The following is a 72,089-nucleotide window of genomic DNA, read 5'->3' as shown; positions in this document are numbered from 1 at the left end:
CAGAGAATGCTTTTTTTCCCTTACTAGTTCCTTCCAATCATCAAATGGTTAGCTTGCCACTGATGCTTAACACGTTCAATGATTCACTTGTCATGTAGGGCTATTAATCTTCATGGTTTAACAGAGAATTATGGACATCACACTGAAAACCCACAGCACAACACTTTTCACTCCTTTATTTTGACCATTTCATTGGCATGTAGAACAGAACTGCCTACTTCAGTGTGTGGGAAGGTAATGTTTAAAGATACCTATCTCAAGCCTACGAAGCATTCGCCTAAAAGAGCAGGTGCCTGGCAGGTAAGATGCAAGGGAAGATCTTTGATGAGTCTATTGGAAGGCTTCTTACAAACCTTTTTCAATCTTGTCACTTACGCATACATTTCTTCATAGCACACATGTAACATAAATGCTATTATTTCCATTTTACCAATGGAAAACTGAAGCACAGAGGTCAAGTAACGTGTCCAAGATCACACAGCTAGTCACTGCTAAGGCCAAGGTCAAATAAAGAAAATCCGACTACCATGTCACCCACTCCGTCCTCTGAATGGAAGTATGGTTTTTCTGTCATCATTCTGCAAAATCAGGATTTGGTGTTGAAGAAGGTATCTTCACCATCAATCATTCCATTTGCCTCTACAATGACTCATAGCATCCATAACATATTTTAATGCCAGAAAACAAATAGTAGTGCTAATTTCCATTCAATTTTCATTCTCTGCAGAAAGTGTACATAAATGATTATTGGTATCTAACAATACATGCTCCAGAAGATACAGAGATAGATACTTGTAAAAGTGAACTAAAAATCTTTGCACTTTCTGAACAAAGTCCACCTCTTTTAGGTTGTAACCTTGCCAAGAAAATGATTGTCCTTTACAATATTATGTATAGTTATATGCTTTATATTTATGGAAATCTGATGTGTGACACAGAACACATAGTGTTGGTAACCGTGAAACTTTTTTCTTGGGCAAATATCCTTAGAGAAGTGAATCATGATTTTTAATTAAGAAACTTCAATTGCATAAGTCTTACTTTCTGAATATGCAAGATCTTTAATTTTAATGTAATACCACCTTATATGCCTGCCCTAGAATTGAGGCAAAGTCACAGTGATTCTGTATCTCCAGGTCTTAAGAGAATTACCAAAGGTCACTATTATGACCAAGACTGAAAATCTTTATAGCTCTGCTTTTAAAAAATTTAAACAGGTCACTGTAGCAGTGACAGCTATTGGCATTTGACACCTTCCCTGGAGGTATCAAAAGTCTGTCTGAGTATACTGGCCTAAGGCAAAACAGCTGAACCAGGTATCTATGAGACCAGCTTCAGTGATCCAGAAAACTATGTTTAGGTTGTTGTAATGACCAACCTCATTCAGAGAGGTACCCTAACAGGACACCGCATATACCATGTCATTTTTAAATACACATAACAATCATAACTAAAATACTTAATTCAAAAATAATAAAAGATCATTGTATCATATATTTGGTGTGAAATTATTTGAGCATTTTGGAAGTTTAGGTATGCTAGCATTTAAATTACATCATTGTTAAAGTTTGGGTTGATTCATTATTCAAATATCTTAACAATCCATCTTAATATGAAGAATGACCCCCTAATATTGTGTTTCATTAGGCAAGAACTTGATGCTGCCCCATCACAAATTTCTTGCAACTTGGAGCCAGACATCTGGGGTTTGGAATCTTTGTATTGCCACTTACTAGCTCTCAGGCTTTGGGCAAAGTGACTTACATTTCCTGAGTTAATCATGTGTTATGGATAAGGTATTCACAGAGTGGGATGAGGTAAGAAAGAAACCACTCATAGCACAGCATCTAATATAAGCTAAGTATAATATAAATGTATCCACGCTGATTACAACATGGCTGGTCTTTTTATGTAAATGTATGTATGGCTACCTTAGGAGAATCTGGAAAAATGCCAGTGACAAATATGTCTTTCTCACTGAGAAGTTATTTATGCAAAACAATTTCTTTGGATAGAGAGAATTAACAGGTAAATGCAATTGGGGATGTGAAATTTCAGCTGATATCAGTTTTGCGTGTCTTTAAAGTAAATTTCTTTGAAGAACTTATCTTTTCTTTATCTTTAGGTGAATTCCTTTATTATGTAGTTTCTGATAGAAGAATGAGCTCAGGACAATTTTTATTAAAAGGGCAGAAAGATTTTGAGACTCTTTATAGGATGGGGGCAAATATTTAACAAGGAATTTGGCACATAATTAACTGTATCCCTTTTGCTTTAACCATTTATCCAATATATAATTTTTGAGCAAATTTATGTGCTGGCCAAATAAGCAAAGAACTAAGATAAAACAATATACATTACAGTTAATGCCTTCCTTCATGAAGTTCACATTCCATTCCAAAACTTCTTCCAGTTAAATGCAATACACTAAATTTCACTAAAGCTATAAATTATAAATTTGTGTTATAATTGTGAGGCAGTTTTAACAGGCTTGTTATACAAAAATTAATTAATGCTTTCATTTTTTTGATAAATGTTCATTATTCCTTACACTTTGTCACTAAGTAGTGGTTACAATTCCCCATTTTATAAAAATAAATGTATTGATATGGGTTGGCTGAGTTCCCACCCAAATCTCATTTTGAGTTGTAGTTTCCATAATCCCCATGTCTCACGGGAGGGACAAGGTGGAGATAATTGAGGCATGGGGGCAGTTTTCCCCATCTTTTTCTCATGATAGTGAGTGAGTTCTCATGAGACCTGATGGTTTTATAAGGGAATTTTCCCCCTTTTGCTTGGCAGTTCTCCTTGCTGCTGCCATGTGAAGAAGGACGTGTTTGGTTCCCATTCCCCTTCTGCCATAATTGTAAGTTTCCTGAGGCCTCCCTAGCCATGCTAAACTGTGTCAATTAAAGAAAACCTCTTTTCTTTATAAATTACCCAGTCTTGGGTATGTCTTTATTAGCAGCATGAGAACAGACTAATACAGGTATTATATCTTCATAGCAAATATTTAAAACACATGTTATAATCTCAGTTTTACAAATGGGAAACTGAAACAGAGAGGTTAAGTAACTGGGCCAAAATTACACGGCTAGGCATTGTAGGGCTAAGCTCAAATCAAGACGGTCTGACTTCAGATTTGAACAACTGAAATTTTAAGGCAATATTACTCCTGATTCATGTGAGAACTAAAAATGTTGGCCTCAGAAGGGTCAAAATGTGTTGTGTCACTAGGAATTTTACCTTCATTCCTAGGCTCCTCCCTTGTGTTGCCCTAATATATTTATTATTCATATATACAGTGTTATTGACTAATATTGTTCTTTGCATTTCCATTATCTTTCCTCCAAAAAACCTCCACTGAAAGATATGAGACTTGCTTGAGTGCTAATATCCCTGTCACTTTAAACATTATTTTTGATATCTGTTTCTTTATAACTTGATCTAAACTTTTGTTTTCTTTTTTGCAGTTCAAATGCAATTTATTTTTTATTGCATTATACAAAGAGTAAGTCTGATATGATGTTATCATAATAGCTAATACAAAAGTTTTTTTTTTAAAAAAAACTTAGCTTGTACTGGCACTGGAATAAATGCCTGACATATATTATCTTATTTAATTCTCACAATGATTCAGTAAGTTTGGTACTGCTTTTTTCATCATTTCATAGGGTATAAAACGGAGGCTTATAAAAAACAAAAAAGTAGGTCAAAGCATTTTATAAAGCGATTGGCTTTTAAAATGGAAAATAAACATGTCAGGATTTAGGTACAAGATTAGGAGAGGCCAAGTGACAAACTCTAAAGCACTGCTGGTATTTGAAGAATAAAAGCTTGGATTTCTGTTTGGGTTCCAGCTGAACAGTGTGTACTCGAATGAATTACTTGGGTTCTTTGACTTTAGTTAGCTATCTTTAGTTTAAAATGCAGAGCATTACTTCATTGATTGTACTTTTATTTATAGTGCCTACTATATGCCAAAACCTGAATAGAAGATGCAAGGATGAACAAAATACCTTTCATCAATGACCTTAGAAGTCATGGTAATATAATATTTATATCATAGAGGCATGCAATGATTGAACAAAAGATAAGACAAATTAAAAGACAAGTGATATAGAGACACACATTGCTATTACATAGGTGAAGACTGAGGGTGGTAAAAAAAAAAAAAAGTGTGTATATGGGGTTTCCATCTTACATAGAGCTTTTGTGTTGCTGTTTTACAAATATATGACAGAAATCCATGCCAAGGATAATATTTCGAGTCATGCAGAAGGTCAGTTTTAAAAATTGTTTTATTCATGGACACATTCAGGAAAAAATTGTTATATTTTCCAACTGAATTTCAGAGAGAATGTGACAAGATAGGTGGAAATGTATTCCAAATTACATGCATTTTATCTTGAGTTTGCTAGTCCCATATTTAATATTATAGGCTATATAAGTAACTAGGATTCCTAATTAAGAGACTTAAATATTTTGATAATTTCTACAGTATTAGTAAAAATAAATAATTATCCATGCATCAAGGTAATTATCAACAGTGTTTGGAGACATATTAGTAACTTAGGACCACTCACTAGGTATTACAGCATCATTAACAAAGAATACTAAACATTTGACAAAATAAAGTTATTTATATCTTTATTAAACCTCTTCAGAGGTTTGAAACTACTATTTTAAGATGTGCTGCAGAGAAAGTTAAATAATGTATTTGAATGACTGATGAAATTAAATGCATTCTATTTAGACCGGTATTAATATAAATATAGGATTCCTCCAGAAACACTTCACATAATTACATCATTTATAACGTTAAATGTAGACAATTTTGACACATGGTAGTTCTAAGTTGGTATTTCAAAACAGATCTCAAAATTAACACTTCCCTACATTAAAATGAGACTCCACTACATGAGAATTACAATATAAGAGGAAAGATTGCAACAAATTAAAAAAAAAATCATTGCTTTGATTTTTAAAAAGAATGAAAGCAGAACACAATCACATCTTCCTCTGTGATCTGGCTTGTTCTGTTTTGTGTGGTAGCTGATTCTACTTCCTGCCATATACTTCGTTTTAACCTTTGGACTTTCTTCCCTCTGAGTTCATTATTTAATTACAGGACATGCAATCCTCTGGGCTTCATCCCCAGCCTCTACAGTTCCCTCCTCACTTGACTTCCCCAGAAGTCTCAAAGCTCCATTCTCTAATCTTGGCCTCAGGTTGGAGGGATTATTGACAGAAGCCCCACTCCCTTGGGTTAAGCGTCTCTTCGCTTATGTTACCAGTATAACCCTGCCTGCTACCATATTATTTCTGATCCCTCTGTTTCTGCATCCTATTCCATTGAGTTAATTTTTCTATTATTTTCTATGGACCTAGGTCCTTCATCTTAACTGGTCTTAAGCAAGGCAATGTTTCTCAAACTTCATTTTATTTTTGTATCATTGTCATGATTGTTGCTATTCAAGTTCCACTTGTATTGCTGTTTACATAGTGCACTATTTTAAAATTAATTAGTATTATTTTTTACTTAATTTTGCACTCAAGTTTCTTTGAAAATAAAACTCAACTTTTCTAAGGTATATGAAAAAAATCCCTCACCTTGCAAAAAAAAAAGCAACTGCAAATTAAACTCCATGAAGACAAAAATCAGGTGATCAAAGTCTCTTCAGATACTGTCGCGTATCTCAGGACTTTTCTCCGTTTGACAAAAATGACAATTAACATGAAGCACTGAACATAGCAACAAAAAACTGAAGTTCTCTCCTTCCTGCAATCAGAATGACCAAAAGAAAACAGGATGAAAGTGATACATTTACACCACAGTGCAGAATTTCTCTAGCCTCTAATTTCTAATATAATTTTAAAAATAAACAATACATATTAAACACAATAACCACGAACAACTCAGTGAGGAAGGGAGCATGATTTAATACAATCAACTTCCCAAACCGATGACTCAGGGACAGGGGACAGAAGAGCCTGGAACAGAATAAAGGGGTACAAAAGAACTTAGCTCCTTACCCCAACTCTGCTCTCCAGGAACCACAGTGATAAGATGACATTACTACTTCCTAGTATGAATATAAGTGAAAAAACATAGATATTAAAAGAACTGTTCCATTTTAATACCTAAAAGACTATTGGTTTATGACTCTGTATTATATAATTTTATGTAGGGTTTTCTCAGCTTTTCAGCATTTCTCTCTTTTGCTGTGATACTGCATAAAACACAAAATATAAAAATTATTAAGATGAGTCCTGCTCGTAAGGAAGGTTATGTACCAACCATCTCTATGATTAATTGAAAAGTCTTTATGCTACAAAATGCTTGCCTATGTGGTCTCTGAGGTTCATTTTAATTTATATACCCTAAACTATATTCAGGTTCAGTTACAAAATCCTTTAATAAAAAGAGTTGCCAAAACTTTACACGATTAAAAAGGAAGTCCTTCCAAGCTGAAATTTTACAAAGCACATCTTATAGGTGATGATATATTAAATAAAAGGTTACTTTAATAATAATTTTTTTGCCAGCATAGCTTCAATGCCATATAAATGTTTCCTATTCAATTACCTGCTCACATTTTTCATCTTCACTGATTTTGCAATGATCAGAATATTTCTCTTAAATCCCACTACATTAATCCATCGAAGTGCTTTTTTCATTAGGTGATGAAGTTTCCCACCCAGAATATTGCCAGGGAAGATGATGACATTTCCTATTGTTTCCACTTTACAACGTTGCTTGGGAGGATATTTTTATTCTTCTAACCTCCTATTATTCAGGAAGCATAAGGGATTCATGGTGCAGAAGGGAAAATTACAAATCCACCAGAAGCAGACCCTTTGCATCTTTCAAAGGACCCTTTTCTGCTTATCCTCGACCTCTTGCTGATTTACCTAATTAATCACCTTTCTATTGATTAATTACTCACAGCATTTTGTCAGTGGAATGTTCATTTAATGCAGAGTCAAGCTCAAACAGGAAAAAGAAATAAAAATTAAAACAGTCCACATTGTAGCAGGCATCAGAACATCAAACAAAGAATATATCAAAAGCCCCTCTGAGGAGGCTGATGACTGAAAAAGATAAACAGACTCCCTTCAAAGACTAACCTACTCAACAAGGTCGCGCCTTACACCAGATAGTGGGTAGAGAACACGCATTTCTTTGATTCAACTTTTATGCTGTTGGTTTCTTCTTTTGTTTTCAGGTTACCTTAACATTTTGATGACACACAGCTAACAGATTTGCCAGGAGCGTTCGTAAGGTTTCATCAAAATATGAAATGATAAAGAATAGCTGCAGGTGTTACTCTGGGTTGCTACTGAGAGCAATGACTTCTGTGTTGAATTGAGGGGAAAGAAATTCTCTATCTCCTCAAAAGAATTTCTTGTCACCTCCTGGAACTCCTGCATTTGCATCATTGCAGGATAAACTGTGATGCACAAGATGGTAAGGTAGTGACTCTCTGTGCAAGAAGAGATTTTGAAAAAGGAATGTTCAACATGGACTAAAGCAGTCAGAGGCATTTCCTTGGGAAAGCAACAGTTAACCAGGTCTTAAAATGTAAGTATTGTTTTCTAGGCAGTGATTGTGTTTTGGTGGGAGGTGGAGGGGAGGGTAGAAAAAGAAAGGCAAAAAGGTCCAGGAATCCAATAATGGTTACAACTGGGCAGAGCAATTCTGGTTTTCTCCAAGTTTGCTTTTAACTCTCAAGGCAGACAAATGGAAGGAGTGGAAAAAGAGTTGGGCTTCAGGCAGTTAATAAAAAGGGCTGGAAATATTGCTCGATTTTATGCATTAAATGTACATCCACTTAGTTAAATAATTAGAGGTCACTATGACAGGAAGCATGGAAATGTCCCAAAACTTCACGCTTGAGATGGGTAAATGTTGCTTTGGCATATAAGAGATTTGTCTCTCTGAAACTCAGACTCTCCTAAGACCTGGTAGGTCTAAAAAATTCCACAATGTTTAATTGTTTTCTTCTGGGGCTTATTTTGTTCTTTGAGGCTGCTTTCACTATCACAAACTTGTACCCAGTGATGCTCAAGAAATTGAAAAGGAGGTGGATTGCAAATGCTTATATTTGATATGGGGAATTAAATGTTGCACATACACAGGTACGAATCAAACCAAGAGGAGAACACCAAGGTCTCATTAGAGTCATATGAAGAATGCTGAGTTTGTTATAAAACATGCATAAGTGTGAGAGTGTGTAAATGTTTGATATTAGTGATTATTAACAGGGCACAGCTAAGGAGTTGTCCCCCCTACCCGTACGTCACACTGTTCAGGCTTTTAGAACGCTTTTTCTGACCCCCGATATAGTGTTAATCTTTACCAACCCCTCATGCCACTCTCCAGACAAATCCATACTCTTCTCTATACCTCTCCCTGAGATAGTTCTTCATAGTAATATCACTGTGAAATGTTTTAATTTACTGTCTTTCTTTCAGAGTAGAATAAAGCTCCCTGAAAACAGAGACTCTGACAACTTTGGTTTTATTTTTAGAGGGAGTTTCGCTCTTGTTGCCCAGTCTAGAGTGCAATGGCACCATCTCAGCTCACTGCAACCTTGGCTTCCTGGGTTCAAGCAATTCTCCTGCCTCAGCCTCCCAAGTAGTTGGAATTACAGGCATGCGCCACCATACCTGGCTAATTTTGTATTTTTAGTAGAGACAGGGTTTCACCACGTTGGTCAGTCTGATCTTGAACTCCTGACCTCAAGTGATCCACCTGCCTTGGCCTCACAAAGTGCTGGGATTACAGGCGTCAGCAACTATGCCCAGTGACAACTTTGGTTTTTGTATCTAGAATAGTATTTGGCACATTATAGGTGCTCAATAAGTATTTATTGAATTAATAATCATAATTCAATATTTTGTAGGACTTTTCTGTTAAAAACAATGTGGCAAAACAATGAAACTTCTCTGTAGAAACAACTTTTTGATGGTTATTTACGCTGAAAATAATATGTAAAAGGTAAGCTTAGTATACACAGACATACTCTTTGGTTTTGAAAAAAGGAAGCTGAATGATGATAATAACAGACACAAGAGCCTGAACAGTACTGAATTATAAAAGGGAAGCTGAAAATTGGGCCCGACTCATAGTTGGGATTCCGTAAATGTGTAATGGACTTCACCATCTCTAAATTTAAGAGTTGTAGAGCACTTTACAATTGCCACTTGGTAATACCAGTTATGCAACTGTTCTGACCTTTAAAAAAAATGACTTTAAAATATTGATATAAAACATCAAGACTTATTACAATGCCTCCCCTTATCTAGAGAACTTAGACCATCTCATCCAGAACACATATTTATGTGATGGGATGATGCCAATTTCATTTATCACTGTTTCACCAGTGATTAAAGTATTATCTCACATTGAAGGCTTCAGTAATTGCTGGTCAAATTGATAAAAATATTAGTTTAAAAATTTAGACTCCATACTTCGAAAAATGTGGTCTTAAAAGAACCAACTTTCCACAGGTTAAACTCAGCTCAATAAACTAATTGAATAACACTCTCTACACTCCAAGCCTATATGATTTATTTGTTTGCCTTTAAAACACATTGCTAAAATTATAAAGATAGATTTTGAGAACAGCAAGGAATTAAGGAGGTAGTAAGTTTAGTTAGTTGGGTTAGACATGAATTTTCATTGTTGACCTTGAGGCAAGTTACTTTCAAGTAAAAAATTCAATGTCTCTTTGTTTAATTAGTTTTGGGTGGCTCAATTTTTAGACTATTGTTCCTATTTTTCTTTCCTCAGTTTTAATTGCCAATTTAAGCTCTGGACAAAATCTGAAAATTTACAACTGGAATTTTACAAAAAGGCCTCATATTATAAAGTTTATTGCTTGCTTTGTGAGACTTGAGTTGTGGACAGTTTGAATAAGGTTTTTATAGAATAGCATCAGTGAAAGAAATAAAATCCTTTTTAAAGTAACTTTCCTCCTTCCAATAAAACTTCTAAAAGTCAATACATATGACTTTGTTTTCAAAAACATAAAAAAAAATGGCCGATATAGGACTGTTCACCCAAAGATTAAAATAAGGTTTTTTGTTTGTTTGTTTGTTTTGTTTTGTTTTTTTTAAACAAACCAACAAAAAAACATATGGCTGAAATGAGAGTGCATCTTCGTAGAATATGCAATGAAAGTATAGGCTGGGTCCAGAGAAAGAGTTGGGTGCAGGGGGCGGTTATTGGGGGAAGATTCTCAGGAGACTATGAGGAGTGAAGAAAACAAGATTGAATGGCGGGAAGTTGAAGGGTGATACTGTTGAAATAGAGGACTTAGCCTCCACAAAGAATTTTAGACCTGCCATAATCCTTCAAAAGTTGTCATTTAAAACCAAGAGGCCAGGCCCTTGAACTGCTGCATCAACCATCATTAGATTAGTACTGTCCCTGGGAAGGGGCATAATGTTGAGTATGGCTGAGGATAAGACCTGAAGGGGGTTCAGCAAAAAGCCATCAGCCCACACTACCATGAGCTAGGGAAATATACAGCTCAATGTGTGCAGAGGATCTGGATAGCACCTCACAGTGTCCATGGCAGAAAAATGTATATTATTGAGAAAAGATAATATCTACACAATCCTTCTTTTGATTTTATGCAGGAAACACAAAAAGCCTATGATAAGAAAGAGATACGTTGTGTTATTTGGAAAAAAAATGTTAAGAAAAAGCAGCACAGCACATGAACAGAAAGCTAAAATATAAGCTTCTAGAGATAAAAGACTTTGCCTGTCTGATTCACTAAGGAAAAGCATTTAAAATAGCCTGACACTTACACATGTTCAAAACTTACTGGTTGACATAATGAATGCATTAGTTATTCTTAGGTTCTTTTTGAATCAATATAAACAATTTGCCTTTTAAACAATATGCAGATTATTATTATCCTGTGGTTACTTGGTTGAAACTTTTGTAGCCTCCTTTCTATAGTGCACTGCTTATTCCCATAAGAAGAAAAACCTTGATATGATTTGGCTGTGTCTCCCCCCCCAAATCTCAAACTGTAGCTCCCATAATTCCAATGTGTCATGGGAGGAACCTGGTGGGAGGTAATTGAATCATACGGACGGGTCTCTCCCATGCTCTTCTCTTGATTGTAAGGTCACCATGATTGTAAGGTCTCCCCAGCTATGTGGAAATGTGAGTTGATTAAACTTCTTTTTCTTTATAAATTACCCAGTCTTGGGTATGTCTTATTAGCAGTGTGAAAACAGACTAATACAAACCTCCACAGCAATGGAGGGGCTCAGCGGTCTTCTCAGAAGAGAAAGAAAACAATCATCCAAAGAGATAACTGCAGGTCTTCTTCAGGATCAGGTTAACTTCACCAGAGCTGTGTCAGAGTTTGGTTGCAAACTCAGGCTCAGTAATTTAACAGTTGTGTGACCAAAAGCAAGTTTCTCAATCTCTCTCAGTTTCTGTTTAATGACTGCACGATTGGAATGTTAATACAAACCTCCTCACAGGCTTGTTGTGAGTTTCAGTTAAAAGAACACTTGGTAAATTTTTAAAATAACTATGTTGAAGTGGGAAATGACCTTTTGCCAAAAGCAGATAACCTGGGAATCATAAAAGAAAAGTACATATGTGGCAATTTTTTAACTTTGAAGATAACTTTATAAAACAAGAAAATATTTATAGCATTTAAAATAAGGCTAATATTTAAAATATATTAAACATTTTATGAAACACCAAGAACAAAAACCAATTTAAAAATGGAAAAAGGAGACATAGATGTAGTTCCAAGAAAACAAAGCACAAACGATATATAAACACTCAGAAAAAATGTTCCATATCACTCGTAATTTAAAAATAAAAATAAAATGACAATATGATACATCTTTCCACTTTTTAAAAAGCAATCCTAAAAAGCCAATAGAAGAATTTATAGGTTACACTGTGTTGATGAAGTTTTAACAGTTCAGGTTTATGATTGGTGTAAGTGTAAATTAGTATGAACTCTCTGGAGAATAATTTGGAAATAGATATTAAATTAAAAATAAACATATCTTTTGACAGTGATTTAATCTCAAGGAATGTATATTACTGATAAATTTGTGTTTGCATGACTATTTGCTACAGCATTATTTGTTATGCGAAACCGGCAAAAATAACCTGCATTAATGAGGCATTAGTCAATAACAAGTTATGTTTATACATTTAATAAATTAATTTACATTCTAAAAACTATAAGAAAGATATTACAGGTGTTTTCATGAAAAGAGTTAAAGATAAATTGTTAAACGAAAAATAAAAGCAAGTATAGAAAACTGTAAAATATGTTTCTAACTAGAAAAACAATTATATAAGGATATGTGTAAGCATAGTTGTGAATTGCAAAGAAGAGCTTTATCTGCAAATATTTTTCTACAGGAGAGGAGACTGAGGATGCGGGATGAGAAAGAGACATATTTTTTCATTATGTACATTTAATACATTTGCATTTGTACAATATATGCAAAGATTATTGTAAAATATATACTATAGTTACTTAAAAATTTCAGAGAGCATGAACCTTGTCTGTCTCATTTATTGAGATATCCTTATTATCTGGCTGCCACATAGTACATGTTCAATATTATTTAATAAATCCACGTATACATGTTAAATAGAGAATTTAAGAATCGCATTACATATCTCTAGCTCAGAATCTTCTCTTCAGTTCTAAATATGCATTTCAGCTGTACTCTGGAACTGTTACTCAAATGCCTCATAGCTTCCTTATAGTTAGCACATTCAAAACTTGGTTCCATGCCACCTCCCTTCTAAAAAATCTTTTTTTTCTATGCCCTATCTTAATTAATGGTACTATAACTCCTTGATAACACAAGCTAGAATTTGATCCCTTTCACCTTATCACTAATGTATTCACATTATTTTGATCATCTTTGCTATTGCAAAAGATTCCTTTTGAGGTGAGTGATCAGCAGGACTTTTTTTCTGACCACCGCTTAAGATAACACCAATGAAATCAGGATCTAGTCAAAACCGGATACAGTAAGGAAAACAGCTCAAACCAGCTAAAACCAAGATCACAAGGAAAGCAATCACTAGTTGCCTCAGTGCTTATTATATGCTAATTATAAGGTATTAGCATGCTAAAATACACTCCCCCGAGTGCCAAGTTTACAAATGCCACAGCAATATAAGGTCCTGGAAGTTACCTTACATAGTTTAAAAGAGGAGGAACCCTTGGTTCCAGGAACTCTCTACCACTTTTCTAGAAAACTATGAATAACCTGACACTTATTTAGCAGATAATTAAGGAGTAGCTATACATAAAGCTAGCCAGCAAGTGACAGTGTACTCTGCCTATGGGATAACCCTGCTCTATACAGCCGCCATTTTGCTGTACTCTGCTGCTCTCATAAACTTGCTTTGTTTCACTGTGTCTGGCTTTTGAATTCTTTCCTAAGCAAAACCAAGAATTCTCCTGAGCTGAACCCCAATTTTGGGGTTTGCTTGCATCACTTCCGTTCATCTTTGCAATATCTATCTATCTATCAATCATCTATCTATCTATCTATCTAGTCTATCGCCAGAGGAATATTTCTGCAGTGCAATTATTACCATGTAATTTCCCATTTTAAAACTGTAAATGACTGCCTGAAGGATAAAACTGTAACTGTTGCCTGTGGTCTTTGTTCTAACTTAATAAAATAAATAATAAAACCATACCTGTGGGCTCTCATACAAACACTAAACTGCTTTTATTCTACATGTGGCTTGTTATTTCATGCCTCTGTGACTCGAGATGCCCTTTCTTATGCCTTAAGCGCCCCTTCTCCATCTTTCCTAGAAAATACCCATTCATCTCTTGATGTACAGCATACGTGTCACATCCGTTGAGAAGATCAGGTATTCGTAAATTCTCAAAGGGACTTCTGCTACTACATTATAAAACACTGAGGGAGATCTCTGCATGTCTCCTTCTCCACAGGACTATCACTCGGAGTCTTGACAAGTAAAAGAACTACTGAGCTGGAAGAAAAAGTATGGTTTGGTCAAAGATCTTGATTAACTCCAGAATTAAAGAACAAAATAAGTTTCCTCTTACAGCATACTTTCCGTGAGAAGATGGTAATGAAACAACCATAGGCAAACAAACTCCCCATTGTGTTTAATTTCCTAATCCCTCAGAAAGCAAATTTGTAATTCTTTTTGCAACTTTCTAATCTTAAATGAGTTTTTGGTTAAAGTTGCTTTACATTAGCTTGCAGTAGTCTGTGTAGGTAGTGAGAAATAAAAATGAAGTCCCAAGCTCCCCCACCACCAGCTGGTTGAACAGAGCTTCTCTTGGCCAAGGAGACCTTATAGAAACCTTGAAAACTGAGTATCTTGGTCGTGAAGGAGGTCAGACACACCTCCTTATACCCCATCCTGTGCAAACCGCCATCAGCCTTTCTTCTCTAAGGGCTAAACGGAAACCAGCCCTTTCAAAAGACTCCACCCTGATATCAGCCAACTTCCTGATGTTGCCTTTTCTTTTTTATTTTTGCCATTGACCACAGAGTGGTTCTGGCTTGTCTACAGAGAATATGCAGTGAGAGTGTTCATATCATTTGCTTCACCTTTTGACATCAGAGGGCCAAAAACCTCCACGCTCAGATATGCTAATGCTGCCATATATATATATTTAACATGGACCCCGTGGAGAAGCATGAAGCTCAATTGCACATGTGCATGTTTCTCCTTCCATAAATATTCATGACTTTTCTTATAGCTTATTCAATATGTATATTTGACCACCTTACTCAGTATAAATTCCTGTTCCCTTTGCCCTTCCCTGAAAGTGTTTGCTTCTGGCTCCGGCCAGAGGCTATGCTTCCTAGCCTGTCAAAATGGCCACCCTGCAGGCTGCAACTGCATATGGGAAATAAAGTTCTCCTTTCCAAATTTATGAACCTTGTCATTCTTCAGTTTTCAGTAGAAATGCTTATTTTCAAGTACATTTCAATGACAGTTAAATATGAAAAGACAGTGTTCAAATCTTTGTCTCTGACCTCTGAAAATAGGCTTTGAAAAATAACAATACAATGAGCAAGTTACAATAATCACAGTTATATATTAGTTGAAGATCAGTTATCACACTGTCAAATATATGTGCAAATTTTACCTGGTTTATTTCATCTTAGAGGAGCAGAAAATGTTTCCTTATGAACAAAAATTATTTCATAATAGAACAGTCATCATTTGTAAAATATAACCTCTTTCAGAGCAGACAGAACACATTATTACTGACAACTGAAAGGCGACTTTTGAAAAGACTAAAACTGAAAGTCAATTTTGCCTTTTCATTTTTAAGACTTCCCCAAATCACACACAATTTCCAAACATTATTTTTGACTACTATATACACAGAGAATAAGTCATAAAGCTAATGATTTCACCTGTCATATGAATTTAACAATCTATAAGTATTAATAATAATAAAAGTTATAGCTTACTCTCATTATGTTTTTTTGTAACAACTGACAGGTTATGCAGAGCTTGACTGATTGTTGAATGAGCACAAGTGATAACTACACAGTCTATATAAGTGTCTAAAATAAGGATCAGCCAGGCGCAGTGGCTCAAGCCTGTAATCTCAGCACTTTGGGAGGCCGAGGTGGGCGGATCACAAAGTCAGGAGATCGAGACCACGGTGAAACCCCGTCTCTACTAAAAATACAAAAAATTAGCCGGGCGCGGTTGTGGGTGCCTGTAGTCCCAGCTACTCGGGAGGCTGAGGCAGGAGAATGGCGGGAACCCGGGAGGCGGAGCTTGCAGTGAGCTGAGATCGCGCCACTGCACTACAGCCTGGGCGACAGAGCGAGACTCCGTCTCAAAAAAATAAATAAATAAAATAAAATAAAATAAAATAAAATAAAATAAGGATCAGCAAACTATGGTCTGTGAGCCAAATCCAGCTATCTGCCTATTTTTGTATGTCCCATGAACTAAGAGTACTTTTCACATCTTTATTATTTTAAAAAAATCAAAATCAAAATATTTCATGGTGAATAAGAAATACATGAAATTCATGTCACAGTGTTCAAAAGTAAGGCTTTATCAAAATATAAGCTACACTTCTTCATTTACATATTGTCTATGGCTGCTTTTGCACAAGAGTGGCAAAGTTGAGTATTTGCAACAGAGACCCTTTGGTCCACAAAGTCTAAAATATTTATCTGAGCCTTTACCAAAAGAAGTTTGCTGACTTCAGATCTAAAGCAAAATGGATATGTGAGCATTTCTCAGTGAGAAAAAATAGTTCAGTATAGCACATGAAAATATTTTATTTAAGACTAATGTAGTTTGCATGGCACTGTATCCACCAAATGACATGATTAACAATGAGTGTGCACTTTTCAAAACAAGTCCTTGCTGAGTCTTAACAGCAATAACCTGACAATTCATTTCTTATATTTTCAATCCCTAAGTTTCCTAGGAAATGTGAGGAGGGAGAGGACAAGAAACGACCTAATGTTTTATAAAATAATTTATGGGAAAAAATGCATGCATCATATTATCTAATATTATAAAAATTCAACACATTTCAGGTGACTATACTTTGCTTTTGTTTTATAAAAATTGCTGACTTAGCACAAAGAATGTTAAATGACAGCAACAACTTGAAATCCTTTCTTGGGGGAATGTGTAGCATATTGTGTATGAGAAACGTATACAAATCTTACAGTGTCTATAATGACATAAGAAGATATATAAGCAAAATCAAAAGAAATAACACAGATATATAGGCATCTGAATAAATGTCAAAACCATTACTTCTTTGGTTCTGGGATGTGGCTTAAACATCTTCATCCATCATTGAAACCTATAGACCTCCAGGGTTAATTTAAACTTGCTGACAGTTGCGTGGGAGGAATGGTGTCAAAAATACATTGATACGCTTTGCACCCCTTAGTTAAATGTCACTCAGGGTTTTCAACATGAGCCTTTTATTGACTGAGATTTCACTTCCGAGGTGAAGACTGGCAGCCCAGCATGCCTGTTAGTTTTCGATTGGTTATTTTTTTTGATGCAGAGTCAAATAAATGGCCAAGTCAATCAAGAGATTTCCAAATGCTTTTGAATTTTTCAGCGTGCAAAAAATGCTTTCTCTTTGGAAGGACAGCAAATTTAACATCACATTACAAGACCCACACCTGTGTCATTAGAAGCACCATTTTTCAAAAGGCTCCTGTATAGAAGCCTGAAAAAAAAAAAAAAAAAAAAAAAAAAAAAGAAAGTAAATACTGGCCAACATTCTGACAACATCTTCTTCCCTTAGGGATTTAAAACAAAATTGTTGCCATTAGTTCATAATGTGCATTGATGCCACAGGATACTTTTAGGAAGAAAAATCTTAAAATAAGTGAGATATTATATCCATTTAAAAATGCTACAGGCAAAAGGTGTTATAATTTGTGACAAACTGTGATGTGGTTTTTAAATAAGTGACTCTCAATCTCAAATTCTAACACTTCTTGCTATCCTATATTCTAGGTGCTATAGGTATCTTGCTCCTAAAAAACATTGCTCAACATGTGGGTACCCACGGCGACTACTAATAGATGACTCATCTTTAAATTCTAAAAATAAACTAAGAATTTACATGTAAAAAGTATAAAAATAAAGTTTAAATTGGGCATACATTTTAGCTTTTCACCACTAATAAGTGAATGTGAAAACAACGAAGACACTAGAAAATATATGTTTTGAATAGTATATTCAAAATTGATATGTTCAGAAATAAAATGTGACATTGAGTCAGAATAGGGTCCGGAGGCAGGGAGGCTGATTCATGCTGACTTCTTAGAACTAAATCAAAAGGAAATCTCCAACTTTTCACACATAAGTAACAAAAGGACCAGAAGCCACTTCCTTTGCAAACCAATCAGATGTTTTCATAGGAGTGTAACTTGTAACTTCACCTCATCCTCTGATTGGTTGCTTTCCACAACCAATCAGACAGATTGGAGGCCAAAGTCTTCGTTTGCGTAGGAGTGTAACTTTGTAACTTCACTTTAGCCTCTGATTGCGGAGTGTGACTTTGTAACTTCACTTTAGCCTCTGATTGCGGAGTGTGACTTTGTAACTTCACTTTAGCCTCTGATTGTGGAGTGTGACTTTGTAACTTCACTTTAGCCTCTGATTGCAGAGTGTGACTTTGTAACTTCACTTTAGCCTCTGATTGCGGAGTGTGACTTTGTAACTTCATTTTAGCTTCTGATTGCTGGCCACTACTTCAACTGCATGGGGTGCACAACAAGTGGCCAATGGGAAGCTTCCTGGGCATATTTGGAACCCAGAAGATTCTGTAACCACGGCCTTTGAGCTGCTGCTCAGTCCCCCTCCGATCCTGTGGAGTGTACGTCCATTGTCCATAAGTCTGTTTTTGTTGCTTCATTTTTTCCTTGCTTTTCTGTGTGTTTTGTCCAATTCTTTGTTGAAAATGTCAAGAACTTGGACAACCTGCAGCCAAGACCCTCCATCGGTAACAATATTATTCAATAAGATGATTCTAATGAATTTGTTACTTTATGTAGTCATGAAGATGAACTCACAGGCCTTAAAAATATTTGATAAATGATGCTAACTGAATCATGAAAACCCATATTTAACTTCTCTTTAATACTTGACCAGAGAAAGTGATATTCAGTTGGTGATTATAATAATAAGGAAACTCCTCTTACTAATGCAATCATCAATAAATCTATTCTTAAGGTCTTACTATGTGCTTGACCCTGTTCTATAGAAATAAAGTTAATATCCCTAGTATATGTCCTATGAATAACCCAATTTTACAGATGAGGACATGGATAGAAAATCAAGTGTGTTGTCAAAATTCCACATTGAGAAAATGGCATGGAAATGAAGAATAATGTGATCAGGCTAGTCTAACATCTTGCTTAAGTTACCAATAGACACTCCTCATGGATTTTGAGTACTCAAATGTTTAGGATTTATTGTAAAAGCACTCATCCATAAAACAAGATTGATAATATATTTATGATAGGAGGCAATCCAGAAGAAAATCAATTCTCAGATTTATTTTATATATATATATATCAGTCATTATTATACTAAATTTCCTCAGCATAACTGAGTATAGATGTTGGAACCAGAGGAGGTGATGGAGTCACAGCTCCTCCTCTTATTAGCTTCAGGACATTGATCATTTGAATCAGTTATTCCTCCATCAAATAGATATAATGAAAACATGCACATCACAGTCTTGTGAAAATTAAAGAAGAAATGCAATTAGAATCATCTTTGTAAGATGTATAGTGCCTATTTTACAAATTATTATGGATACAAAAATATTATACATATTATTCTATGTAATAGAAAATAGTCTACCAATAAATATGTGGTTTTATTCATGCATACATCAGTTTTTATTTTGTTATTTAATATAACATTGTTTGTTTTTATAAAATCAGATCATAGAACCTGAAAGGAAAAACAATTATTTCAGTCTTACTGTTAGTTATTGAAGGCCAGTTAATTAGCACTACTTGAATGCATCCTGTAATCGTTTTTTTCAAGTTTTATTACAAACCACTTTTGTTGCTTTTTAAATTTCAGAGACTACTTTTATAAGTTTCAGTAGGAGTTTTAAATACAATGTGATCAATATAAATGCATACTTTCTGAACAACTAGAACATTTGTTAAGTATCAGTTTTTTACCCAGTGAAATAATACTATCAAGGCCATAAATGGAAAGCTTGGTGTCTTTTAGTAACCAGATGCTATAACTGAGAAGATTTGGTTGGAATCCTTGCTAGTAGCTGGTGTTACTCCTTGTACGTAATCCTCAGTTTTTATTTTTTACATGATTTTTATAAGCATGAGGTTGGCCATCTATGACATGTTCATTGAAAGCAGATTAATTCTTATTAGCCCTTCACTGACAGTTCAATTAACAGCACAAATGTATACTATATAGAAGGAATACTTAACATCACCCAGCCACAGATAAAATACTTGCTTTTGCACAAAAGTTCTAAATTGTCACATTCAAGAAATAGACTGAGAAGATGAAGTAAAGGAGGAAAGAAAAGTGATTTTCCCCCCATGTACTTGGTTATCTGGATGTGTCTGCTTTCCTTATATTTCTATTTATTCCTGTAAGTTTGGACCCAATGACTCTCTTATAACCAATATATCTTGCTAATAAATTTGACAATAACAACTTTGTGAAAGATAAGTAAGAGAGAGCACAAATTTAAAAAAATTAAAAATATGTCCTTTGAAAGAGTAAAGATTTATCCACTTATCTGTAGATAAAGGACTGATGGTAGCTACTGCTTAGAGTGAAGAATGGGACATAGATTGAGAGAGAAGTCTAAAGTTGTGTTCTTGCCTTTCTCACATTGCCTTGGGATGATCATTTCCTACCCCCAAATCCCAAATAACTTGCACTGTTGCTTATCTTGATCAAGAGAAACTAACTATAAGTAGATGATAGGTATCTACTTAATTTAGATCATTGAACAGGAAAAAAAGATGAGCCAATTTTCACTTATATATAAGGGAATAATAAAATTTCACAGAAATTTTGCAAACCCATTTTGAAAACATTTCTGGAAGAAGATTCAAATTAACAAAAATGAATTCAGGAGGCCTATACCAAGATATATGAAAGCAAAAATCATGACATAACTTATGAAAGTTTATTGTTGTTTAAAAAATCAAGGGCAAAATGAAGGAAAAACAATATAACCATGAAAACATTTAGTCTTTAGGTAGTATGAACCCTTAGGTTAGCGTAAGAGAGTAGGAATAAAGAAATAAAAGGTTAAACTAAAGTACCAGTTGAATTAGGGGAGAACATAGTACTGATAAATCTAAGAAGGTAGTGTAATAAATGGGAGTATGGATCTTAAATAAACAGTAATTAACATAAAAATAAACACAAAAAGTATAAATTTTACATTAGCAGAAAAAGTAATGTAAGTAAACGAAGTAAAGGGGAAAAGAACATTTAAAAAAAAGTAGAAGAGATCAAATTTATGAAATAAGATGACAAAGAGTTTCTAATATATTCAGGAACTACAGTTAATATAAAGTTCACGTTAGCCATTAACAAATAAAAAATATAGCAAGAAGATGTAACCCTCCAGACCATATATAAACCCAATATATACCATCAAATAGACAACAGTCAGAAAAGAAATAAATACTAAATAATAGAGTGTGGATGTTCCAGAACCTTCCTCTAAGGAAGTAATTAAGTAGAAAAACAGAGTAAAAGAAAATGTGAATAATAGAAGTAAAAAATTAACCTGATAAAAAGTTTACACCTATGAAAACAACTTTAAAACAATACAAGTGAAATCTATTCTGAATAAATGAAAATGTATTCCATGTTCTTAGGTGGAGCAACTCATTATAAACCTTTCAGTGTTTCCCAAATTAATCTATAAATTTAATTTATTATTTATTTCCAACTGTGGAAATAAATAAAGACCAACCAATAAAAACAAGAAAAGACCATTGACTCAGAGCTTGCCCCACTTAGGGAGTCAGCTACCATCACTTTTGTTTTGGTAGAGACTGAAGGACAGCAGAGGAGTGGGAAAACTATATCGTGGAAAAAACGGAAGGCTTCAGGTGTGCCCTGATTGAAGGGCTGTTGGTATGGGGAAGCTATATGCAGCCAACTAAAAGGAAGGCTTCCTATGTGTTAGGGGGTGCATATTTGGCTTTTCTTGGTTGGTTCTATGCTGGAAGTAGGAACAACAATAGGAAAGCTGTCAGTTATTAATCAAATTCTTGCTGTTTAGGGCCTATTGTCACAGGGGTTACTGTTTGCCCTCCTAGATTGTTTACTAGAGAAAGGGGTCTGACTTCCCACAAGTCTCATTATAGCAGGTTGGATTCTGGGCTGATTATTGCAGATAATGGGTTGATTTCTTAAGTTGGTTGCTGCAGATTGTGGGAAGATCAGAGTTCTGTTTTTATATATGGCCCTAACATTATTTATTTCTTTAATCAGTCACAGTGAAAATAACTATGGGAGATTTTAACAAATGTATTCAAAATTTTATATTAAATAATTAAAGACCACAGAAAAATCAAATAATTTCGAAAATGATCAGAAAGCAAGGACTTGTGATAAATGCATACTCAAAGTCATATTAATAAAACTATTGTTAATAACACAATAGAACTTAAATAAACATGAAATTCAATAAGTATTTCAGAAAAATTCCATGTTTGGGAAATTAATCCTCCATGATATAAATGGCACCCAAAAAAATTGGTAAAGGACAAACTGTTCAGGAGATTTCATTGAGAAAACTCTTTCATTAAGGAGCAAATAAAACGAAACCCTTACCTATGAGCATAGAATTGTCAAGATAAATCTATAGATCTAATAGAAAACAACAAGGGAAATACCTTTTAAAATAAAACTGCAATGTAAGGGTGCGGCGGCTCATGCCTAAAATTCCCGTACTTTGGGAGGCTGAGCCAGGCGGATCACAAAGTCAGGAGATTGAGACCATCCTGGCTAGCACAGTGAACCCTGTCTCTACTAAAAATACAAAAACTTAGCCAGGCCTGGTGGTGGAAGCCTGTAGTCCCAGCTACTTGGGAGGCTGAGGCAGGAGAATGGCGTGATCCCGGGAGGCAGAGCTTGACGTGAGCCGAGATCACGCCACTGCACTCCAGCCTGGGCGACAGAGTGAGACTCTGCTCAAAAATAAATAGATAAATAAATAAAACTGCAAAGGCACAAATATAAAGAAAATAAATACACGAAAACATAAATTAGTAAAAATAATCATCTTTTCTTCATCGAAAAACAACAAATATAATAAATACATGTGAGATTAAGAGAAGATACTAGCATTTTCTAATTTATATAGTCCGTAATTGATGAAATTTGCAATTTACCAGATTATCACAAAAAGAATGACAAGAATCCAAATAGCAAAATAAGGCAGGAACACCAAGAAGGAATTTATAGATGGGAAAAGTCAAAGGGCAAGTGCTATAGTTTGAAGGTGTCCCCTGAAATGTTTATTTTGAAAATTAATCACCAACATGACATTATTAAGAAGTGAGGTTTTTAGGAGGTCATTAAGTTACAGGGACAGGATTCTCGTTAACGGGATTAGTGCCCTTCTGAAAAAGGATGAAAGGAGCTGACTTGTCCTTTCACCATTTAAAGACACAGCAAGATTCCATCCTGGAAGCACACACAGCAAGACTTCATCAGACACTGGATCTGCTGGCAACTTCAACTTGGAATTCTCACCCTCCAGAAACTGAAGGCTGACAACATGAGTAGGAAATATCCGAGCCTAGGAAACAGAAAGCTAGAGAGTTATTAGCATACTTATAAAACTGAAGATATTCAATATGAAGGATTATTTGTATGGAAACAAAATGAAACACAAACACAAAACTAAGAAAGAGCCACAGATCACCTTATCTTTTTTTTTTTTTTTTTTTTTTTTTTTTTTTTTGAGACGGAGTCTCGCTCTGTCACCCGGGCCGGATTGCAGTGACCGGATCTCAGCTCACTGCAAGCTCCGCCTCCCGGGTTCACGCCATTCTCCTGCCTCAGCCTCCCGAGTAGCTGGGACTATAGGCGCCCGCCACCTCGCCCGGCTAGTTTTTTGTATTTTTTAAGTAGAGACGGGGTTTCACCGTGTTAGCCAGGATGGTCTCGATCTCCTGACCTCGTGATCCGCCCGTCTCGGCCTCCCAAAGTGCTGGGATTACAGGCGTGAGTCACCGCGCCCGGCCCACCTTATCTGATTAACTTCATCCACTGTCCAAATTGATAACCTATGGATGGATGAGCCGGGGATTTAGGCAGTTTGCATATTCCCTCTGACATCCTATTAGTCTGCGAATAGTCGTGGTCAGGCTAATAACTCACTCGCAGCCACACTGTTCATAATAGCCCACAGATATTTACAGAAGTAGATTTTAAGAAGAGGTGTTTTTTTTTTTTACCTTATTTTCCAAAAATTTAGGAAAAGTAATGTGCTTACTTTACAGTGATTCAGAAATGAAATATATATTTTACACAACTGCACTTATTTCATTTAAGTATTTTCTTTCAACAAATTGAAATTTTTAATTTAAATTTTAATTTTACTAATTGTTAATTTTTAATTTTACTAATATATATTAATTGTTTGGGTCTGACACGGTATTGGATGCAAGGAATAAGACTATGAAAAAGTTGTGGTCTCTTTCCTTGAGAAACTAACAGACATTAATGTATAAAAATTAGAACCAAAATTATAAATAGAAAACAATCAAACAGGGAAATGTCATTATCAAGTGAGGAGAATGGACTAGGCAGAATAATATCTGAAAAAAATAAAGAAGTTTCAAAAAGTCTGACTTCATCAAATGTTGAGATATTTTTCTAGCAAGGGCTACTGGTACTTGAGAGGGAGTCACAAAAAGTGGTAATTAGTGCAGTTGAGACTGGATTATAAATGGTTTTGGATGCCGTGACCATGAACTTAAACCTCATTAGAAAAAAAAAAAAAAAAAAGAGGGAATATCTCAGATTTTAAGCAGACAGTGATATGATTCACTTTGCATTTTTGAGCAGTAGCCCAAGCAATGAACACTTTGTAGGCTGAGAGTTAGAGTATACGATAATTATGGGAAGATGGCCCAATAAGTGCATTTTATCTCTAGAGGATATACTCGTATTATTCCCCCACTCATCCCCAAGTACTCATTAACATGTTTCTTCTAAAAATGTGCAGTTTGAAATCTATTCATGGCTTACAGACATATTTGAATCCTAAACATTTACTAAACCACCAAGCTCAAATGTGAGTTTCATTTCTCTGTTGTTTTATTATAAAATGGCTCATTTTCACTGCTACTTATTAATTTGATAATTTTGCATTAGTTTTTAAAATGCTCAATCAATAATTAGGTCCTTGTGTTTGTTGAACCAAACAATTTTACTCTGGGGATGGCAAGAAAAAAGTTAGAGAGTTGTAGCTCTCTAGTAAATGATTTTATTTCTTTCCCTCTAATTTAATCTTCCATTGCGATAAACAAAGGACTGGGTGCAGTGGCTCACGCCTGTAATCTCAGCATTTTGGGAGGCTGAAATGGGTAGATCACTTGAGTTCAGGAGTTTGATACCAGCCTGGCCAACATGGTGAAACCCTGTCTCTTCTAAAATCACAAAAAATAGCCAGGCACGCTGGTGGGCACCTTCAATCCCAGCTACTTGGGAGGTTGAGGCAGGAGAATCACTTAAACCCAAGAGGTGGAAGCTCCAATGAGCCAAGATCAAGCCACTGCACTCCAGCCTAGGCGACAGAGTGAGACTCCATCTCAAAAATAAATAAATAAAAAATTTAAAAAAGGAAAAAGAGAGAAACAGAGAAAAGAAAGGAAAGGAAAGTAGAGAAGTAGAGGAGCCTGGAGAGGAGGGGAGAGGAGAGGAGAGGAAGGTACAAAAGAAAGAGCAAAGAGATCAATGACTCAACTTTAACAAACAAATCTTAAACGTGTAAAATCTGATTATGTGTACTGAAGTAGCAAAATTGAGATATGTTGTTTCCTTAAATAGGTTGATTTTTGTCTAAAAGCCCTGGACAAATTTTCTTTGTTACAAGTAAATTTTGCCAGATATCTTAAATGTATTTTTTTCTTTTAGAAAGAATGTGTAACTTCCTTTTCCTTTTGTGCATGCCTTCACTCCATCCTCTTCATTTCAGCTCTAGCTAGCCTGTCATTAATATTGAGACCATAATTAAGATTGAGAATAATTTTGAATAAAGAAAAAAGTCATCAATAAAAACAAATAAATATATATTTTATAGGCATTTTTCCAGGAACCGCTAGTGCTGTTTGTATTGCTGTTCAATACATCAGCATTATTTGATGATAAAGACACCAAATAATATTTTGTGCCACAAAATATTGAAAATTTACTTCCATAATTATTATGTTTTTATTAATGTAAGTTTATTTTAGAAATGTTGGCAAACACAAAATATAACAACAATATGAATGATCTATTCTTCCCTTTCTGGAAACATCTTTTGTATATGACATTCCAATCTTGATTTTATATGTTTATATATCTTGCAAAGTAAAATTTTATTTCACTTACCAATAGCACATACATTTTATCATATTATCAAAACAACTGTTTTAAAGCGTCTGTTTCATGGGTACAAATTATTCTATAAAAATGGATGCTGTCAAATGAAAAACTATAGCACTTTTGTGAACCTGGGCTCTGGAGACAGATTGCCTGAGCTTTAATCAAGACCTCACCACTATTGACATGTGAACTTGAGAAAATTCCTTAACTTCTCACAGCCTCAATTTCCACATACAATAAACAAATATAAAAACCAATTTATCTGTTTCATAGTGTTGCATAATTAGATGATTTTATATATGTAGAAGAATGGCCAAGAAACATACAAAAAATGCTCAAAATCACTAATAATCATGGAAATGCAAGACAAAACCACAATGCAATAATATGTTACTCCTGAAAGAATGGCCATAATCAAAAAATCAAAAAATCAAAAATTAATAGATGTTGGCATGGATGCAGTGAACAGGGAACAGTTACACCCTGCTGGTGGGAATGTAAACTAGTACCACAACTGTGGAAAAATAGTGTGAGGATTCCTTAATGAATTAAAAGTAGAACTACCACTTGATACAGCAATTGCAAACATGTGGAACCCAAATGCCCATCAATCAACAAGTGGATAAATAAATTGTGATATATATATATATGACAGAATACGATTCAGCTATAAAAAGCAATGAACTAATGGCATTCTCAGCAACCTGGATGGAAGTGAAGACTATTATTCTAAGTGAAGTAGCTCGGGAATGAAAAACCAAACATTATATCTTCTCACTCATAAGTGGGAGCTAACCTATGAGAATATAAAGCCATAAGAATGACACAATGGACTTTGTGAACTCGCGGGAAAGGGTGGGAGGGTGGTGAGGAATAAAAGACTACAAATTGGGTTCAGTGTATACTGCTCAGGTGATGGGTGCTCTAAAATCTCACAAATCACCACTAAAGAACTTACTCGTGTAACCAAATATCACCTGTTCCCCAAAAACCTATGGAAATGAAAAAAATAAAAATATATATTTTAAGGAATTCGTTTGCTTTTCTTTTTTTGGAAAAAAAAAATTGCAAAGGTATGACCAAGATGTAGGGAAAACAGAGCTATTGCAGGAATCCAGACTAAGAGTTGGAGAAATATCAACTTCTAGGCCCAAAGGGTTTGGTTAACATAAATCAGAAAAATAAAAAATAAAATAATGTTAAATAAAGCAGACTGTATTGAGAGACTAGTGACCTTTGGTTAAGGGCACAGCCAGGTTGAGGCATCCTCAAAGTGAAGGAGGCAGGTGAATCCTGTTTCACACTCCTTCCTCCCTAAGACTTCCTGCTGTCACTTAAGGCATGCAAACACACTGATGTAGTGCATACAGGTCAACTTTCTGGGTAGAAAACAAAAGGAGAAGGATGGAGAATGAGGAGAGGAGAGGATGGCAAATGGAAGATATCCTGCACAGGCACGTACAACTTTATGTTGCTCTTGACATTTTTACCCTGGATGTAAACTATAGTAGTAATCAAAACTAGTGATTACTGGACCTAAAGCTATTCATCCTCATGCATGAAACTAACATGAAAAACACACATTCCCAATTCATCAAGAATGGAATAGTAAATATTCTTATTACAGTACACTTTAAGCTAATTGACCTCTCTGTTAACAGGCAAATGTGTTCACTTGTAAAAGAACAAAATGTATTATATTCAGAATCCAAGGAAATGGAATTGCAGGATAGATAAGTGAGCAAGTCAGCAAGGATCAGAGCTCTAAGTCTAAAGCAGCATATAAATTGATACAGATACTAAGAATTTGGCATGAGTTTGTTCTATTAACACCAATCAGAGAGTTGTATAGGATAATAAAATTCTGTGCAACTGATCTTTTTGAGGGAAAGTTGGAAAAGGAAACGTATCTCCTGAAACCTGTGAATCTCACATACTGTATTCAGAAAGGACATATCTTGCATAGTAAGTTTCTTTCATTAAACATAGTTAACCTTATTTATTTTTAAAGTGATTTACTAAGTGTGAATCTTGTAGGGAAGAATGGGATGGTGATAATTATTAAGATGATAATAAAGCCCACCATTCATTAAGACATATTGTCCCTGATTCTGTGATAAGTGATGTACACATGCCGTCAAATTGAGCCTTGAAATAATTTCATTAATATTTCCATTTCACAGGTAAAGAAAATGCTTGTGAGAAAAAGTAAGCCACTCATGATGATGTAGTTATCGGGAGACATAGTTGGGATTTAAGGCAACTGTTTGTTTCCACAACACCAGGATCTCATCCTGTTTGCCCCTTGGTAATGTGTGTATCATATAACCACTTCAAGCTACATGTTTTCTCTCTCCATTGTTTTGTTGTATTTCCAGAGAGGATAGTGCTATTAGAAAAAAGGTATTTCCTCTAAATTCCCTGGAAGACATTTAAACTAAGTAACATCTCCAGCCTATTTATAATATTATAAAGTCATTGACAAAAAATATAGCATCTCTTGCAATGTCTTTTCCTACAGAGTGTATAGGTGCATTGAAGATTTAACTTTTTAAATTTTTATTTATTTATTTATTTGAGACAGAGTTTCACTCTGTTGCCCAGGCTAGAGGGCAGTAGCATGATCTTGGCTCACTGCAACCTCCACCTTCCAGGCTCAAGCTATTCTCATGCTTCAGCCTCCTGACTAGCTGTAACTACAGGCACCCACCACCACACCCAGCTAATTTTTTTGTATTTTCAGTAGAGATTGGGCTTCACCATGTTGCCCGGGCTGATCTTGAACTTCTGATCTCAAGTGATCTGCCCACCTCAGCCTCCCAAAGTGCTGGGATTACAGACATAAACCAACTATTTTACTTCTGATTCACTATATTGCAGTTAGATTTCTTAATCTTTTAAGGAAGAATGAAATGCTTCTAATGACAATCTATGTGGAAAAATGAGTTTCCTATCAATGAGATCTCATTTGTATTCAAGGGCTACAAAATAGTTCATTGAATTTTCATTCAATAGAATATAAATAAAATCTGCCAATTATTTATTTATTTTTTTAATTTCCCCACATTTTATCCTGGTCTCTAGACTATCAATTAAACTACCCTGCATTTTTGTCTTCACGAAGCATGATGGTTGGAATACACGAGTTAAATTATTTGTATTATAGTAGGAAAGCGCAGAAAATTGTTTTAGAATTAAAGAGATTATCCCTTGGTAACATAAGATACTCGCTAGTGGAATGGCAAAAGGGGAAATTTGAGCAAGAGAACAATCCCATCATGTAATTAACTCCCTACACTTAATTTGTAGGTGACCAAACTTACTGTATCTCCTCCCCAACAAAAGAGGGAACAGAAAACCAATCAATGTTAGTACAATGATCCAGCTCAGTCACTTTTGACTTTGGACACATATCTTTCTAGGCCTCAATCTCTTCACCAATACAAAATGATGATAATATATACAGGATTTGATATAATTAGACATAATGAATATATTGACTCATATATCACAGACACACTCACACACACACATATATACCTAGCACAGGGGCTTTTGAGTTCAATGCACTACTTGAGTCTTTCTTTATTTCATCCTTTTTCTTTCTTTCTTCCTTTTTCATTTCTCCCATGCCATTTTCTTAATGTTGTTATGTAACTTCTATAAACAAACAGTGTTGGGTATTCTATGTAATAAAAAATACACATACAATAAAATATATTTATATATGATACATATTTATATGTTTAATATATTTATATTTTATGTATATATAAATACATATAATTTATAAATAAATATATAATATCTATTTATATCTTATATAACATATAATATGTAATATACAATATGATATATATAATATACAATATAATATATAATATAATATAAAATGTATATTATATTATATATAATACAATATATAAGATATAATATATAAGATAACATATTATATCATCTTATAAGATATAATATATAAGATGATATATAATATATGATATATAATATGATATATAATATATAATATTTATTTAATAATATATAAAATAATACATATACATAAAATATATAACATAATATATAAATGAAATACATATATTTAGATATAATATATCTATTATATATAGATATAATATCTATTAATCAAATAATCTATGATATATAATATGATATATATATTATATATCTATATATTATATAATATGATATAAAATATATATATATATATTATATATCTATATATTATATAATATGATATAAATATATAATATATAATATATCTATATACATTATATAATATGATATATTATATATTATATATTATATCGAATATATTATATAATATATATTATAAATATGTATTGTATATTATATCTTTATATGTTATATAAGGTATAATATATACTATATTTATATATAGAATATATTCATATATATACACACATAAAAATGTCTACAGGTCTGCCTTCCCTGCAAGGTAGTTATCTATGCTACACCTTTATATACGGCAGTGATGTAAAGCAAATTGTGACTGAATCAGATGCTAATTTGGTGGAATAAAAATGATAGAGTTTCTTATGATGTGGACATTGGAAGCAGGCTCTCTAACTGTGGCATCACCACAGTTCTTGTTTCTCCTCTATCCCACAAGGGTTCCTACACCCAATATGGAGGTTACCTTATGAGGCTCATAACAATTGAAGCATATACTTATTCTGAAAAACTAATAAAATATTAAACATATTTAGCTGTAAAAGCAGTAGTTAGAAATGTAAAGATATATATTCATTCATATATTACACACAAACTCACATATATACATATATAAAACATATATATGTATGCATTGATGATTCATTTATCATTCAAAGCATCCTGTGATGTATTGATGCTAATACAATATGTGTAAATTCAGATATATGTTTTTGATATTACATTTGGTAAATTAATCAAATTTATGTTTTTTTCCAACACATCAATGAGCAATATGTATGCAGTTTTAAAAGAAGATCCTTTTATATTACTGTGGTTACGTATGTACTAGAAAATTCTACAGTTAATGTATCCACAGATCCCTATATGTATTTGTCTTAAATTCTACCTCCTTATAAATTTTTTTCTACCAGTTTAAAGATTTGTAGAGAGAAGTCAAGAATAAGCATATACAAAAACTCCTGTATGCCAATTTTGGCCAGTATGAACAATATCATAGTACCTTTTCGTCTTCTGTCAAAGACTTGCAGAATCTTGCATCTCTTATGGTAATCACAGTGATTTTGCAGATCCAAGACTTTAATGCATTATGACATGTTCATTAATCAGTATCTTCGGGTTGAGTTAAGCTAACCAAATCCACAAGAGATTATTAAATAAACTAGAATTCCATAATATTGTCAAATTTGTCAAATTCTGCCATATATTTCAAAAGCAACATAATACTTTACTAATTGACCAGCATACTTTCCTCTGATAAAACTATTAACTAATACTAATTAGTTAATACACAATGAAATAATTGCTTACTGAGCATCATTTTGGAGCAGAGAGTTAGTTAAATAATCTTGATGGCTAAATTCCAAAAGCCAGATAGGTCCATCTCTACCATTATTTTTCTGGGGCTACTGTAAAAAATTACCACATACTAAGTGGCTTAAAGCAACAGAAACGTATTCTCTGACTTCTCTGGAGGACAGAAGTATGAAATCAAGGTGTTAGCAGTGCCAAGCTACTACTAGAGGCTCTAAAATTATCCCTTGCCTCTTCCAGCTTTTGATGTTTGTCAGTGTTGCTTGTCTCCATGGCTTGTGGCCACATCACTCCCATCTCTGCCTCTCTCTTTACATTCTTTCTTTTCTCTTTCTGTACTCTCCTCTTCGATCTCTTATAAGGATACTCAATCTTGGGTTTAGGGCCCACTTAGGTAATTCATAATTATCTCATTTTGAGATTCATAGCTTAATTACATCTGCAAAGACCTTTTTTTCAAACAAAGTCACATTCACAGGTGCCAGGGATTTAGACATTAATGTTCTTTTTTGAGGTTGTCTTTCAATCAACTATCAACACCATCTGCTTGAGAATGGAAATGCCAATGGTCATATGTCAATCTACTCTGCACTGAGGAGTAAGGAGGATGGACCACAGACAGTATTTTCTCAAGTTCCTTTTTTCTCAGTGTTATACAGAAACTTCCTTTTTCATTAAATAATCTGATGAATTTTAGAGACTGAAAGAAGAGAAGTATGATTACAACACAATATAAAAAAATGTATGGCAGGATATAAATTTGTAGAGATAAACAGAGACTAGATAATGCTGCATCTTGGAAGCCATAGGATAAAAGCATAAATTTTATTCAAAATGAAATGGGACACTTACAAGGGAAAGATAACTACATTTTTACCCATATTTAATTATCACCTCTCCATATATGTGTCCAGTGTGTTTATACATGTCAGTGAGTGTCAAGATTCCAGCACATTTGATTTATATCCTTCATGGATGCAATTCTGGAACTTTACTACGCTAGTTGAGAAGACCTTCCTTGGGGGCCAACACAATGTGGATAGTAGATAAAGTTACAATTTTATTTTCTATGCTTGATAGTTCGGTGTTTCCATTCATCTTTCTAACTGGTTTCAATTGCTAGCTGGTTTTGAGTGCTAACTGGTTGTGTTGAACTGATGAATCAAGGGTCCTTGTGGCAGAGACGGGGGTAGCATTTCTTTGTCAGCATTTCTAATCTTGCTTTGTTTTCCACTTAACTTCTGAACCGTACACATTCTACATTCTGTGTTATGGACTCTAGGATGTACTAAAACACCTTTGCTCTCTCTTTCTCCAACTCCCACTCTATTATATGCACATTTATTGTTGTCTTTAGTGTTAAACCATCATTCTCTCTCCTCTTTCGTTAGCCTTCTCCCAGACCATTACCAGGTCACTACACAATCCATTCTCCTTCTTTCCAACAGCTTTAGAATCCCATGTCATCCTTCAACTAGTCAATGATTAATTAAAACACAGATAAATATCTCACATTTATACCAAGTATTTATTTCTCTGCATGTCTAAATAGTCACATTCTTGAACTTCCCTTTCACTCACCACTTTGCAAAATATACTGATTTCAGTGTTCGTAGAAAATGTTAAGAGTTTATTTTATGTTACTGCTCAATGTTTGCACAGTTGTCTGAATGGGGCCCTCCGTCTGTCCACACAAAGGAACAGACATTCCATATTATGTCAGTAGGTTATTTCCAATGACATATGGATTCAGATGGAATGTGAAAATAAGGCTGTAGAAAGTTTGATCCATATGTGCAAAAAGAAAGAATATTTATGTTAATAGCCATCTTATTGAATTCTGACTATTAGCAGCATATGTTGGTCCTTCTATGGTAAGGTGTCAAAAATTTTGTAGAAAAGAGAAGATACAGCCTATGACATTTTGCAAATTTACAAAACAAAATGAGTTTACATCACCAGAAATAGAAACCATACAGAGAAAATTGAAGAGATCTGGGCCTTTGTCAGGGCCAGTATGCATGGATTATCTACTGCCAAAGAGTTCTGAAGAGTTTTGAGCTACCACAGTGTATTGCAAGTGTGGTGCTGGTGATGTTTGGAGGTTGTTAAAACTTGGCTCCAACATTCCTATTTTTTATCTGTTAAATGGAGATGCTGATGTCTTCCCTTCCCAGGACTACTATGAATATTAAATAAATTTGTATATGCAAAATTTCTGGCATACTGAATAGTTGCTTATATATTAATTCCTTGCCATCTCCCCCTCAACCTGAATGTAGCAAATAGCCTTGGTGCCAATATTACATATTTAGCATCACAAGATTTGTGTTTTGATGACTATTTCAATGTGTCTAAGGAAGCCATAGTTTGTTAGACAAACATATAACAATCCGGGTTGGTAGCTACGCATAAGGCAATTTTAGTAAGAGTTTTTAAATAAAATAGTTAATTCTATAAATAGAACAGCATGCTCAATGAATACATTCAAATTTAACCATAAGATATATTTAGAAACAACTTTTGCAATTTTTAAAAAATTAATTTTAGGGATAGTGCCGTTTAAGCAATCCCGATTTTCTTTTTCTTAATGTCTTTTGAAAAATGAAACGAATAGGCCGGGTGTGGTGGCTCACACCTCTAATCCTAGCGCTTTGAGAGGCCGAGGAGGGCAGATCACCTGAGGTCAGGAGTTCAAGACTATCCCGGCCAACATAGAGAAACCCTCTCTCTACAAAAAATACAAAATTAGCCGGGCGTGGTGGCACATGCCTGTAATCAGGGAGGCTGAGGCAGCAGAATCGCTTGAACCCAGGAGGCAGAGGTTGTGGTTAACGAAGATCGCGCCATTGCACTCCAGCCTGGGCAACAAGAGCGAAACTCCTTCTCAAAAAAAAAAAAAAAAAAAAAGAAAGAAAAAAAGAAACTCAAACACATATCAGAAAAATATAATTATTAGTGTAATATTTCTATAAGCAATGCCAGAGGTTGTTACTATGAAACTTCTAGAAAATATGTGATTAAATATGTGTAATTTGAGATATATGATGATATTTTTATGCATTTATTTTGCATAATTGTTTGCTGTTTCGCATAATACACTGAAATTATAAGGTCATGATACCTAATCAATGTAATTATAAATAAAAGCCAGTGAAAGCCAAATATGCTTTCATCTGATTGATATCTCAGTGAAGTTTTATGCTATTGATTACAACCCCACCTCCACTTAGTGAAACGTCTTATCTATAGCCTTTCATGCCTCTTCATATTCGTGCTTTTCTCTTTCCTTGCTGAAGAATCCTTCAAGCCTTTTTTATTTTAAGGCTCCTGTTTCTTCACTGTATCTTTAAATATTATAGTGCTGCTGGTCTCTGTTCTTAATTCTTTTACTTTTATACACTCTGTATAGAAAATTTTGTCCAGTTCTATGATTTCAAAGACCATCCCCAAGTGGATGAATCTTCAATTTAAATCTCTAACACTTATCTCTTTCTTATACTCCAGGTACATACCCAAGTATCCTCTTGATACCTCCACTTAGGGTCTAAAGTTATGTCAAATTTAATACTTCCGAAATATGTTACAAACATTCTTCCCATCGAATCCACTTTCTACCAAGTTTCTCTGTCAAAATAAATGACACAATCTGTTGCTCAGACCAAAAATATATGATTCATTCCTTATTCATATTTATTTCTACCTGTGCTGTATCTAGTTGGTCCTACCTCCAAAAATATCTTAAATCTAATCATGTTCTAAATGATAGGCATATTTCTCCTTACAATAATCTTCTAAGTGTTTCTCTTATCCCCACTTTTGCATCTGGCATTTTCTACTACCAGAGTTCATTATCCACACAGAAGCAGGAACAATATTTCTAAAGGCAAATTTAATAATGTAACTCCCCTATTTTCAATGACTTTCTATTCTGCATAGACTAAAATTCAAAATTCTTACCTTAGACATAGAGCTTTACCTGCCCTACATACCTCTATCTTCTAGACATATTGGTTATCTTTTTATTGCATCGTTTTTACCTATATATCTCATGGCTTTTTCTCTTTATTCCTTTTTTTTTTTTTAAGGCTTGTTCATAGCAAGGAATATAATAGCCATCCAAATTAACTACTATTATCATCTAGCATCTTTGCATTTTGCTTCAATATTTCTTGAGAAACAATCACTTTATTAACTAGCAAAACACAATACACACTTTTTGTAAAGACATTAAATAATGCAAAATAATAAATGTAAAAATAATGCACTTAATTCCAGAAATTACTATTGTTAGATTGTGTTAACATTTTTTAGACATATCTCTATATTTATATACAGGTAGAAGGACAAATAGTTAGAAAAAATAGACAAGTGGAACAAACATTGTATATAAATACCTTCAAATGAGTCTATATTATAAATACAATTTTAATAACAATAATTAGTTTGATTTCACTATAAAAGACAATAGAAATTGAAGGAAGTTTTGAAGTCTAAATGAATGGTTTGATAACAGACAGATCTGATGCTCCTGAGGCTGGTCTGTTCCTTCCTTGTGGTATCTTACTTAAAAGCGGAATCATCAAACTTGTCTGTGTTTGCTTGGCAGAGATAAGACTCAGCTAACTGACACAAAACCGCCTTTATGACAAGGGTGCTTCCATTTTTCCTAATTGCATAGATGTTCCCTTCACCTTCGACCTTATAAATATGTAAAGCATTACAGACACTGGTACCCTCTACTGGAATATTGCCCTTTCTAAACTTTGAGACAATGAGTTTTGAGGGGAGCACATGTTCGTAGCTAATTCTCTCCAGTGAGTTTGTAGTGGTTCTTAATTCCCTCTTACATCCTGCTTTATATTTCACTGCATGGTCCCGCCATTGAGTGTCATGACCCTTTAATGGTTTCTTTTAAGGTTTTCTAACAAGTACTCTTAAGTTTTTCATGGCTGATAATATCTTCCTGTTGCTGGTTCTTTAACATTCTCCTAGCAGAATGCAATATTCCTGGAAATTAAACATTTTCTCTATAAATCTCTGTAGACCTTATTCTGATTTCTTCTAACTTTAAATATTGCAAAGAAGAAATAAATCTAAAGCTAGCCTGAATTTCTCACCATTCTAGTTCTTATTTCTTTCTCCTATTTTTTGACTAAGATGCACACATGTATTTTGTTGTTGAAGCTCAATAACTTAACTAGCATAAACTTGGTATTGGTGAAGAATCTGCATCAACATTTTCTGATACATAATATGCTCTCTTGATATGATAATTAAAACATTCCGTCCATTCAAATAAATTATATTATATACCCATCTTCAACTTCAGTTTTGTTCAGCTCTCTATTTCATGACACCAATTGTTCCTATACTAGATCATTGTGTATATTTTCAATTCCTAACAGGTTACATTCACATTCTTTAATTTACATATAACTTTAATCTGTGTTTACTACATTTAAGAGTTAACTTTTAGTATTTTAGGTTTTAGACTCATTTATTGTTACCCAACATTTCTAATTTATATACAAGTATTATAATCATACTCTGCCTTCAATTCCTTTGTTTTGTTCTCAGATTTCCCTTTTGATTTAATATTGATGCTTATTATATAGTTTGAGTTCTTGTTTTTTTCAAATTCATATTCTTATGAACTAGTTGTAAAGCATGAAATGATTAAGAGGATTTATCATCTGTTCCTTGAGGTATGTTTCTTCTAAAATGATTCTTTTTGTCTTTTTCTTTCCTTCTTTTTTATATACGCTCCTCCTCTCTTCCTTTTTTCCTTCTTTCCTTTCTTCCTTCTTCCTTCTTTTCTTTCCTCCTTCCTTCTCTCCTTCCTGCTTTCCTTCATTCTTTGCAACATATCAGGCCTCAATCTGCACTACTGAAAAGAAAAACAAACTGACCTCCAACCAGTACAAATAAAGTCATAATCTGTCAATCAAAATATATCAGAATTTTTTTAAATCGTAGAATGAGAGTCTGTTATTTTTGTGTTGCAGCCACTATTGTATGACCAGAAAAAAAAAATGGAGAAATGAACAGGAAAAAAATCAGTTGAAACAATAGTCTTATAAAAGTTTTAATTTTTTTTCTATCTTCATGGAAAGTACTACATATTTTTCCTGGGAAGATTGGTAAAATGATGGATTATTTCTCTAATTCAGGGTTTAACTATTTGGCTTTCATTTATTTCGTTGACAAGGGGCATTAGTGAAAATTGATAGAGTTTTAACTCTTATATTCGACTTCCGTGGAATCTCTTTTTAATGGATCTGTATGCATTGCTAGCTTCCTGGTCATCATCTTTAAGTGTATTTCAGGAGGTTGTGTCCCTTTTCTCAATTGGTTGCTGATGGTGCTTTCTTGTCCCCATTTCTTGTTCCCTGTAGACAACAGGGAAGAAAATAAACCAAATGATTTTCTGTCTTCCAACTCAACGTAGTAGCCTGTCTGAGTAATATTGATATACTCAATATGAGCACGTGTCCGTGTCCTTTGCCACTGTGTAGATTGGCTATTTTCATATGCTAAGAAAGATTACTCATTTACCTATTCCCCAGCCCTGACCTCTTACCTCATCAAATCAGTGCCAGCATGATTTGAGCAAAAAGTACTAAATTTTTCTTAAAAAGTGCTCTAAAACTACTTATTCTTACTTTGTATCTTCTTACTGTTTCTAGCATAGAGCCATGGGCACGAAAAGAAAGTCTGAACTGGAGAAAAGTCCAGCAGGTGTTTAATTTTAAAAAAATCCTATTGAATAAAAGCCTCCACCACTGGTTGATATTGCTAAATTCTTACCCCTGGACCTGTGTGGAGATTTCATGGACAGGAAAAGTAAGGAGAACATAATTTATAATGTAAGATTTGCCATTGTTCACAGTTTGGTTTGTGCAAAAGATTTTATTGACAGGGATTACTTATTGTTATCAAGAGACTTGACCTCCCTTGCCGTTTGTCCTGATTCCATTTTTCTCTAGGGAAAATAAAATGTATGAATGGATAATACAGATGTATGAATTGCATAATGAATGCAAAGTCAAATATGGACATGTTAATGGCTTCAAATGCCACACACATTTATTGACATTCAGTGACTACTTTAACAGATAAGCAGATTGCCTATGTTCATTGTCCTCTATCTATAGATTGTTAAATACTGGATATTTTCAATTCATTGAACAGGATACACAAATTTCTCATAAAAGCATTTTGTGACTGAGCGTAGTGGCGCATGCCTATAATCCCAGCACTTTGGGAGGCCCAGGCAGGTGGATCACCTGAGGTCAGGAGTTCGAGACCAGCCTGGCTGACACAGTGAAACCCTGTCTCTACTAAAAATACAGAAAATTGGCCGGGCATGCTGGTGCGGACCTGTAATCCCAGCTACTCGGGAGGCTGAGGCAGGACAATCACCTGAACCCAGGAGGCAGAGGTTGCAGTGAGCCAAAATCATGCCACTGCATTAAAGCCTGGGCGACAGAGCAAGACTACGTCTCAAAATAAAATAAATGAGCATCTTGTAACCTACTATGCAGAATTCCTTAAAATGTGGCTACTTGGGCAAACAGCTCTTAACTAGCTGCTGGAGTTTTTAGAGTGAAAAATCACAATGATTACTATTAGTATCTACAACTTCCAATTCACCTACTGGATACATCGACTAGTATTCAAAGACTGTGAAGGTCTATTTGATGATAATTGACAGATTTTCCTGCTCATAATTATAATAAGATCATGAAAATATTGCATTGATCATGACCTCCAAGAAGAAAAGAGAACCTAAGATTTTCCTGGAAGTACTATATTAAGAAGGTTATTCTTCTTAAGTATTTACATCATATTTTATCAAGAAGACTTGCCCATCTTGATTATACTTTTTCCTGCTGTCTCTTTCTTCAAATTCTGGATCTTATCTTCTATCATATCCTCCTTATTTACAAATTACTACATAAGTGCTTGACTTTTAAAATTAAGACCACTTAAGTTCAATGTGTATTTTTAGTCAGACTTTAGCGTCATTCCATGTCTACTTAGGTTTTCTCTCTCCTCATTTTCTCTGTTTATTAATATTTAAGGCCAATCAACAGCACAAATTAATGGGAAATTCCTCTGTTGGCATTATTCGGCCCTTTGTTTTAATTTGGTTAGTATTAAATTATTTTAGTAGCAAAGTTATCATTCAGTAGGGATTAAAGAGTTTAAGTGCTTCAAGTTTTATACTTCATCTAGATAAAAATTTATTGCTCTCTTTGGGAGGCTGAGGCCGGCAAATCACAAGGTCAGGAGTTGGAGATACCAGCCTGACAAACATGGTGAAACCCCATCTCTACTAAAAATACACAAATTAGCTGGGCATGGTGGCGAGCTCCTGTAGTCCCAGCTACTTGGGAGGCTGAGGCTGGAGAATCACTTGAACCTAGCAGGTGGAGGTTGCAGTAAGCCAAGATCATGCCACTGCACTCCAGCCCAGGTGACAGTGCAAGACTCCATCTCAAAAAAAAAAAAAAATGGTTTTTTGTTTAAAATTTTTTACATACTTGAAAGAAACGAATTCATCTGAAAAGCCAAAAAAATTCATCTAACTTTATTTATCACCTATCATTCTAGGGCAACACAATGCAGTTGAACAGATGTGGTGTATAAAACAATAAATACCTACACTTTTAGACACATTTTTTGTGAGAAGTTGTGTTAGGTCATTCTTGCATTGCTATAAAGAAATACCTGACATGATGAGTACATTATAAGAAAAAGAGGTTTAATTGTTTCATGGTTCCACAGCCGGTGTAAGCATGTCACCAACATGTGGTCAGCTTCTGGGGAGGCCTCAGGGAGATTTTTCTCATGGTGGAAGGCAGGTCACATGGCGAGAGCAGGAACAAGGGAGTGTGGGGGATGTGCCGCACACTTTTAAACAACCAGATCTCAAGGGAATTTACGCACTATCTTTAGGACAGTACCAAGCCACAAGAAATCCACCCCTGTAATCTAAACACTTCCCACTAGGTCCTACCTCCAACATTGGGAATTACATTTCAAACTGAGATTTAAGCTGCACAAATATCCAAGCTACATCAGAAGGCATTACAATTGCAGATTTTAAAGCTCACATAATAATTTAATTGCCAGGTAGTGTCTGAGATTAGATTTCTAGAAAGATCTTAACTACAAGATTTTGCTAAGTTAATGGGGCATTCTATCTAAACTCAATGTTGCTATTGAAATTTAATAAAAATCAATAATTAAAAGCCGAGGTGCCAGAAAATCTACCACCACTTAGCAAAATTTAATAATTCTATACTTTTGGTATTCCAATGAATAAACCTCCTTGAATTAGACTGACAGGACTTCCTACCATTATGTTTTGCCTTCAGGGAATACTAATTCAGTGAAACTCCATTTTACTGATTATTATTTAGTTTGCAATATTCTGGACATATTCTTCCTTCTTTCCTCTGATCCTTTGGAAAACTATTCATGCATATCAGTCTTACCTCTACCACAAGAGCAGTAGTTAAAGAGGATCGTTGACTTTGCTTTTCTTTTACTTTTCATGTTCATATTCAGTGATCTTTAATAATAAAGAAGCTACTTTTTTATAGTAGGTAAAAGAGGTGTTTATTCCTATGCCTAGTCTTTTTCTTTTATTTGTTTTCCTGTCATAAAAATTAATATACACACAAACTCTAACTCCATATTTCACCCATTCACCATGTGTTTTGGAGAAATTGTTTTGGAGACTTGATTATAAAACACTAACACAGTATCAAAAAGTTCCATACTGCAGAAGATGCTCTGAAGCAGCTTTAATTTAATTAGCAATTATTTAAGAAGAACATCTTTTGATGTACAAATGCTGCTCCCAGAAATTCGTGTGCTAAATCTGCAATCAGAAGCACAGGAGCACCTTTGTAACTCCTACATTAAAAAAAGAATCAGAAGAAGAAAAGAAAATGAAAAAGCCTACACAAAATCAGACATCATAACATTTCTTAAATTGAAAATTAAAACTATGCTTTTCCATAAATAGATTAAATAAAACAAGCCCAAATATTACAGCTGTTTAGGGCTTCAAAGAAAACTTATAATACGTGATGAAAATAGCAATGACTCACATTTGTTTCATTCCTTATGGTTTGTAAAATTCTTTAAAGGAAACTTTATAACATATGCTTGGAATGACTCCATGAGATAAGCATTATTAAATTCCAAGTTAATAAATGTTGGAATTAAGATTAAGGCAGGTCAAGCAGTCTAAGTTCACAGAGGCAATCAAGCATGATAGCTTGACCTGCTGCATACCAATACTCAGTTTTTCCAGAAACTGAAAGTTACTTATCGAATTGATAGTTTCTATAAACATGAACTAGCTCTAGAACTCCAAACCGCTTTCACTTGTGAGTAAATATTACTATATCATCTTCTATTGATCCCTTAAATGACCCTGGTCACTGTAATAGTCAAAATTTTAGATGCCCTTCATGATTCCTGGTCTTTGAGGTACACAGTCTTCATGCTACGATTTTTGGCAAAAGAAAGATTATCTCGCTTCAGTCTGACCAAATCAGGAGGGCTCTTTAAACGTAGAGAGTTTTCTCTGGCTGGTTGTAGAGGAAGAAGTCAGAGAAACATACTTCTGCTGGCCTAGAAGAAAGTAAATAAACATGCACGTTGTGAACTGTCTATGGATCCCATGTAGTAAGAAATTATGGGTGGCCTCAGGGAACTGAGAGTGGTCTCTGACAACTAACAAGAAAACAGGGACCTCAGTCATATGGATGCAAGGAGATGAATTCTAACAACCAGTGAGCTTGGCAGGGGGCTCCGAGTCTCACGTTACAGCTGGTTTATATCTTGATTACAACCTTGTGAGGCTCCGAGTCAACTCATATACAGACTTCAAATGTACAGACAATCTGGTCAACTCATATTCAGACTTTTAAGGTACAGAAACTTTGAGATAATAAATCTAGGTTGTTTTAGGCTGTTAAATTCCTGGTGATTTGTTATTAATGGAAACAAATACTCATCTTACTTACTTGATGACAATAGTATACACATCAAAAGTAGCCTCCCTTCCAGGTGATAATAAGATTCAATGGGGAGATAAAAAGGCAGAATTTTAAAAATATCACACTGGACAGAGAAAATATTCGATTAGAGATTGTAAGTCTATTTTTTTTTCACAGTTTTACTGTCATAGACCATCTTTGTAAAGACATATTTCTGAAATTACACAAAGATTTCAAAGTATCTTTCTTAACAAGTACTTCAGCATTGATCTGAAGCATCACCTACTCTTTCTGGTTGCAAATTCCCCACAGTATTTTTATCCTATTTTTTCTTTTCTCTGGACATTCCTGTAATGCTTTTCTCCTTAGTAAATAGTGATAATTGGATAGCTTAGTTTACTTTCTCAGTACCTTGTGATTCATTCAAAGGACTACTCGAGGCTTGAATAATTGCTTTGTGGTTCAGGCATACAAGTTGCTTTAGCTGTTTCTCATATGTGAAATAACCATTCAACGTTCTATCATGTGTAAACAAATGAGAGTGTAAATGGTATCAGCCTGTAATACCGCCGAGAAAAAAACGCATAGGATCAATACTTTCTCAAACAAAAGTTATTCTGTGAATTTTAATACTGAGGTTATACAGGATGCTAAATGCTATGGGAAATACATCTTGGACCTCAAATAATTTAAAGCCAGATGCACAAATATCCAAACCACATCAGAAGGCATTGCAATTGCAGATTTTAAAGCTCACATAATAATTTAATTGCCAGGTAGTGTCTGAGATTAGATTTCTAGAAAGAGCTTAACGACAAGGTTTTGCCAAATTAACGGGGCAAAAGACTTTTGTAGAGATTTTGTCCACAGAAAATAATGCAAACTTTTGTTATATTCACCTAGATTTGATAAAATATATGGAATTGCAGCTAGGTTTCAACTGTTGGGCAAACTCTGCCTCATTGGTATGGAAACTGATCCGTTGGTATGGAAACTGAGGAGGCTCCGGTGAGAGGATTCCTAAAGCAAAATCTGTCAATGTGAGAATACAGTGATTGCCTGATAATACTTGCAAAGGTCACAGAAATTGACGGTATCCCCATGAATTAACTACAACTGTGACAACCCTGAAATAACTACAACTGCCACCCACAAAGTGAATTGAAAATATGAATCAATTATGTTAAAGATTTTAAGAAACAAAAACATGTAATTGAGGAAATAATTCTCATTTCTTAGCTTTATGTTCTTCAATTATTATAAAGATTGATCTCAGGCAATGGATACTTGTTCTTTCTTATACAAGTATTAACAAATATAAAGATTTCCTGTTATAGTTTATGCTAAGATTTATTCAGACATTTGAGTAAATTATAATTTCCAAAATATCTTCCCATCTTAAAGCTGATATTTTTCCTAACTGGGTAACTCTCTAAATCTTGTAATCTCTTACTCAAATTATTCATCTTTACCTTAAAATGATTGATTAATACAACAATGTCTGGGGATGTACATACAAAAGTTATTGCATGGGGAATCAAAACATTATTATTATTATTATTATTATTATTATTTTTGAGATAGAGTCTCACTTTGTTGCCCAGGCTGGAGTGCAGTGGTGCGATCTTGGCTCACTGCAAACTCTGCCTTCCATGTTTAAGTGATTCACCTGCCTTAGCCTCTGAAGTAGCTGGGATTACAGGCATGTGCCACCACGCCCAGCTGATTTTTGTATTTTTAGAAGAGACAGGGTTTAATCATGTTGGCCATGCTGGTCTTGAACTCCTAACCTGCGATGATTTACCCGCCTTGGCCTCCCACAGTGCTGGGATTACAAGCATGCGCCAGGGCACCCAGCCCAAAACATTATTATTAATCCATCATTATGTGCAGCTTTTTTCTCCACTTCTACTCTGTGCACTTAGAAATTGTACAGGAACATCAAATGACAGCAGTTACTTTCCTTTTCTACATCTCAGAATAAGACCAAATTCAACACTATTTGTTTTTCCCTATGCATAGGATAAGAGTGGGAGTTCTGTGCTAATTTAATGGGTATCTAGGTCATGAAATTCTTTTTAACACCCTCACATTTCATAAGGAAAATAGAAAATGGAGATTAATTATGCTATACTTCTCAAAAGACAACTGATGGAACCTGTAGGCAAACAATAGCATCTGCAGACCTGGAAGGTCCATGTCTCACCGCTTTTTACTCCCCAGTAGTCAACATCATTAGCACCATAATAGCATTTGGGAGATAAGGTCTATACCAGAGATGTCGCTTTTGTTTAGTTTGAGTTTGCCCCAAAACAACAAATTTAATTGAAGACATAAGTAGCAGAAAATGCTAACTTTTTCCCACTTCTAAAGTATAGAACCCTCTGTCATCTTTTTCTGATTTCAATGACATTTTATAAAAGTAAATGAAAAGGCAGCTGAGCATGCCTGAACACAGTTATGAAACGTGGCCAAGGTGTCTATGGTTTGGATCCATAATGTGAGGTTCTATAACATTATATTTCCAAGATGAACATATGAACCTAAAAGATTTCAGCATAAATACATCTGTAACCTGCATAGCCAGAGAGGTGGCTCATTATATCACACACAGAGAGCCTGTGTATAAACAGAGGTACAGATGCTTATCTACTATAATTTGATGGTGCACAGGAAGGTCCTTTTCTAGAAAATATCAGCCTGTCTGATTATCAATCCACCATTGTTGTCATTAGATCATAAATTCAATTTAAACCTCAATTTTTTTGCTTTTGCATAACTTTGTATCTAATTAGAATTCTATCGATGATAATTTTAGAAGTATCTCTACAACTACTTAGAATTCTATCGATGATAATTTTAGAAGTATCTCCACAACTAATCTGCTTCACCTCCTCTCTGTTTTCGTCCAAGCATTGAGTTATCTCTGACATGGATTCTTCTCAAGCTCCCTAACTGATATCATCATGTTAAGTACAATAGTTAATATTTATTAAGCACTTATTATATGCCAAGCTCTGTGCTAAGTTATTTAGATGCGTTAAATCGTTTAATCCTCAAAGCAATCCCATGAGATACGCAATATTTTTACTTCCATTTTCAAATGAAGAAACTGTGAAGGTAACACTACCCATTAAATGATGGAGCTGAGCTCTGAACTAGTCTCTTCATCACTTCAGTTCATCTGTACTAAGGGTCACAATCTTAGAAGTCTTTAGGGGCCAGCAGGTAACGGAAGTGCCTAACGATGCAAGCATTTCCTAAAGGGCTTATGTTGTGCTCAATCAGAGTCACTGTCTAGTCACATTATCTTCTCTTTTTCATTTTTTATTTTTATTTCTATAGGTTATTGGCGAACAAATGGTGTTTGGTTACATGAGTAAGTCCTTTAGTGGTGATTTGTGAGATTTTGGTGCCTCCATCACCCGAGAGTATACACTGCACCCAATTTGTAGTCTTTTATCCCTCACCCTCTTCCCACCCTTTTCCCCCTTAGTCCCCAAAGTCCATTGTGTCATTTTTATGGCTTTGCATCCTCATAATTTAGCTCCCACTTATGAGTGAGAACATACGATGTTTGGTTTTTCCATTCCAGAGTTACTTCACTTAGAATAATAGTTTCCAGTCTTGTCCAAGTCTCCGCAAATGCCATTAATTCATTCCTTTTTATGACTGAGTAGTATTCCATTGTATATATTTACCATAGTTTCTTTATCCACTTGTTGATTGATTGGCATTTGGGCTGGTTCCACAATTTTGCAATTGCGAATTGTGTTGCCATAAACGTGCGTGTGCAAGTATCTTTTTCATATAGTGACTTCTTTTCCTCTGTGTAGCTACCCAGTAGTGGGAATGTTGGATCAAATACTAGTTCTACTTTTAGTTCTTTAAGGAATCTCCACACTTTTTTCCATAGCATTTGCACTAGTTTACACTCCCACTGGAAGTGCAGAAGTCTTCCCTGTTCACTGCATCCACACCAACATCTATTATTTCATGATTTTTTGATTATGGCCGTTCTTGTAGGAGTAAGGTGGTATTGCATTGTGGTTCTGATTTGCATTTCCCTGATTATTAGTGATGTTGAGTTCATTATAGATTCTAGATATACGTTTTTTGTCAGATGTATAGATTGTGAAGATTTTCTCCCACTCTGTGGGTTGTCTGTTTTACTTTGCTGACTGCTCCTTTTACCATAAGAAAGCTCTTTGCTTTAATTAAGTCCCAACTGTTTATCTTTGTTTTTATTGCGTTTGATTTTGTCTAAGCCAATGTCTAGAAGGGTCAAGAGATGAAAATCCAGTTTCATTCTCTTACATGTGGGTTGCCAATTATCCCAGCACCATTTGTTGAAAAGTGTCCTTTCCCCACTTTATGTTTTTGTTTGCTTTGTCAAAGATGAGTTGGCTGTAAGTATTTGGGTTTGTTTCTCGGTTCTCTATTTTGTTCCATTGGCCTATGTGCCTATTTTTATACCAGTACCATGCTGTTTTGGTGACTATGGCCTTATAGTATAGCTTGAGAGCAGGTAATGTGATGCTTTCGGATTTGTTTTTTGTTTGTTTGTTTGTTTTTGCTTAGTCTTGCTTTGGCTATGTGGGCTCTTTTTTGGTTCCACATTAATTTTAGGATTTTTTTTTCTAATTCTGTGAAGAATGATGGTGGTATTTTTATGGGAATTGCGTTGAATTTGTAAATTGCTTTTGGCACTATTGTAATTTTCACAATATTGACTCTATCCATCCGTGAGCATGAGATGTGTTTCCATTTGTTTGTGTCATCTATGATTTCTTTCAGAAGTGTTTTATAGCTTTCCTTGCAGAGGTCTTTCACCTCCTTGGTTATGTATATTCCTAAGTATTTTATTTGAGTTAAGTTTTGATTTGATTCTTAGCTTGCTCACTGTTGGTATATAGAAGAGCTACTGATTTCTGTACATTAATTTTGTATCTGGAAATTTTGTTGAATTCTTTTATCAGTTCTAGGAACTTTCTGGAGGACTCTTTAGGGTGTTCTAGATAAACAATCATATTATCAGCAAACAGCGACAGTTTACTTCCTCTTTACCCATTTGGATGCCCTTTATTTCTTTCTCTTGTCTCATTGCTCTGGCTAGGACTTCCAGCATATGTTGAAGAGGAGTGGTGAGAGTGGGGAACCCTTGTCTTGTTCCAGTTCTCAGAGGGAATGCTTTCAACTTTTCCCCATTCACATTATCTTTTAAAATGCAGCAATGATCAAACAGAACATGGCCTAATAAAGAATAAGGGCCACTAGTTATCAATTTCTGGCATTTTTCTCTATGCAATAATCAGTGCAATATTGTTAAAACAAATTTGGTTATGTAACTCTTCTGAAACTGTCACTGGGCACTGCACCATATTTGAGATTAAATATACAAGTAATCATCCTGCACAAAAGCTCTCCACAATGTGATCTTACATTATCTCATATCTCTTAACTACCTGGCAAGTCAGCCTGTGGTTCAACTGCAATGACCATCTTAACGTTTTCTGATTAATGTTTTCCTTTAATACTCTGTGTCTCTGCAATTTCTGTTCCCTTGACTTTAAATACCCTTCATTTTGGCCTGAATAATTCCTACTTATTCTTTAAAATGAAAATCATACATCACCAGAACTTTATAACCATTTCTAACTCCTATTAAAAACTCCCTATGAAGTTAACATGAACACAGCCTAATAAATGTTACTTTAGTGGTATAGACAATATCACCAGCCAACTATATAATCAGAGTGGGTGAGTCTGCCCTAAACTGAGAAACTATTGAGGGAGTTATCTAAGGTATTTTAACTGAAGAAGGGTTTGAAGAATAAATAACTATGATTTCCAATTAACCTGATGTGTTGTGTCTCTGTTTACCTATTTAAAAAGAGATTTTTATTTCCCTGGAATTTCCTAAGAACAGTTGATTAAGCTATCATTAGTATGATTACAATCTTCATTTACAGATGGCTATACCATTTCTTTTGTGTCTTTGAGGACTGCTATGTATGTATGCATATATACATATATTTGTTTAATGTTTGTATACAAATTGGGCTGGAAATGAAACTTTTAATATTTTAAAATGTGAAAAACTGCATGATCCTTGTTGTGTGTACTATTATCATATCAGTTTTATGAAGAAAATGGCATACTACCTTTTTCTTACCCACAGAGTTACAACAGAGTACTGACCTGAGCATCTTCATGGAATTTCCAGAGAGCCAACCATTGCTCTCCATAGTATTGGATGTCCCTGGCTTGTAGAACCTTTCTTTTGTTAATGATAATGGCAGGTCAAGTCTCATGAGTTGTTTATTCCTGGGTCAGCCCATGGACGTCTAGTAGTGCTTTCAGCTTGTTTCTACTGAGTCTGTTTATCCCTCTCAGAACCTCCTTGGACAGGCTCCAACACTACCTCACTATGGATCTCTATCACAAATGGCCCTCATGTACTCTAAGTAGAGCTGACAGATATATTCAGGACAAATACTTAAATCTGAAATTTAAATGAGCAAGAAATAATTATTAGTATAACTATATCTCAACTATTATACATTATATTTATCACAAACACATTCATTGTTTATCTGAAATTCAAATTTTACTGGGCACCTATGTTTTTATTGACCAGATTTGATAATACTCAGTCCAATATATGTTAACATAATCTTTTCCCTAACAAGCTGAAAGGATAGTCCTGAAACAGGTATCTCTCTGTTTGCTTCACCATCAACACCTAACCGAACAATCTTTCTTTTTTTTTTTTGTTTGAGACGGCGTCTTGCCCTGTCCCCCAGGCTGGAGTGCAGTGGCGTGATCTCTGCTCACTGCAAGTTCTGCCTCCCAGGTTCACACCATTCTCCTGCCTCAGCCTCCTGAGTAGCTGAGACTACAGGTGCCCGCCACCACGCCAGGCTAATGTTTTTGTATTTTTAGAAGAGACGAGGTTTCACCTTGTTAGCCAGGATGGTCTCGATCTCCTGACCTCGTGATCCACCCGCCTTGGCCTCCCAAAGTGCTGGGATTACAGCAAACAATCCTTCTGAATTAGACTTCCTAGGCAGGAGTCAGACACCAGAAAAACTATTGTACTTCTCTTTTGGACTTGAGGTCAAAAGAGAAGAAAGGGAAAGAAAAACAACTATCTCTTCTATTTGGGAATGTAGGTCTCATAGCACACCTGCATATTTTTTAATTAACCTTAATAACTCCAACAGTATAATAACCCTACTCTAATCTTCATCCTCTAAACTTAATTTCCTTTGATGTGTGGGTGAGGGGTTAAAAGACTTGTAATGGTCTTTGAACACCTTCCTTGTAAACTCAGCATCATGGTCTCTCGCTTCACGTTGGAATGTTGACCCATGGATTGGTACTTTAGATAAAATTTCCTTTAGATATCCTACAACACACACACACACAGCTAACAGTTTTACTGTTTTGAAAAATATATGTTTTATTTTCTTCTATATATTAATAATTTCTACAGTGATTACATTTTGCTTTATTATTTTTAAAATAGTGTCAGAGGCGTTTGAACAAGAGCAACTCCATCTTAAATAGGGGCTGGGTAAAATGAGAAGGAGACCTGCTACGCTGCATTCCCTGGAGTTTAGGCATTCTTAGACACAGTTTGAGATAGAAGGTCAGTACAAGATACAGGTCACAAAGATTTTGCTGATATAAAGAAGCCCATCAAAACTTGCCAAGGTCAGGCGCAGTGGCTCATGTCTGTAATCCCAGCACTTTGGGAGGCTGAGGCAGGCAGATGACTTGAGGCCAGGAGTTTGAGACCAGCCTGGCGAAAATGGCGAAACCTCATCTCTACTAAAAATACAAAAAAGTTAGCCTGGCATGGTGGTACACGCCTGTAGTACCAGCCACTCGGGGAGGCTGAGGCAGGAGGATCGCTTGAACCCGGGAAGCAGAAATTGTAGTGAGCTGAGGTGGTGCCACTGCACTCCAGCCGGGGCAACAGAGCGAGACGGAACACAATGGTTTATAAATGCCATGGCAACATCCGGAAGTTACCCTATATGCTGTCAATGGAAATGGAACCCTTAGTTCCAGAATTGTCAGCCTCTTCCTGGAAAACTCATTAATAATCCACCCTTGTTTCGCTTATGATCAATAAATAACCATAAAATAGCCAACCCATAGTCCTCAGGCTGCTCTGCCTATGGAGTAGCCATTCTTTTGTTTCTTTATTTCTCTAATAAACTTGCTTTCACTTTATGGACTCCCCAAGTTCTTTCTTGCATGAGATCCATGAACTCTCTTTTGGGATCTGGATTCAGCCCCCTTTCTGGTAACAATGTATAAAGTAAATGTAAGTAGTGATTAATTTATGATAAAGTAAAAAAATACAAGTTTCCAATCTTGAAAAATGTTTTATGAAAACATTTAATGGTAAAATATTCAGTAATGAAGTATCATAAAATCTTCACAAGCCACATAATCCATGAATAGCCATATAATATCTAAATACATCAAATGGTTATGTATTGATGCTAGAATACTGGGTTAGTTTTGTTTTGTAAATTTTTTATAATTTTTTGAATTATTACATATTGTTTCCATAATCTGAGAAATGTCAAAATTATTAATGGAATGATGTACAACTAATTGAAGCTCAAACTAAGAAGACACTAGCATTATAGCTATATATGTCTGACTATGCTAGTTTTCTTTATTGAACTTAACATTCAACACACATTACTTTTCTAAAGGGATGAGAACATGGTCTCATCTCCACTAATTTTCTATAGAAAAAGATTCTGAGGTCAGGGGCTGTGGCTCACACCTGTAATCCCAGCACTTTGGGAGGCCAAGGCGGGCAGATTGCTTGAGGTCAGGAGTTCGAGACCGACCTAGCCAACACGGTGAAACCTCATCTCTACTAAAAATACAAAACTTAGCCCGGAGTGGTGGCGTGTGCCTGTAATCCCAGGTACTCTGGAGGCTGAGGCAGGAGAATTGCTTGAACCCAGGAGGTGGAGATTGAGGTGAGCCGAGACTGAGCCACTGCCCTGCACTCCAGCCTGGGTGACAGAGCAAGACTTGGTCTCAAATAAAAGAAAAAGATTCTGGAAAAGCCTGAATCTTGGAAACAAATCTATAAACCGGAGTTCATTTGCCTTGTTTCTTTTTTTCTTTCTCAGAGTCAGTAAGCTTTTGTTTCCCTTAATACAAAAGTTAATCTCCATTGATTTCAATCTCTAATACCTTACTTCACAAATCCAACCTATACATCATGCTATTAAATTGCAAAACCTTTACCATGAGCAATGCAGTTAACTGCTTTAAATGACTTTACAGTCATCAAAGTGATTAAAATGAGTTAAAGTAGGTAAAGACAGAAGCCTTCTGCTTGTCATAATTTCATATGGACCAAAATAGCCTCACTGTCCCTTGCAAAACAAGAGGTTCCATTTCTGGCCATTTGAATAAGAGATGAGAATATCTATATTTGGCAATAATTCCCTCTAAAAACGAAACAAATTGCTATTGATAATGAAATACTGACTCAAGTACTGGACACAGAAAGGAAGGTTTAAAAATACCCCAATTTTCACATAATAAATGATCATTGATCCTGTTATCTAAGATGGAGAAATGACCCTGGAAAGTAATTTATTTTCTATGAAATTCTATTCTGAAATCAGGAAATGATATTACAGTTTTGTTTAAAATTTGTCTCTTGAATCTCTCAAGATTTTCAGTACGGAATTTTACATATACAGCGAATCTAAATTATTTCATTTAACTCAATTCCTCTCTCATTGGCCCATTTAATAGAATACAAAGACAATAATAACTGCTCTATACAAGCCAGATGTAATCATCTTGAATACGTGTTAAAGTGATCACTTTCCTGTCTTAGGTAGAAATCAAAGCAAAACAATTTCTTATAACTATGGAAATCCATGAATTGTTCTGGTGATTCCAAGGGCAATATTTTCTGTATGTTTAATTTCAGTTGTAGGAAAAGATTGGAAGGGTTAAGAAGTGCCTGGCCAGGAAGACTCACAAATGGAACAGTAAGGCATCACTTTATCACTCACCACTGGGGCACCTGGGCCAGTCTCTTCCCCATCTAGTTTTGGTGGATTATTTGCTTCACTGTTTTCTCTAAATAGAGAAAACAGGAATACTTACCTCATTCTTCTGAGTTTCAAATCTGAAAAGGTAAGTGAGGGGACACAGTAAATTATAGAACACTGCATAAGGCATTATCTTTTTAAATTATACTTTGTAAAAATGAGCCCCCCAATTTCTGTAGTCACATACAGTAGGCAAAACCACACTGGTGTCCTTCAATAATTGAAACTATTTACTCCATATGATTTGAGGAGTCATCAGCAATACCTTTCCAGAAATCATAATAATTTTAAAGGCATTTAACCAATATCTCACAACTACTAATAGATATTTACGCCTCCAGTACCCAATTATTTTCTTGGATCAATGGTTAAAGCCTTTGTGTTTTCCCATAAATGAACATCTACATAGGAATTGGCAGTTGTTTACAACTTACTAAAATGAAGCTAAGGGACCTTTTTTTACATAAGTTTTGAAAACAGGGGATCATGGGAACAGCACGAGTGTCCTGCATGTCTGATTACATATGTGATGCTTTATATGAGGAATGGACAGGGAGGTAGGATAAAGGAGAGCCACAAAATAAGAAAGAAAGCAAGTTGATCTCCAAAAGGAACCCTGATTTGGTATCACAGGCTGGATGTGTAAAATTAAACAAGTTATTGAAGCTCTCTGAATTTTAGTTTCTCCATTTTAAAAATAGACTTATGAACACATATTTCAAAAAAGGTGAGATTACTAAATAAGATAAGGTTTGTAAAGTGCTTACTTAAAACTAGAATATTTACTATAACCTGAAACATAGTACATACTTAAAAAATTTGGATTCCCTTTCCCCCACCAAAATGATATGGGTATGTTGACTTAAGATTCATCTCCTACTGATGACTTTACTTAAAACTTATCCAGAAGTTTTCATTTATGAGAAATCAACTTTTTAAAAAAATAAATCTTCAGTTTTCATAGCCAAATTTTTCTGTAACTAAGTTTCATGTACATTAATCTTTTATATATTTATGTCTGATAAGTTATACTGACATCACATGGATATTATCTGGAAGATGAATTAGCATTTATAAAAAGGTTAGAGATTAAAGTGCATATTTTGGGGGGCTCTGAAAACTACTGTGTCATATAGGCTCAAAATATTATTTATCATCTATTCGATGTAAAGTGATTCCCATAGAAAAAAAATATATATATATATAATAGAGTAAGAAGGGCACAGATTCATTGTGTCTCAGGAAGCAAAGGCTTTCCCTTACATCCCTAGACGTTGTTATTCTGGGTCATATATACTTGCCAAGTGTTGAAAAGTTCAGGTAATTATCTCTGGTTCTTAATAGGTGCCATTTATTTGTCTTCATTTTATTCAAAGTGGAGGTCATTTGATTCGTTTCTCACTGACTCCGCTAGTTCTACTGGCAGATTTTTCTCTGCATATTTTTGGAGCAAAACCAGTTCTGAAAAGGAATATACGAATTGAGAATGCACTATTCTCATTTGATGGAACAATCTCAATCTTCTAAACTTCTTCCTTCTGGGCATTTATTTATTTATGGTGCACCCTTGGTTTGCCCAAGAGGATTTTTTAATAATTCATTTTCCACAGCTAAACACTTTATAGATATATGGTTCCCATATGGCAGAAAATGTGTAGTAACTACAAGATTATGTGAATAATGCTGCTTCCAGTTTGAAATTGTCAATTATGAAAAGAGTCCTAGACGCCTTTCTAAATAAGATAATCGTAACAGATACATTCTGCATGATCTGTATTTTTCTGAACTTTAAAGAGAAATCTGTACAATTCAATCCACGAAAGGAAAAAACACAACCTGATTTTCAATATATGTATGCGCACACACCCCACCAAAAAACTTGAATAGCCTGACAGTCCAAAATGTATAACTTCTGGATTCAAGACTCTTTTCTATCGGACCCTAGCTTTGCCTTCTACTAGTAGCCCTCTGTGGTTCTTGAACCACAATTGCATCGTGCCTGTGACAGACTCGCTTGCTTGCTGTGTCTCCATTGTGAGCGATGAATGAGGTAATGCCAAAGTTAAGTGCTTTCATACCAATAAAACATTATATAGCTTATGAGTTATTATTATTATTGTTATTTATTGCCCATCTTTTTCACTATCTAGGTCAAGTCTGATTTCTTCCACAAAGCCTTTCCTCACTAGCCGAGGTCACAGCAATCAATCTTTTTTCTAAAATCCCATCGGAAATATGATACCTCACACGTGCCACTTAGAATGACTCATGGCCCAAAGTAGAGTGCAAGTTCAGCAATAGGAGAGGCCAAGTCACATTTATCTTTGAGTCTCCCACCGTGTCTGTTGCAAGGTCTCGAATAGAGTAAGATTAATGCATATTTGTTGATGACTATGTGCTGTACCCAGATGTCAATTCAGGCCTTTTAATAAACAGATTACTCATTTAAACAGCTTGTAGATTCCACTTCAGTATAGTTAATTTTTTTTTAACTTTCAGGGAGGTTTCTCATGAAAAACCAATACAAGAATACCAAGAATTAAACAGGTATATTACTTGTTGTTTGCATGATATGCTAACATGAATGCAATTTTAAGGGTTTTTTTTTTGTTGTTGTTGCTGTTGCATTACTTCAATATCTTCTCTCATTTGCCTTGCAAATTCTACCTGATACCATGCAGTTCATAAACTCATGTTTCTCTGCTCAACCAATGTTTTCCAAATATCTGAGTATGGATTAAATTGATCAGGTGGCAAACTGACTCAGATAAAAAGAGTTTCTTAGTATCATTTTATTTCAAAAATGTTCCCTCTTTTATGAGTGGGCACTATTTAAAAAAAAAATCAGTCTAGGCCCTTCCAGTCTTGCTGTTATGATTTCCTTTTAATGAGGAACTTATGAAACTGGAAACTGTATTTCATATTCGAGCATCCCAGAAGCCTTCTACTCCATATCATATCCCCTCTCCTATTGTCTTTCCAATCCATTTCCTGCTGTCATTCTCTCCCATTGCCTAACCAATGCATAATCCCTTTAAAATGCAAATATTGATATTTACAATAATGGAATTTCTTGTGTAAATAGAATTGTGAGATTTACAGGGAAATGAAAATCTAGTCTTTGGAAACTGCCTCAATAGCTATCTGTGATATATATATTTTTAAACAAGGTCAGTAGGGTAGATGAAAATAGTCCTATTTATACATAAATGCAGTTGGTGTCTTTTTCAGTTATCTCTTTAGATGCAATTCAGTCCTGGTGTGGACAAGTACAGACTATATCTTTTCATAGCAGAATATAGTGTTACAGAAATATCACTAGATTAAAAACAAAGACTTCAAACAATCTTTAAAATTTGCCAAATAATTTAAGATATTTTGTTATGAATGATTTAAAAATTAATACCATAGTTTATCATAGCTTTTAAAATATCAAATGACAATATTTAGTTCACAATTGCCCTAAAGCTTTGGAACTTATTTTTGATCAACCATTAATTAAAAGCTGCATTTTATGTTATTTATTATTTAAAACAAACAAACGTATTAGAAAAATAAAGATCAATATGTCCCCTTTCTCTGTTGTTTGAATGTCTTCAAGATAAGAAATTTCTATCCAGCACCAATGGCAGGAAAGGCTCTGGTACAATAAAGAATGTGCCAGACTGGTTTCTGGACAGAAAACAGCCTTACTGCCTTTGCCACCTATGGGTGTCTTGTGGTTAATCTTCTTTTTGTGATGTTGTCACTGGAAGTGGCACCAGGACTGTAAATTTTACTTGACATTGTTATGATGGATGGATTACTAAGACACTGTAAATGATGTAAACATCTCAATAGCATTAAGAAGTCAAGCTCATGTTTATTGCAGATGTGTGGTACATCTAGACATTGCAGAGAATAAAATTATTCTTATTCAAGTCCTAATTATAAGAGTTATGCATTAAATTGGAATAAATAACAGTACTTAAACTAAAACCGAATTAAAGGGACAATAGCAAAATCCTGAAATTATTGGGTTGTTATATATTCGATGTTGTTAAAATAGATCTTAAGGATGAACCATAAGAATAACAAGGTTAGCTATTTAAATAACCCCCAAACCAAGACATGCATTGCAATATGATTCACACCACCAAAAATTGTGGTCTGGTCTAGAATTTCCACAGAATAACAGTAGTAATTTTACTTCTGTGTCTGATTTTGGCAAAGCATAATTGTTCTAAATCAATCTCCATGAGGTTTCTTTTCAATTCTTAGAATCTTAGAAAATGATCTCTTCACTTTAATCATTAGATTCCTTTGTACACATATACTTAGTGTTTAATTCCTATCCAAACTACAGGCATTGACCACACTGTCATAATGATTTCAGCATAAAGTGATGTAATTCACCAATTATACTATTTAGAGTGAAAATTAAATTGTCAGTTATTTAAAATCATTTAAAATTTAAACAAATATAATAACTAACTGCGATTATGGTAAAATTCCTTCCCCATACAGTAACACTCGAAAGATGAAATCTTTGTATAAAATAAAATAATCTGAAACCAAAGAAAATGCCAGCCTACTTTAAGTCATATTTAACAGAAAAAGCATGAGTCCAATCAAACAAATAGATGCTTGCAGCATGTAGAAATGGCATTGTATTCTTAGGATATCCAAGAAGAGGCAGTAGCTTTATGTTTTTAAATGTGATCAATACAGAACTCTTAGCTTAGCATTAAACATGAATTGCTTGGGAAATATAACCTTGATCGAATGCAACTTCAGACAATTACATAAGACAAACCAATCATTTGGGACTTTGAGTAGATGCAGGTGTTAATGGTATGGTGGTTAAGAGTATTATTTTTGGAGCCAGACTTCCTGGGTTCAAACCTTGGGTGTCCCACTTAGTAATTCTGTTTCCGTAGGTATATAGTTGAACTTCATAGTCCATCATGTGAAAATCTGAAATGATGTTAGCGTTCTCGTGAAATTCAAATATGCTAATGCATAGAAAGCACATAGGAGTGTCTGGCATAGACTTTGCATTCCATAAGTGACTTGGCATTCATTCTTACAAACAGGACCTTTTTTTTTTTGCCATGATAACATCTGTAACACTTCTTATGCATCCTTCAGTCTTGGGATCAGACCAAAGTTCCTCATTTCAACCATAGAAGACAGAAAATGATTCAAATGACTACTTTCTTAATTCTGAGGATGAAGAATTAAGAGTCTTCTGACACATAGCTAGTACTACTCTAGCTGTATAGGAGAGTGGTTATTTCAATACGTACAATGGATGATGTGGTAGGCTAACCAACCTACATCCCCACCTCTCCAAAAAATGATATCTACATCTTGGTTATGGGCTGATTATGTTTCCCCTAAAATTCATATGTTGAAGACTTAAACCCAAGTACTTCAGAAAGCAAACGTACTGTAGGATCTCTAAAAAGGCAATAAAGTTAAAAAGGAGGCTATTAAGGTGGGCCCTACTACAACATGACTTTTGTCCTTCTAAGAGATTAGGACACAGATACATACAGGAGGAAGACCATGTGAAGACAGACGGAGAAGACAATCACGTGCAAACCAAGGAGAGAGGCCTCAGAAGAAACAATCGTGTTAACATTTTGATCTCAGACTTCTATCTTCCATATTCCGAGAAAGCAAATTTCCATTGTGTAAGCTACCGAGTCTGTGGGGCTTTGTTATGGCAGGCCTAGAAAACTACTACACAGCATCTCAGAGACTTTGCTGTGCACATTAATATATTAGTCTCCCAAAGTAATCAACTTTTTTTTTTTTTTTTTTTTTTTTTTTTTTTTTTTTTTTTTTTTTTTCCGATAAATCTTGCTCTGTCACCCAGGCTGGAGCGCAGTGGCGTGATCTTGGCTTACTGCAAGCTCCGCCTCCTGGGTTCACACCATTCTCCTGCCTCAGCCTCCCGAGTAGCTGGGACCACAGGCGCCCACCACCATGCCCGGCTAATTTTTTGTATTTTTAGTAGAGATGGGGTTTCACCGTGTTAGCCAGGATGGTCTCGATCTCCTGACCTCATGATCCGCCCACCTCAGCCTCCCAAAGTTCTGGGAGTAGAGGCATGAGCCACCGCGCCTGGCCCGTAATCAACTTCGTAACTTTATAAAACTGTAGGAGATTTTGAATTCCTTTTGTGTTTTTTCACTTTATTATAAATGTCCAGAGAGTGAAAGTGGACATATCATGCTCGTGAGATTCATCCCTATTTTTATACAGTAGGTAGAGCTGCAGTCTCTTTGATTTTAACTGCTGCGCGCATTTAGTTTAATGAATACATCACAATTTATTATTCGTTTTACTCTTGACAGATATTTGCATTATTTCAAGTCTTGCTGATATTGGCGTTTTTATAAATGACTTTTGGTGAACATGCATCAATGTTTTTGTTGAGTATTTACCTAGAATTAAAAGTATTGGGTCATGAAGTATGCATATGTTCAGTTTGGGACAGTACTGTGGAATATTTTTAAAGTATCTATTTGTACTTCTACCGACAGCATTTGAGAGTTCTGATTGTCATCAGTGTAGCCTTTATGATGGGGTGGTAATAATAACCTATTTTTGAATTAACTTGAAGTAATTAATGATGTAATATTTTATTAATAATGTAACCAGTTTCATTAATTTTTAGTATAGAGTTTCATGAGTATATTTATCCCCATGACCATCACCACAACAAAAATGTAGAACATTTTTATAATCCTCCCAAATTTTCCATGCACACTGTAGTCATACTGCCTATCTTGAGCCACAGGTCCTCACCCCATTTTCTGTCACTACAGATGAGCTTTGTGTTTATTAAAGTTCTACATAAAATGCAGTCTTGAAGCATATACATCCTTATCCCCCCTCTTTCACTCTGCAAATTTCTGCTATCCATTCCTCTTGTTCTAAATATCTATAGTTCACTCATCTTTGTGGCTGTATATTCCGTCATAAGCATATACTAAGTATGTAATGAGGTCTTTAATTTTGCTAGTTCCTATGTCTCCCAAGCCGGAATTAGGTCTAGGAATAGTTCAGCTTTCTGCCAAGCCCTGTGTGGTTTCACTCCGAACATGTAAAACTCACCATTCAGCTTCAGAATCAAGGTGTCATTTTGAATTCGGGAGCCGTTTCTCTGCATAGCTTCTCCCTTTCTGGTACCCTGCCTACAAATCCAGACGCCTTATCCTCGTTTTGGTTTCTTTATGGTGTACCCTGCTTGATTATTCCTGTGCTGTGGTCTGGAAATTGCCTTCTGACAGAAAGCTGAGGAGATTCTAGTGCTCGCTTTGAGTCTTCCCCATCTCCCAGGGATCACATCCTTGAGCTGTGTGTTGTCCAATAGCAGAGAATAGTTGTTCCGCATCCTTTCCCATATTCTTAGTTGGTTTCAGAGGGAAGTCTCATCCTAGTTGAAATTTGAAGTACCTCATATTGGTTTAAATTTCCATTTTCATGATGATTTACTACATTGAGAACCTCTTTATAATGTGCCCACTGGCTTTTTGTATATCCTGTTTTATGAAGGAATTATTAAATTTTTCCTCATTTATCAACTAATTCATCTGTCATTTTCATATTGATTCCTAAGGTTTCTCTTAATATTCTAAACACAAGTTGTCAGCTGTATGTTGTATAAATACATTCTCTCAATCTGTGATGTTCTAATTTTTTAATGTTCTCTTTTCATGACGTGTTCTTAGTTTTAATAGGGCCCCATTGATCTTTTACTTTTTTCCTTTGCTATTATTTCACGTTTCTTGTAAGAAGCCTTTGACAGCTTGGGGTCATAAAAATATTTTCTTATGTTTTAGTCTAAAATCGATATTGTTTTACCTTGAACATTTATATTTATAATTCACCTGAAGTAGACTTTTATATAAGATGTGCAGTAGGAGTGGAAATTCAATTTTCCCAGCACCATTTAATAAGAAGGCCATGCATTCTTCACTGCATCTCAGTTAATCATATATGTGTGGCATGGTGCCTATACAGTCTATTCTTAATAGACTATGCTGTATTTCTGCGGCTTTGCTTTACATCAGTTTAAATAAATATCATGCCTTCTATGTAAGTCTCCAAGGTTTATTCCTAGTCTTCAAGATTTTCTTGGATATCTGGTCTTTGCAGCTTTCCATGTATTTACAATTCATTGATTTTCACATTTAAAGCAAAAACAAAAACAAACCAAAAGTTTTGATCTTTGAGTGAGATTTTATAGAAGAATGACCAGATATTTAACTTCTTAGCAATATTGCATATTCCATTAACTGAACAGGCAATATTTCTCCAATTATTTTGCTATTTAAAATTTCCTGATGTTGATTTGTGTTATTTCATACGGAGCTTTTATAATATTTTATTATATTTATTGTTAGATACTTGAAGCTTTTTAATGACATTGTAAGCCATATATAATTCTCAAAAATTTCATTACTATTCATGAGTGGTGTATAACAATAAAATTGTTGTATATTTACAATTTAACTTGAAACCTTGCTCAATCACTTATTAAAACTCAAAGTTTTTCTTGATTTTCTATGTACACTTCATGTTAAATGCAAATTGTTATAAGGTTATTTCTACGTTTCCAGAAGTGAAACTTTTTCTTTCTTTCTTTTACTGATTACTCCTGTTCACCATTATGTCTGTTGTTTGTTAAAGGTTTTATGTAGATACTCTTTATTGGATTAAGGAAGTTCCTTTCTAATTACAGTATGCTATGAGATGTTTTTAAGTATTTATAGATGTTGAACTTCATCAAATGCTTTTATTTCACCTATTAAGATCATCAATTTTTCTATAAACATAGAAAATAAGCAGATGTGTTTGTTTTAATTTTATAAATTAAGATATATGCAATAGAATCTATCTTCATTCACAATTCTGCAACTTTTGATGAATCATGTATTCATGTAGACACAACCACAATCAAGGTATACAATAGTTGTATAGTATTAAAAAATTCTCCCATGCCTCTTCAGAGTCAATCTTTCTCCTCATCCTCTGGCCAGCACCAATATTTTTACTGAGTAATTTTGCCTTTTCCAATGTAAAGAATATGATACAGTGTGCAGTCTGTAGGTAGACTCAAAGTCTACTTTCTTTCACTTAGTGTGATGCCTATGATGTTCATTCATGATGTTGCAGTACCAGTACTTGCTGTTGAGTAGTAATTCATTGCACAAATATGTCACAGGCAATACTAAAGAACATATGGCTTGTTATTAATTGCTGTTAATAATGAATAATGCCTCTATAAGCATTTACATACATGCTTTTGATGTGACCATACATTTTTTATTTTACTTGTATAAATACCTGTGAGTGGGATAGGTCTAATGTTATGAAATATTATCAAATGGTTTCTTAAAGTAGTTTTAGCCACTTTGCAGCATTTAAACCAAAAATATATCAGAGTTCTATTTATTTTGCATCTTTTTTTTTTTTTTTTTTTAGACAGACTTTCACTCTTATAGCCCAGGCTGGAGTACAGAAGTGCTATCTTGCCTCACTGCAACCTCCACCTCCTGGGTTCAAGCAATTCTCCTGCCTCAGCCTCCCGAGTAGCTAGGATTATGGTGCGTGCCACCACGCCTAGCTAATTTTTGTATTTTTAGTAGAGACAGGGTTTCACCAACTTGGCAAGGCTGGTGTCGAACTCCTGACCTCATTATCCACCTGCCTCAGCCTCCCAAAGAGCTGGATTACAGGCATGAGTTGGCATGTCAGTATTTGTTGCTTTTGTTGTTCATTTTCAACCATTCTAATAGATGTTTCTTAGTATTACATTATGGGTTTGAATTCCATTTCCAAAATGGTTAATAATATTGAGAAAATTGCGTTTGCCATCTATATATATTTTTGGTGAAATATTTTCCCAAATTGTATGGCCATTATTTTAATGGGTTGGTTATTTTTGCATTTTTTAGTTTTGGAATTACTTTATGTATTCTGGACACAATTTTTAAACAGATATATGATTTGAAAATATTTTCTTACAGTTTGTGGGTTATCTTAATTTTCTTCTTTTCCATTTTTAAATGATATCTTTCAAAGAGCAGAGGTTTCAAATTTTTGGTGTATGTGAATCATAATTTTAGTATTCTATCTAAAAAATACACACTTTATCTCATATTGTAAGGATTTCTTACTAGGTTATCTTTTAAAATGTTTGTGTTTTTGTTATCATATTTGGATTCATCATCCATTTTGGGTTAATTTTGTGTATAGGACTATGTCATGCTGTCTTATTCACTGTTCTAGTATACTAAGTCTTAAAATTAGATCTAATGAGTTCTGGTCTTTTTCATGATCATTTTTACTATTTCAGGTTATTGCCTTTCCATATAAAACTTAAAATTAGCTAGTATACTAATATGACCATTTTGGCTGAGGTTTGATTGGGACTGCATTAAATCTATAGGTTAGTTTGGGAAGAATTTGCGTGCTAACAATATGTAGTCATCTAATTCAGGAACACAGTATATCTCTGCATTTACTTAGTATTTATTTTGATTAATTTTACCAATGGTTAATAGTTTTTGTCATCAAAATCCTGCATACATTTTGTCTGATTTCATGTAACTATTTCATGTTTTTGTAGAGATATTATAAGTGCTACTTTTTGAAAAGAAGTCGACTTTCAACCATTCATTGCTAATATAGAGATATACAATTAATTTTTGAATAATTAGCTTGTATCTTGTGACCTGGAAAATCACTTTTTAGTTCTAGTATGCTTTTTTGTATATACTTTTTTGCAATTTCTACATAGGGATGGCATCATAAGAATGAAGAAAGTGTTTTTTTCTTTCCCTCCAATTTGTCTACATTTTATTTATTTTCAATGGCTTATTGCACTGCATAAGACTTCCAGTATGATGTTTGATAGAAAGGTTGGGAGAGGGTATCATTGTCTTCTTACCATTGTACATTATGTTAGCCACAGGTTTTTGTAGACTTCCTTGAACAGGTTTATTCTCAGTTTGCTGAACATTTGTATCATGAATATATATTGAATAATGTGATACATTTATTCTTTATCTTTTGGGATAATCTTTGTTCCCGTCTATTGATGTGCTGATTTACGTTGATTTTAAAATATTGAAATATACTTGCATTCTAAAATTCCCGTTTGATTATTTTGAAGATAACAATTATCTGGTTAAATTATCCATATTTCATCTGTGTCTTCATGTTTATTCTGTATTCTTGAAAATTTTGTTGTAATTATATTGTCCTTTATAATTAAATCCAATTTCTGAAACATTTATGAATTCACATGTCTTGTCTGTTACCTCTCTGAGATTTTAGGCATGCTGCCTGTGTTATAACATGTGAGGTAATTTTTTATTATATCTGAAATTCTGCTTAAATAATTTTATGCCAAGACAATCATCTTCCAGAGAGGTATTTGCCTTCTGATTTATTAAATTTGTAGATAGTGAACCGCTTGCATTAATCTATGTTTAGTAGTGGCTAGGTTGTTTTCTTGGTAAGGATCAGTTTTTCCTTTGTTATTACCTGCCTGTCTGGGTTTTCAACAGAGCCTGGTTTTCTTTAGGGCCTCCAGCTCCTGACGTATATGGAACTCTGTTTGTCTCTGGAGACTTGACAGCTTCACTTTTTTTTTCACTATCATTTTTCTTAGGATTTTACCCTTCCAATCTATATTGTCCCAGAACATGGCCAATGCACCAATATGGCGACCATTTATATTCTTGAGCCCACCCTTCAAAGCCTCTGCCCAAAGTTTGAACACTAGCAACAGCCCTCAGTGGGTAAATTCTCTGCTTTGTGCCCATATCCATATTCAGAAAATTCCATCAGGGTGAAACTGTCTTCATATGATTGGAGCCTGTTTGAGGTTCTACTCTATCCAGAATGCTAGCCCATCTAGTTCTCATTGTATATCTACCTTTCTGCTGTCCTCAAACAGATTTTTTAAAATTATTATTCTCTGTAGTTTATTTTTGGTGTGTGTGTGTGGTTGTGCTTAACAAGAGTATTGTTCTGTTATTAGTCATTACACATCATCCACAGAAATTCCCAATATTTTTTTATGATGATATCAGATACTTTGTCTTCTTTAACACTTTCTTTAATTCCCAGATCTTAAAAAGTGTCTCACACATAGTAGATTCTCACTGAGTATCTGCTAAGTGAACGAATGACCAGTATATTTCTAACTAAAAGCCATTCATCAAAACGTTAGTTGCCTTATTTTGAATGTGCCAGTTTAATGCTCAAAAACTGCAGTTTACCACTATTGTGTCCTAACAATTTGTTGGTCATTATAGGTTTAGTTTGTTGAAAATCTTGAATTTTTCTCTGTGGTCCTAAGAAGATCTTCTGTCACTCTCCTATCATACCTTGTTGATGATATTGAAAAAGGACAAAAGAAGAGGGGACACCTGCAATAATCATAGAGACACTTACTGAAAATGTTCTGTGTAATATGCATTAAAAATGAGACTTCCACGTTCTCAAATATGTGACTTAAATACTGAATTAAAAGAAAAATTTTTCATGAAATAATTATGAAGAGATAGCCAGAAATGTCAGTGATTATGTTCATGTAAATGTGAGAATATAAAATCAGAATACCAGTGAATATACTCTCTTAAAATAATGTATCATAATATATAAATAGTTCAGTTGTTTCTTGTTTCTATTAAAATATCTTCATGTATTTTGCCGGCATAAACTACCTCAACAGGAAACGGAGAGAGTTGCTTCCTGGGATACGTTTATTTGAAAAATACCAGTTAAATTGATTTCCCTGGAGGTCAGTGAAATCAAGAGTAGGAACCCACTAGATATATTACTCACCAAATGAGCAAAAAAGATCTTCTTGTGCAATGTTTACTTTCAGACCCTGACACAAATCTGAAGAGTTGAAACTTCATTTCGAGTTTCTAAGGTAAGCACAGCATTTTTGAGTTGGTTATGCGACATTTTATTTGACTGAGAATGTAGCTAAAGAATTAATAATCATAATAACTGTCATACAGACAGTTATTTAGTGGGCACAGTACTTATATTACAATGAACTGTACACTAATACTTTAGTGTTAGAATTTGATCATTTTACATATTCTGAGCTGTTGCAAGGTAAGTGCTTGTTTGCGTGTGTGTGATGTCTATTTTTTAATATAATTATTTGCCAATGCCGGGAAGAGATCTCCAATCATTGCTTTTATTTTAATGTGTTTATTCTCACCTTACTATCATCAGTGACATCACTGGCTTATTACTGCATTTATTAAAAAAAAAAAAAAAAACAAGATAGGGCCTTTTTCTAGATTTGGAAACTCATAAAAATTCTTCTGAAATGCGCTCCCAAAGACTAGGCTGCAAGTTGTACGTTACATTTCACAGCATGAGATAAGAGCTTTAATCTCTCAGTTTGAACTATCCAAATGACCCTGGGCTGCTCATTTTAGATTAAAGCACTAATGGTCTCATTGCCTGTTGCAGCAAAACTCCATTCTTCACTTGTGTGAAGCATCAGCCTTAAAGGGGCCACAGTTATTATTTAAGGACATTTCAAAAGGAAAGCTGACACTCCCAAATAAACACATTTAATGAAGTGAGATTACTAGCACTAAGGCGCTAATGAACTGTAAGTTTAGCTGAAGCAAACAAAATTTATCTCATGTCCCCTCCTGCCAATATCTAGGACTCCAGCTGGAGAAATAAGATGTAGGCTTCATCCAATATTCCATCTTCAGACAGTGGAGAGAGAGTTCCTCCCCTATAGCCCTGTGCTGACAAAACGGCAGCTGAATCCCAGATCAAAGTGAATATGAAGAGATGTTCAAAATTAATCAGTAATCTTTTTTTGTCTCACATATATGAAGGGGAGAGAATTCTTCCTTATAGTCATTGAAATATGCAATCTATATACGTGTGTGTATATATATATATTACTATAAGCATTTAATTTTCTTTTTTTTAAATTTATTTATTATTATTATTATTATACTTTAAGTTCTAGGGTACATGTGCATAATGTGCAGGTTTGTTACATATGTATACTTGTGCCATGTTGATGTGCTGCACCCATCAACTCATCAGCACCCATCAACTCGTCATTTACATCAGGTATAGGGGGGAGGGATTGCATTGGAAGCATTTAATTTTCTTAAAAGTTTTTGCCACCAGGATTCTCCTTAAGAAATCAATAAACATTATTGATCTATATATAAGGAATACTGTAAGATTGCCTAAACCTGTGATGGGCAAACTATCATGATGAAATTAAACAAACCAAAACATACCAGCAATTACTTGGATATTTTCAAATAAACGGTACAGACTACATCTTTTCTTCCATGAAGAAGGAAGAAAGAAAGAAAGGAAGATAAAAGGAAGAAAGAGGGATACAGAGGGAGGGAGAAGACTGGGAGGGAGGCAGGGAGGAAGAAAATCACAAAACAAGGGTTTTAAGTGATGTACTAATCAAAGATGTAGGCATGGTCTATTGATCAGTTTAGCAGTTTAAGTGACAGTTATGCATATATTTGAAATATATATATACCTTGTAGTCTGTTAACTGTGGTTGCCTAAAGAATTGCTGCATAATCAATTCAGCTACAGCAGTCAGTATTGATCAGAAAACAGACAGATTGGCTGTACAGGGGCCCAGTACATTTGCTCACCTACTGTGTATAAGCAGGGCCTATTTCAAATGAAAGAACTAGATAAAGTTTCAATTCATTAAAATAAAAACCAACAAGGAAAAAAGTCCCATACTTTTTATTTGACAAATAAGTTGCTAATGTAACTTCATGTGTTGCCTATTGTAAATTTATATTATTCCAGTGCTCACCTGGTAAATATATTTATGAAGTGATGCAAGTTACTCGGCAATATTTTGAAAGTGATGCATGGGCATTTCCTTTCTCCCCCTTAACCTTCCTTCATGCCTGCTCCACTGGGGCTGTTCTACAGAAGCATCACCATAAGGCTGCTTAAAATCATAACTTCAGCACATTCTGGTTAGGGAGGTAGAGAAAGAACAAACAAACAAGCTCAATATATTTTTCCAGTGGGATCAGATCGGCTTTGCGAGATTTCAACGGTTCAGTTATTTTTAGCCTCCTGGAGGAAATTCAATGTCAAATGCACTTTTTTGTTGTTGTTGTTGTTCAATGTGCTTAGTTCCCATCCTTTGTTCTGCAAGCCTCCTGTCTTCATACTTTCTGAATCTGCTTTTATTACATTTCCAACTGGTCATGAATCCCTGATTCTTGTGTAAAGAAAAAAAAACTTACATCTGTGAATCATTCCTATGTTATATCCAGAAACAAATGCCAAGCTGGAATTAAAGAACAGGTAAAATATGCAGTAAGACAGAACTGCCACTTGTGCCTGGTATCAAGGAATGCTTGTGCTTTTTCTCAACAACATAAGCAATAATAGCAATTCCTTGCCTTTTCTCACTTAGCTTTTTCTGGTATTACGTGTATTTTATAAGCAACCTCAGACCACAGATTCTTTCTAGAGTAAGGCAGAATATAAGTATGTAAATAAAGTTTAGATAATTTTTAAATTTACAAAGAGCTTTATATTTAATCCTTGCCAAATGTTCCCACTTAAAAACAGAGTTAGTGAAATTCAAAGATACCACATAACTCACCCAATATCGTATTTGGAAACTTAAAAGCTAAAGTCTTTTAGAAATTGAAGTTGTCATAATTGCCGTGGTTCAACTATTTTCCGTCCTCATGAACAAGTCCACCATTTTTCTTTTTATTTATTTTTTTATACTTTATTTGAGACAAGGCCTCACTCTGTCTCCTGGGCTGGAATGCAGTGGCACATTCGTGGCTCACTGCAGCCTGAAACTCCCCATGTTCAAGCAATCCTCTTGCCTCAACCTCCCAAGTAGCAGGAACTACAGGTGTGCACCACTCCACACTCAGCTAATTTTTAAATTTCTTATAGAGATTGAGTTTTGCCATGCTGCCTAGGCTGGTCTTGAACTTTGGGACTCAAGTGATCTATCTGCCTCAGCCTCCCAAAGTGCTAGGATTACAGGTGGGAACCACCGAACTTGACCCACCATTTTTAGTATGGCCCTTAAGGCTTTCCATCATCTAGTCCCTGCCTTCACCACTGACTCTATTATTCATAATTCTTCATATTTCCGCCATGTTTTCTTGGAACAACAAATTGCCCTTTAGTTCTCTGATGTCTTTTCTTTGATATCCTGTTCTTTGATTGTCTCTCACAGGCAATTACTTTGGCTATCTTGTCCTTTCCCTAATCTAATTTAATTTCTCCCTCTGCCCGGACAACTATTTTTTATTTTACTGATTATGAGTATGCAACAGGAGTGCCTAGTCTAGGTAAAAATCTCGTTCTATGACTTCCGGCTGGGAAACTTTGGGTAAGTTTCTTCAGCTTTTTGTGCTTCAGTATGCTCATTGACAATCTGTGAATGCTAATACGACTTTCTTCATAGGATTCCTTGCAGATTTAAAGTGGTAGTCCATGTACAATTTGTAACCCAGGTAAAACATGTAAGAACCAGAGTCCAGAGACTGCCTAATTCATTTTGTATTTCACACATCTCTGTATGATAAACTACTAGATCCTGATATATCTTTTTTCTCCTTTGTGGCATTCATAACTATTTCCTCTTTTCAATTTCCTCTGCCAGTTACATAATCCAGGCCCTTGTCACTAAGTCTTTGGATTTCTGTGATTTTATCCTAAGTGCTCCACCTGCCACATTTAAGATATTCTCCACACCGTTGCCAGTTTAGTCTTCCTAAACTGCAAATCTATCAGCTCACTCACTTGCTGAACACTCTTCAACAGCACCCTACCGCTTTCAGCTTACATAAGGCCCTACATGCTTAAACCTCTGCTTCACCCTCTAATGCCGTCTCCCTAAGTGTACCTTTATCTCACAACTTACAGAGAATGCTAAACAATAGTGAGTGAATGGATTCGAAGATGTTCTATGGCACATTGAGTCATAGTACAAGCATATCCGCTGGACACAATATAATAATGTCCTTCTAGGTCTGTTGTCTGTGAAAAAGGATCCAATCTGTTTCAGGCAGGGTTAGAGCAGGAAATATGTTGCCTGCAGGATAATCAAACGCTTTAATCATCCTTCAAGGGATAGTGATACTGAGAATCACTGGAAGGGGAGGAAGAGGAGGCTAAAAGCTATGCCCTTCTGCTTCACGCACTTTCCTTTGGTTTGTTTGTTGGCACACTGTCTTGGGAATTACAGACCTCTATGGCATTCTTTTTTGTTTTTTAAAACCCTTGATATTTCTTCTACTTAAAAAAAATTGAGTATAAATGCATGCAAAAGGTGCAAAAAATGTACTCAAATTTGTGTTTTTAACATTTGTCTACATTCATGTAATTGTCTTCCAGATTAAGATAAACATTTTAAGCACCCAAAAATATTTCTTGGTGTTTCTCTTTCCCAGTAAATACCTGGCCACACTCCATAGGTGACCTGACTATTCAGATTTCTTCCACCATTAATCAATTTGGACTCTTTCTACTTCATATAAATATAATTATATGAATATTAATATTATATTGGTATAATTATGTGTGTATTAGTAAAGACTACATAGTAATACAGACATAATATGTAGTTTTTATATCTCACTTTACTCATGCCTCAGAATATCAAAATTGTGTCCAAGACGCTTTGTGTGTCAGTCGTTTTTTCCTTTTCATTCTTGCGTAGTATCCCAGTATCCCAATGTATACAAATGCCACAGTTTTTTTCCAGCCTCCTGTTGATGGACAATCGGGGTGTTCCTTGTCTGAGGATATAATGAATAAACATTCTTGCATGTATTTTTGTAGGATATATTTATTAATTTCTCTTCCATATATATTTACTTAAAAGTGAAATTGTTTAAACATAGGATCTTGTGGCCTTTTTGTATACTTCTTGTTTTCTTTTCTTCCTACTTCTTTTAAACATTGAACAACCCTTCTTGATACTTGTGTCCGTATTATCAAATTAAATTATTCAATTGTTCTTTTACACCGTCTTCATTTATCTTTAACTAGATACCTAATCTTGAACAAGTAAGAAATCTAACAATACAAAGAGTGACATATTTTTCCTTAGTTTAAAAATTAGAGGGATTTTGAGGGTCTCCTTCTACTTTTTAAGAATATTCTGAAGTATTACAAATCATTGATATATGCCACCAAAAATTCAACCCTTGTTTGAATTTTTTTTTAGTTTTGGAATTTTATCTGTGCATGCTCATCACTTACTTTTGACCCCTTACTAAAGTGCTTGTCTACGACTGTGACTTAAGTTCTTTTAGGTTAATTAGCTTGACTTGATAGGTGAATGTCCCTTACATACATTGTATGCATCAGTGTCTTCCAAAATGTTCTTTTTTTGTTTATTTTTTTTCTTAGCCCTTGTTCTTGGGGGATTGGTAGCTCCAAAATTAACACTTGCAATTGCACCCTGAAAAAAAATCTCTTGGATTCCTAGCTTCAGTCTGTTGAGTCTAATACCAAATGGCTTAGGCAGAATATTCAGTCTTCTCAGTGACCTTAACCTTTTTCCTGGTTCCAAAAAACAAGATTTATGTCTTTGTGATTCTTTGATTCGCTGTAGAAACTGCTTTAATGATTGCTGCAATGAAGTCTCATGTTTCACTTTAGCTGTAACATATTTGGAAGGAAAACATGAGAACTGAAGAATGCTTCAGCAGAATTTCAAATAAAAGAGAAAAATAGGGCTTTTAGTGTGAAGATGCTAGATAATAGTGTTTCTTTGTTCTTTCTTGGCAATACCAGTGATAAATATCAGACAGAATAAAGCATATGGTAAACAAGAACAAAATCTAAAGCAGGAAAGTAATCTCGATCTTGTTGATAGTGGCAATAAAATCCCACCCACACTTACATGTAAAATGGGAACTCCTTACTAAAATATATGGAATATTAGAAATTACTCCTAATTTAAGCTTGTTTAGATGTGATGAGACATTTCACACAGAACCAGAGATGATCTCGTACAAATAATTCATTTGCTGTTTTAGCCAGGACAGAATCAGACCATTTTCTCCTCGTTATCAATCAAAAGAGCACTGTCTAATTTCCAATTTCTAGAGGTTCAAACTAGTAAGTTGGACAAGTATTTACAATGCGAAGTTTCTCAAAAGAGCTTCTACGTGTCCTGCCCATTTTCATTGTCTGCCTTCAATTCATTATAATTTCATTGATAAGAAGTTCTAAGTGTCT

General features: G+C 34.7%; 1 long non-coding RNA gene across 1 annotated transcript; it reads right to left on the bottom strand.

Annotated features, from left to right (window-relative positions):
* Positions 1-27,449: 27,449 nt before the first annotated feature.
* LOC126958109 (uncharacterized) lies at positions 27,450-49,054 on the bottom strand. The gene is made up of 4 exons (XR_007727105.1): positions 48,898-49,054; positions 35,188-35,299; positions 31,362-31,488; positions 27,450-27,525 (listed from the first exon to the last, which is right to left on the bottom strand). It is a non-coding gene; the product is annotated as an uncharacterized LOC126958109 (long non-coding RNA).
* Between the last annotated feature and the right edge of the window lie 23,035 nt (positions 49,055-72,089).

This window comes from Macaca thibetana, chromosome 7 (assembly GCF_024542745.1).
Source record: "Macaca thibetana thibetana isolate TM-01 chromosome 7, ASM2454274v1, whole genome shotgun sequence".
NCBI classification, from domain to species: domain Eukaryota; kingdom Metazoa; phylum Chordata; class Mammalia; order Primates; family Cercopithecidae; genus Macaca; species Macaca thibetana.
The sequence above is the reverse complement of the archived record's forward strand: the minus strand, read 5'-3'. Positions and strand labels throughout refer to the sequence as shown.